Genomic DNA, 71,230 nt, shown 5'->3' on the forward strand with positions numbered 1-71,230 from the left:
CTCGTCCAAAAAGGCCTGAAAGACTTACCTCAGAATGGTTCAGAATGTTCAGCTGACAGGTATCGTCCCGAAGATGCCACGGGTCGATAACCCAATTATTTGTTTCTCGGAAGAAGATGCTTGACGTCTTCACCACCCATATGACGACGTGCTCGTCGTTAGCATCCGAGTAGGAGACTATAATACATACCGGGTCTTGGTTGACAACGGAAGTTCCGTAGACATTCTCTACTACCCAGTGTTCCAACAAATGCGGATCAACAGAGAACGTCTAGTTCCAACCAACGCTCCGCTCGTTGGGTTTGGAGGAACAAAAATATACCCCCTTGGCGCGGTCACATTACCTATAACAATTGGGGACTATCATTAGCAAATCACTAGGGATGTTACATTCCTCGTTGTTGATTGCTCCTCCGCCTACAATGCCGTTATAGGACAACCAACCTTTAACTTATGGAAGGCCATAACTTCAACCTACTACTTGATGATTAAATTCCCCACAGCATACGGAGTAGGGGAATTGTGAGGAGATCAGGTAGCTGCATATGAATGCTATATTGCGATGCTGGAGATGGACGACCATCTACAAACCATGAGCATAAAGGAACAACAGACGGGGGCGGAACCCGTAAAGAGGCTCGAGGAGATACCCCTCGATAGCACCAGATTAGACAGAACCACGAAGATTAGCACTTTCGCCAGCCCAACAGTTCGCCAAGCGCTCGTAGCCTTCCTCAAGGAGAATCAGGACGTATTTGCCTAGAGTCATGAAGACATGCTAAGAATCGACTCGTCGATCATGGTACACAGGCTAAATGTGTTGCCTTCTTTTCCGCCCGTCCAAAAGAAGAAACGAGTATTCGCCCAAGAGCGAGACCGAGCAATAGCAGAAGAAGTCGGCAATTTACAAGAGGTGGGCTTCATTAGGGAAGTATACTATCCCGATTAGCTAGCAAATGTGGTGATGGTCAAGAAAGCCAATGGGAAATGGAGGATGTACATAGACTTTGCAGATCTGAACAAAGCATGCCTCAAGGATAGCTATCCTCTCCCTCGAGTCAACGTACTGGTAGACTCTACAGCTCAGCACCAACTACTGAGCTTCATGGACGCCTTTTTAGGGTACAATCAGATCCAGATGGATGAAGCGGATCAGGAGAAGACTTCATTTGTTACCAGCCAAGGTCTTTTTTGTTACAAAGTAATGCCATTTGGCCTTAAGAATGCGGGCACGACATATCAAATGCTCATGAACAAGATGTGCGAACCAAATCGGAAGAAATGTTCAGGTCCACATCGACGACATGTTAGTAAAAAGCCGAAGAGAAGAGGACCATTTGAAGGATCTCAAGGAAACCTTCGGCACCCTTCGGTCCTACAACATGAAGCTTAATCCGAGTAAGTGTGCATTCGGAGTGACGGCGGGAAAATTCCTAGGCTTTATGGTGTCTCAAAGAGGCATCGAGGCCAACCCAGACAAGATCAGAGCCATAGTAGAAATGGCCCCCCCGAAGAGCGTGAAAGAAGTGCAGAGTTTAAACGGTAAAGTAGCCGCCCTAAATAGGTTCATGTCAAGAGCGACAGATAAATGTTTACCCTTCTTCCGCACACTGAAGAAATCTTTTGAATGGACTGCTGAGTGTTAGCAAGCATTCGAGGAGCTAAAGGCTTATCTCTCTTCCCCACCACTGCTAAGTCCTTCACAACTGGGGGAAGAGCTCTTCCTGTATTTGGCTGTCTCCCTGGCAGCTATCAGTGCGGCCTTGGTCAGAGATGAAGACAAGGTTCAAAAGCCCGTATACTATGCCAGCCGAAAGTTTCGTGGTGCAGAGGAAAGGTATCCACCCATGGGAAAACTCGCCTTCGCTTTGGCTACAATAGCTCGCAAACTTAAGCCGTACTTCTAAGCCCACACGGTAATCGTCCTAACCGACAAACCCTTACGGCGGGCAATGAGCAACCCTGAAGCTGCTGGTCGGTTGGCACTATGGGCGATAAAGTTGAGTGAGTTTGACATTTAGTACCGACCGCACACCACCATCAAAGGGTAGGTCGTCACTGACTTCATAGCTGAGTTCACCAACGGGGAAGACAAGAGGGTAGATGAATGTCTGCAGTGGAGTATACATACAGACGGGTCGTCAAACAGGCAGGCCGAAGGTGTAGGTGTCATACTTCTCTCTCTTGAAGGATACCTGATCGAATGTATGGTTCACCTCGACTTCCCCACCACCAACAATGAAGCAGAGTACGAAACTTTAGTGGCAGGGCTTGATCTCGCCAAAGCAACAGGAGACGCAAGAGTGGTTCTTTACTGCAAATCTCAGGTCGTCACTAACCAAGTAAACGGGGATTATGAGTGCAGAGGCGAAAGAATGATGAGATTTCTGGATTAAGTAAGGAGAAGGGTAGACTAGCTGAAAGCCAAAATTATCCAGATCCCTAGAGGAGAGAACGAGCAAGCCGACCGCCTTGCCAAAGCAGCTTCAGCCGAACATATGACTACCCTTGATAACGTACTCTCTTTTGTTCAGCTTTCTCCACTAATAGATACCATCGATGTGCAGGAGATAGGTTCCGAAAGCAATTGGACCACGCTGTTGATCTCTTACTTGAAAAATGGCGTCTTACCAGATGGAAGGGAGGCCGCAAGAAAGCTGAAGGTCCAAGCAGCGTGGTTCATCTTGATGAAGGACGTCTTATATAAGAGAGGATTCTCCCACCCATACCTAAGTTGTTTGGGTCCCGAAGAAGCAGATTACGTCATGAGAGAAGTCCACGAAGGGATCTGTGGAAACCACTCAGGGTCACGATCGTTGGCACACAAGCTGATTCGAGCAGGGCACTACTAGCCCACCATGCAAAAAGATGCTCAGACTTATGTCAAAGCATGCGACAAATGCCAAAGATTCAGCAACATCATCCAACAGCCTTTCAAAGAGTTGACCCCTATGATAGCCCCATGGCCGTTCGCTCAATGGGGGTTAGACATCATGGGGCCGTTCCAAATAGCGGTGCAATAGTTGGAGTTCTTGATAGTAGGCATTGACTACTTCACGAAATGGATGGAAGCTAAAGCCTTAGCCACCATTATGGAGAAGAACGTGAGAAACTTCATCTGGAGGTCTATTATATCCAGGTTTAGGATCCCTAGAGTCTTAGTCTCAGACAATGGGAAACAATTCGACAACGACTCTTTTTGGGATTTTTGCTCGCAGTTAGGGATCAAAAATCACTACTCCTCCCCCACCCACCCTCAAGCAAATGGATAAGTTAAAGTCACGAATTGATCCTTGCTTAAAATTATCAAGACTCGGCTCAAGGGCACAAAGGGTATATGGCTTGAAGAATTGCCAAACATACTATGGGCATATAGGACAATGGTGAGGATGCCCACAAGAGAAACACCATTTCGGCTAACATACGGAAGCGAAGCAGTTATTCCAGCTGAGGTCGGACTCACAAGCTACAGGGTAGACAACCATGATAAAAGAAAAAACGACGAGGCTATGTGTCTACAACTTGATCTAGTTGACGAAGTCAGGGCAACAGCAGAAAAAAGGGTCGCACTATACCAGGACCGCATGATTAAGCACTACAACTCCCGAGTTCGACACAAAGACTTTCAGGTTGGAGATCTCGTTTTAAGGAAGGTCATAGGCACTGCTAGAGACCTTACCCAAGGAAAGCTCGGCCCCAATTGGGAAGGACCCTACCAAGTCACGTCATGGCAGAGGAAGGGCACCTACCACCTGGAGACAATGGACGGACGGAAGCAACACCACCCATGGAATGTCGAGCACTTGCGGAAGTACTACCAATAAAAAGGATAGCATGAAGAGCATCACCCCCTTATTTTTAGTATACCTTAGTTAAATTTAGCTACACTCCTTAGTTTTTCTATTTTACTTTAGATTTTGCTACAATAACTCTTTTTTAAGCCCAAAGGGCAGGTTTTCTTCTTTTTAAGAACTACTTTTTCTACGAATGCATGGTTTATCATAATAAGAGGAGTTTCATTCAGATATGACTTAATGTGTTTTCTCTAAAATATATTATCAAGTCCATAAAGTGGACGAGCTTAACTAAGTCCATAAAGTGGACGAGCTTACTACTAAGTGCTCGTTTGGAGAGCACTGAAAGTTGCGGTGCGTTTTACCTTTCACGTTTTGCCTTTTTTTTTTTTTTTTTTTTTTGATTCAGCCGCAATATTTGACTCAGTCTTCCGTGAACAGTGCATTCGTGCACTGTTCATGTACCCATAAATTTCACTTTTCAACAACTTTTTCATTAAAAATGGGTCCCACGACACTATTCACACATTTAAAAATTATTTTGCTACAGTGTTTTCAGTTTCAGTTTTCAGTTTCAGTAACAATAAACTCAATCCAAACGGACCCTAAGTCCATAAGTGGACAAGTTTGCTACTAAGTCCCCAAAGTGGACGAGCTTATTATCAAGCCCACAAAGGGGACGAATTTATTAGTAAGTCCACAAAAAGGACAAGGTACTAAGTCCACACAAAGTGGACGAATTTATCATCAAGTCCACAAAGTGGACGAGCTTATTATTAAGTCCACAAAATGGACGAATTTATTATTAAGTCCACAAAATGGACAAGTTTATTACCGAGTCCACACAAAGTGGACGAATTTATCAACAAGTCCACCAGATGAACGAGCTTATTACTAAGTCCACAAAGTGGATGAATTTATCATTAAGGTCCACAAAATGGACGAGCCTATTACCAAATCCACAAAATAGACAAGTCCAAAAAACAGGCGAGTCATCCACAAAGTAGACGGGTTTAAACCCATAAAGCACGGATTCATCTCACATATGGACAGATTCATAAAAACAAGAAGACGAACATACAACAATGAAACGTACAGAAAGAAACGGATATAAATCAACATAAGTTTTAGTCTTTACAAATCAAGCCCCAAAAACAGCAGGGCGTTTTACAGTGTCTTAAAAACAGAGCAAATCAAAAAGAAAAAGTACATAAAGCGAAGAGGCTGGAGGGATTGGAGAGTTCCGGTCAATCTTCTCCTCGACGATAGGGTCCTAAACTTTCACAAGCTCAGTGGACAGGGCTAGAGAGCTGACGGGGGCATCTGTGGTTGGCTGGGCAAGGATGACATCACCATCTTTTGGATTAGACTTAGTGGAGTCGTCAGTTTCCTCATGGACGGTGTCGTCAGCAGGAGTGGACGGCAGAGGCTCGTCCATAGTAACCTTGGAAAAATCCAGGTAAGGGTAGAGGGACTTAACCTACTTGAGGCAGTCCTCAAACCCTTCACCATAATATCCACCACAGAAATCTATGAACGGTTGAGAGGCCTTGTATTCATTTACAGCGTTAGCTCTGGCCGTCTCTACTTGCTCAAGGAGGGTCGTCAGCTCTTTCTCTACTTTCTCCTTTGCTTCTTGCTCACTCTTTCTCTGACGACCCTCCTCCTCTAGCTTACCCTTCAGATTTTTTACCTCCTCGTTAAGGGAGCGAATGGCACCCTTGTATTGTTCTTCCTCGTCCATCAGGAGCTCTATGCGCTTATGCAAGAGGGCAATCACTCATTCTTTAGCGACGCCCCCTATCTTGCAAAGCTTTCATACGCACCAATGCCTACATGACACAATAACCGTCAACTACTGGACAAGTGAGTAAGAAAGTTAAATGCAAAGGAAAACGTACTCGAGCAAGATTAAAGAGGCCTGACGCCCCTAACTCGTCAGTCCCCTGCTCAGCACAAGGGTCTACATCCTTATCTCGGATGATGGATCCCACCATCTCGATGGCATAGTCTTTGTGCGTAAGAAGGCGACGGTCCAGTCCTTGAGCAACAGGGCTCGATGATGTCATCAGACCCTTACCTACGCCGTGGCCAGTCTTGGGGGGCGTCGGCTTTTTTAAGGATTTGTCCCCAACAATAACAGAAGGCTTCTTAGGTGGACGGTTATCCTTCCGATTGGGTTTCCTCTTGTGCGCACACCTGCGCCCTCAACCTAGCAGCCTCCATTTCTAAATAAATTAAGTGACGAACATAAGTTAGGTGGCGCCTAAAAAGTAAGAGGAAAAAGAATAAAGCGACGGGGGTAAATAAGAGACACTTATGACGACGAGAATAAGAGTTAAGCCTGTGAGCTACCGGGATTGGCACCGGATCACCACAATACGCGTGTAGTGTGTCAAGGGTAATCAAATCCCTATACTTGCGTTTTTCAAAAGGAATTTCAAGAACCTGTTGGATAAAGGCCTCCTGTTCACCGGTAATGGATGGACGAACACTAGTTGAAATAATAAAAGACGATGACATTAGAACACTTGCAAGAAAAGATGACGGCATTAAACCTGACTCCTTGATTATGCCCCAAGTGTTATCAAAGTCGTAGGGCATTGTGTCCCACTCCTCTGGACGGCGTACCCAATCCGTCCCTTTGATAAAAAAGTATCTACCTTTTCAATTCCTGTTGGAGTGGGGCCTGTCTGATACAAACCTTAGTACTTTTTTTCGAGCAGCAAAGTGATAAATCCCTTGTGAAGAGACGATGTGTTGAGGACGGTAGCACCAAAAGAACTCATCTAGCGTGAACTGACGGTTCCCTCTGCTTAGACGACCCCACAAGATCTCTGATCCTTTGAAGATCCTCCAGGCATTAGGGGTGAGTGTGGCGTCGTACATACCAATATCCTCCATCTTCCTAGAATAGCACTTCTTGAACTTCCCAGGAAGATGGATTGGTATGTGATCGGGGATTTGGAAACGATCCCTTAAATTCTTGAAAATCTTGGACGTCATCTTTGGTAGGAAGTCATTGATGGTCCATATTTGAGGAAGAATGAATGGGCAAGCGTGCCCACTTTCAGGGTTTACCGAACTCCCAACCTTGGGGGTCCTATTATTCGCGTCATCTTCGTCCCTATCACCCTCCATTACCCCGTCATCTTCAATCTCTTCCTCACCATCAACTTCTCTCTTGTCTATCTCTTCCTCATCTTCCTCTCCTATATAATCTCCGTCCTCGTCAGGAGAACGGGCTGACATCTCTCTTTCTGACAACCAGGAATGGCCCTCCTCGGGTTCCTGTCCTATTTGGAAGACTTCGTCTTAGCCCGCTCCTTCATGGACTGACGACTGCTCACTAATCGCTTCCCTATAAATTTTTTTACCTACAAGCGATGGAGTTATTTTATGCACCTAAGTTGACGGCCTCAATAAAAAGCTACACTACCAACTAAAGTGCAATAAAATGATAGATAGGAGAAAAGAAGAGAAGACTTACCAAGTAAACGGTCTCTGGAAGAAGTGACGGTCTCAACAAACGGATGAAGAAAGAGGACGGGAGCAAGGTTCTCCAAATAGTAAGCTCTCTCTCTCTCTCTCTCTCTCTCTCTCTCTCTCTGTCTCTCTGTCTCTCTGTGTGGATCGGTAATAAAATGGGGAGAATGAAAAAACTGAGGCATATATAGAATCAAAGGGTGCACGGAAGACGAAGCGAGACCCTCGTCCAGAAGCGGATCTAGTTGGAATGTGACACGTGTTCAAGCAATTAATGCAGGGTGCTTGAGGGAACGCCCATAAATGCCTCTTTCTTATCCCTGAATAAATAAAATTAAATAAATAAAAGTCACAAAAACTAAACTCCACAACCCGTCAACTTTAGCTGACAAGGTTATGGAGTAAGGGGCAGCTAATAAGGATAATTTTGTAATATTGGGACTTACCCATGGCAAGGCGTAGAGTGATGCCCGGAATCAACCCATAGGCCTTGTGTCTGTCAACACATGACAAACCATAAGTCTACAAAACTGACAGGATTAACTTATGACTGGGATTGAAAGCTGACGCCGCCATGATGAAGGGAGGAACTAGGCTGACGGTTCTGACGTAACCCAAGCTTGGTCTCCACGCATACGTATAAGGAAATTTCTTATGCCCCACGCCCAATGTTGAACAAAAAAGACTCCTACAAGGAAAGGATTCCAAAAAATATGCTCATGAGGATTCCTATATGAAAAAGACTTCTAAGTCAAGGAAAAGAGGTCAACCTCTTTCTACTATAAAAGCTCTAATACCCTCACTAACCAAGGTACGCATAATTTACCTGCTTTGGCACTCTAGATTTGTGAGAAATTCTAACTTGACTTTCGGAGGGTATTTGGCTGGCACCACACCGGTGCTCTCTGCGAGGTCTTCTCTTTTTGTGTTGTGCAGGTGTTGTTTTGAGCACGTGTGAACTGTGTAGTTTACTGTTGATTTTTGGGCAACATCAATATATATATATATATATATATATATATATTATATCTGTACTTATGTGCTATTTCCGGTGTCTAGGCGAATATAATATGTCTAGCAAGGAACCTGTTACTGTTAGTGATGATGAGGAAGAACTGGCAATTAAGAATTCAGAAATATCATTCTTTATTGCAACGAGGGATGGAACTATTCTCATACTAGGGGGGCTATGGCATCCAATGAAATTTTAAATTTCTTTTATTAATACTATAAATATATATGGTTTAGACTTTGGAGTTTGGACCGAAAAGTTTTATAAAAGATTGTGTTGGTGTGTTTTTTTTGGTCTATGCGTTTTGTATTGTTATGTTTTTGTTTTAACCTAATTGTTTCTTTCTTTAACTAGAAGATGGACCTATAATGATATAGTAATAGATATAGCTTTCAACCTTCGTAGGTTAATGGTATTTCGTTCTTGATTTGAATATTTTTTGGATAAAGATATGACTATTTATCATAGTAGAGCCATTCATTGGCTTGTGGGCAATAGCCCCCTAAATTTTTTTTAAAAATCAATAGTATATATATAACTACCTAATTTTTAGCAATTTGACTCAATAAAATTAAACTTGCCCCTTTAAACCAAAGAAAAGACTCATAAAAAAAGAAAAGAAAAGGTCCATAAAAAAATTACTGGTCTAAAATTCAAAAAACAAATTAGATAGCCCAAAAATATTAACTCAACAACAAAATCAATAATAAAAGTTAAAGAAAACTTAGCCCAATCAACAAATTTTACCAAAAGATTAGCCCAACCCTTAAAAATATTTGAAACAAAATCAATGTGAATCTTACATACCAAATCATTCCATCAAATTTCAAAAAAAAAAAAAAAAAAAAAGAAAAAAAAAAACTAAACTAAACATGAGAGACAGAGAGAGTGAAAGATGCAGCAACTATGAGCTTGAGTGTTGAGACTTGAGCTCTTGACAATGAGTGTCGAACCTGATGAGCTTCTGAGATCGAGCAATGTATGGATGCAACAATAGTGAACTTCTTAGATCTAATAGTTAAGGAAGTAATGAACACAACAAAAGATGGTTTAATTATGATTTGATTTGATTTCTAGCATGGTTTTAAAAACGGATCAGATCAGCCGATCCGACCGGTTCAACTGGGAACCGGCCTTCAATCTGATCCAATTATGGCTAAAAATCGAAAATAGCTTAAAAACTAGAAAAATTTGAAACCGGCCAGTTCAACCAGAGATCGAGAATCGGCATGGTTGAACCGGTTACTGACTGGTTGGGATTTTTTGTCCTTTTCCTAGCCTAAAACTGCGTCGTTTTGGCTAAAAACTAACCCTAAAGACTCACGCCTCTCCTAAACACTCTCATCTCTCACGCTTGACGCCTCATCTCACGCCTCTCTCACGATCTCAAGCTCTCTGCCTCACTCAACTCAAGCTCACTCTCTTTGAAATAATGAATATCCCTCACTCTCTCTGCCTCACTCTCACGGTCTTACCTCACGCATGCCTCTGAAATTTTTTTCTCCTTTTCATCCTCTCGGTGTTTGAAGCTGTGAAGAAGTGTTTTGGTTTTTTTTTTTTTGCTTTTTTCCTTCACTCTCACGATCTCGCCCTCGCCCTCTCTGCTCTCTGCTTCTCGATGTCAGGTAATATAATTTTCTTTTGTTATGATTACTTGATTACATGATTTTCTCGATTCTTTTTTTTTTTTTTTTTTTTTTGGATTTCTCTTGACTTCATCAGGTAATAATTAATATTCTTTTCTTTTGATTTTGATTTCTATTGTTCTTTGGTTTTGGAATTTGTATAGATATGGACAATGAAGTGATTGAGGATGATGATGACATCAATTTGGAATCATTTGGTGATGAACTTGATGCTTCTCCCAGATTTAGAGATGAAAATAATCCTATTCAAGTTGAAGATGAAGAAGATTAGAATGAGGATGATGATAATGATGCTAGTGGTGGAGCATTTGGTTCACATGATGATATTTATTTCAATTTTCTTCGTAATAAATGAGGTTTGGATCTTAAAACTTAGTAGTTGTTTGTTTGAAACTTTAAAACTTATTTGCTATTTGGATGTAATGAACTTATTTGTTATTTGCCATTTGGATGTAAATGTAATGATTAATGAACTTATTTATTTGATTTTGTTGAAAGTTTATTATGTTAAGGATGATTGTTTTGTAATGTTATTATGCTAAATTCTTTAAAAAGATGTTATATACTTATATGATTTTATTTTAAAAAAAAAAAAACATATTCATTACTATTAGTTTGTTAGTTTTAATATATTAAAAATTAAAAATTATTTATATAATTTAAATAAATAATAATTAAATTATTTATGCCGTTATCAGTTTGACCATTGGTCAAACCCCAATCCAACCATAAAATCAATAATTAGACCATTTTCAGTTCTTTTACTGTACTGATTTTTAAAACCATGATTTCTAGGCTTCAAGCGGTAAGTTCAAAAAAGAAATAAGAAAATTTTTTAATTGTGATTTGATTTATAACTAAGATAGCACGTGAAAAGCTTTGAAAAGGTTGTACAAAAAAATAATTTTTTTCTAAAACCAGGATAATGGGTAATGGCTGTAACCCACTAGCTATAAATAACATGTTTTTTTTCACTTGACACTATTTTTTGTTTGTTAACTTTTTTTTTTTTAAGTATTTGTTTACTTTAAACTTCATTTACATTTTTTGTTTAGGTTCGTGGGGCATATTTATTTGGTTTTTTTTGGTTAGGGATTAATTTCTAGTAAAGTATATTTGTAAGACACAAAAATAACGTAGCATCTTAAAAATAAATAAATAATGGTTTTACTTCAATGAAATTCGTAATACTTCATTGTAGCGTTATAAAGAAAGTGAATGAGCTTACATTAAGCTTGCCCCCCAAGATTCGATTCCTAACTCCGTCCCTGATCGTAGTTTTCTTTAATAAACCATATGAGATTTCATGACTTAATGCATTTTTTGTTGATGATTTTAACAATTAGGAGAAGTTTTTTATGGAGAATTTTTGATTTTCTAAATTATATAGTAAATGATTATAATTTTTTTCATAAAGTTGCCAAGATGATATGATGCCATGCAGCTTATTTTATATATCAAAGTCTCATCCAAAATTTAGAAATGATAGATTATAAGCGATACTTACTATTGTAAAGCACGCCACAAATGTGTTCAAATATGAATACTTAATACATTGAGAGATGTTTCCAAAAAAAAAAAAAAAAAAACATTGAGAGATGAAGTGAAGCTTATCATCGACAAAACAACACAATTGAAAGTGATTATTGAGCATTTAAAAAAAAAAATATTAACACTAAATAAATAGTTTATTTTTCAAATATTAATTTAGGGGCATCTTTGGGTGTGGTGACTTTTGTAGAGGTAATAAAAGTTAGATATGACAAGTGGGTCGAGTTGGTTCAAAAACGAGTTTAGGTTAAAAATAGGTGATCTTACATAGGTTAGAAGCGAGTTAGGTTGTAGGTTAGGTCTGGTCAATCTGTATTTTTTCGCATGAAAAATAAATAAATTAGAAAACATGTATATGATGTATTTGCCACTTGTAAGCCATGCAATAAACAAATTACTTTGGGTGGAATGCATTAATTTGAATTTAACTGTGTCATGAAAAAGAAAGGACAAAATTTAGCTATAAAATTAGTTGTAACCTTAGGTTACAAACTTACTTAATATCTTTTTATTGGAAATGAATTTTGACAAATCCACAATTGGATTACATCTTCTTCTTATATCCTTCATACTTGCAAAATTTCAAGAAAATTAAAGATTAATAGCTATGTTATCAATAAAGTTTTTAAATTGCAAGTTTTTATAATTTAAAATTATGCACAAAATATAAGCTGTAGATCATATAGTAAATAATATCTAATTGACACAAAATTTAACATGTGTATTAAGAGCGTAAAGAACGTGTAATTCAATGGTTAAATTTTCAAGATATGTTGTAATATTTATTTTATTGAGTGAGTTTATAGTCTTGAGATATAACTAATTTTGTAGCAAAACTTTATCCAAAAAGAAATACAAATCCCAGCAAGCCTAATAGTAATAGAACCAATGCAAAAGATTCAAATTTTAAATTTCTTTTCTTTCATTCAATTCTATCATCAACCAAGCAGAAGCTAATACATTCAAAACAAAATGATAATTGCCAAAAAAAAAAAAACAAAAAACAAAAAACAAAACAAAAGACTAAGCTTACTTTCATTGTTCTATATTGGGCCAATATTTCTTGAACCGGAGTCTTACATTTTATGTGTTGTATGAGCTATGGTCCTAAAAATTAGCCTAGAACTTGCTAATGCATAATTTAGTTTTGATTTTTCTGCGTTGTGCCGTTTAGAGTAGATTAGCTTTATTGCTCTCAGCCAAAAAAAAAAAAAAAAAAAAGGAGTAGATTAGCTTTGCTTAGGTTTTCATCTCTTTTGTTTATATATTTATTTTTGGAGAAGAATGGTGTTTTGTATTTTATTAATATCGTAGTAAGAATGAAAAACATCTTCAATGAAAGCAAGAATTTCTTCTATCCAAGCCAAAAAAACTCTTCAGGAATTGCGGATAGCGTGAAAGCTTGTGGGGTATCCTATAGGGGTGACAAAATCCAACACGATCTACGAACATGAAACAAAGGATTGAGGCTTAATGAGTTCATATCATATTCGAGTTGACATGACTAACCCATTTAACAAATGTATCGTATTTGTGTCCAACCCACGAAACCTATCGAACCTATTTAACTAAATGCTATTTCACCAATATACCCTTCAAAACTCTAGGTATATAAACTTATTAGTTGTAGTGGTTTATTTTGTTTGACATCTTGTGGTTGATTATTTGTAATATTTTGATTTTTTTAGGTTTGAATGAATTATTTTGTGATGCATTTACTCATCATTTTTGAATTTTATATTTAAAAAACCTATAGGTTGTTTTTCATAGTTCAGATCAATGGGTTAAAACTAAAATTTGTATTTTTTTATATTGATAAAATATGATAAATGGGTTGACATGATTGATTTATTTACGTATTAAAGTTGAGGAATATTGACCCATTTAATAAACATGTTGAGATTGTGTTAACTCATATAATTAAATACTCATGAGTCGACATAAAATGAACCCGACACGTGAACATGAATCGTTACACTTTTAGTTTAGGTTTTAATATATATATATATTTTTTTTATAAAAGTCCTAACATTAAGTGTGTCAAATGTAAAAAATTTGGCATTTCATCAAATACTAAAAAACATGCTGTATGCGGTGTTCTGTATGCCAAATAAATTTGACATTTGCTTAGGGACGTTCCAATAACATCATCGTACGAACAACCATGCTATTAATATTTTAAGGTTTTTTATTCATACTTTTTCTCTTTCTTTAGTTATTTTCGTGAGTGGTTCCAGTGTCACAACAAAAGGCACAATTTGTGCCACAATTCGCTCATGTGGCAAGTTATGGTTGGTAGAAAGGTGTCTCTATATGACCTACCATCACTTTTTCACCAATCACAACTCGCCACATAAGTGAGTTGTGACACAAATTATGCATTTTGTTGTGGTATCAGACTTTTTCTATTTCCATTGATTGTTGGCTATTACTTCTCTTGTTTGTGTACGTGTGAGTGTGTGACGTTGGGCCTCTGGGAGCCAAAAAGAATTAAAAAGGAGAAAGAAAGAATAAAAAAAAATTAAAATAAAGTAATAATAGATTTGAAGTAGCATGTATCGTAAAGTAATATGTAAAAATAGATGACTTTTTTTATAGAGTCTTTTGGGTTAATATTGCAAAATTTAAAGTTAATTTGCGTTATAGAAACTGTTGGAAGTTAATTGGCAAATTAAGGAGAGAGACTGAATTTCGGCAATGGGATTGCCGAAATTCAGCCAAAAATCAGGAGAGAGAATAAGGAAAGGAGGAGAGAGAAAATGATGTTGAATTTCGTCAATCCCATTGCCGAAATTCCACTGCCCGATGCTGTGTGTCCGAGTGTGCCTGAGTGCCCGAGTGTGGAGTGCTCTTAAAATAAAATAAAAAAGGCAATGGCGGCAATGTCATTGCCGAAATAGGGGAATAAATTTTTTTTTTTTTTAGCAATTGTGATAATGGCATTGCCGAAAATGGAAAAAAAAAAAAGTGGTTTCGAAATCTCTAGAAGAGTAAAAAATAGGTTTCATGTACATAATATTTTCACAATAAATCACATATAATTAGTCCACAATATTTTCACAATAAATCACATATAATTAGTTATTATTAGTTAAAAAAATTTGTGACAATTAATTGTGGCAATGGCATTGCCGAAATAGGAAAAAAAAATTTGTGGCAATACCATTGCCGAAATAGGGAGAAAAATAAAAGTGACAAACTACTTGAGACAATTGTATTGCCGAAATAGGGAGAAAAAAAATTGGAAATACCATTGCCGAAATAGGGGAATAAATTTTTTTTTAGCAATTGTGACAATAGGATTGCCGAAAATGTGAGAAAAAAAGAGAGAGAAAGATTATGGCAATGGGATTTCCGAAATAGGAAAACAAATTTCGGCAATTCCATTGACGAAAATGTGGAAAAAGAAGAAGAAGAAAGAATTGCGGGAATCAAAAATTTTCCCCTATTTCGGCAATAGCATTGCCGAAATTGTGAAAAAAAAAAAAAAAAAAAAAAAAAAAAAAAAGGATTACGGCAACGGGATTGCCGAAATAGGGGGAAATAGGGGAAACAAATTTCCCCCTATTTCGGCAATACCATTGCCTAAATTAAAAATAAAAATAAAAAAGAAAGGAGAAAAGGATTACGGCAATAGCGTTGCCGTGTAAAAAAAAAAAAAAAAAAAAAAAAAAAAAAAAAAAAAAAAAAAAAGGAGAGAAAACGGCAATGGGATGGCCGAAAATGTGGGGAATTTTCCCTTATTTCGGCAGTGCCATTGCCGAAATTGTGGGGGAAAAAAAAATTGTGGTAATTGTATTGCCGAAATAGGGAGGGAAAAAAATTTTGTGACAAACTAATTGTGGCAATGGGATTGCCGAAAATGTGAGAAAAAAAAGAATTGTGGCAATGGTATTGCCGAAATAGAGGAGAGAGATATAAAAAAAGTACGCATATTATTCTTTCAATATTTTTTTGACTGAACCAGTTTGGTTTGTCACGTTCTTTTAGAAATAGATAAGGATAGATTCAAGTACACTGGTACATTGAATCTTTTTCTAAAGTGCACGCTGTAAACAAAAACAAAAGAAAGTACATAGATTCTTATAGAACGAAAAAATGACTGATGTGTACGCTGTAAACAAAAAAAAACAAAGAAAGTATACAGATTCTTACCATAGAAAAGAAAAAATGATTGATGTGCACACTATAATGCGTGTATGATTATTGATGTGCACACTATAAGGTGTTATTGAAACCCTAAACTATAATACACAATATATATATATATAGACACACACAGACACAAAATAAATAAACGTACACCCCAATCTAACTTGCAGTGCTAGAAAACATCATAGCATATGGAATTAGTACCATGTTCTTTCAAATAATACAAACTAACAATATGGTCCAACTCCTAAAAACATAATTAAAAAAAAAAAAAAAAAACAACAGTCCAACCAATCCACTGAAGTAGATTGAATACTTATGTTGGATCATTCAGTTTAGCCACTAGTGGAGCCAGCCACAGTTCGAGTGGGGCATGTTCTTCTATTATGGCCTTCTTGCCTACAAAGACTGCACAATGGCCTTGGTTGATGCTCTGCCCCTTCGTCCATTTCATTTCGAAGCCGAGTTGTTCTTGGTCGACCTTTTTCACGACGCAGCTTGACATTAGGATACAAGACCGGGAAATTAGGCTCATTCCAATGTACAGTGTTTGGAACTGTGCGAAATCTAGGTGCATAACAAGCAACTTGTTCTTCCAAATGGTAGCAACGGTCGATATATCGCATTGCAGAGATGCCTTGATATTTACACACGGCAACGACATGTGAGCACGGAATCTTATAAACCTGCCATTTTTGACAACTACAAGTGTTCTGCCTCAAATTTACCTCATGACGGTGATTACCCTTATATGCAGAGTTAGGGTTTATTGTTGTTCTGACTTCAAACAGACCATCTTCATGACTGAACACGGTAACTGAATGCTTTGGTGCCTTTTTTTCCCATTTATTGAATTTAATCTTTGCATAGGGCGTAATGCGTTCACCGGCAGTAACCTCTGCACATGCCTTAGTATACCGATCAGCAAAGTAGGCGACACAACGATAGTATGTAAGTTCAACTAATGCAGTTATGGGCAGATTTCTACACTCTTATTTCTAAATAGTAAAGCCAAAACCTGAAACATGTATGCCCTAGCATGTTGTTGGGTTGTTATAGCATTGGCACCCTCTGGTAGGTTTGAGAATGTATCCCTTACCCATGTTATTTTAAGGCCACCAAATTTCAATGCTGTTTCAGGTGGTGTCACCCCAAGTAAATTACGACATTCTGTACTCCAAATCAAATTTATTGGCCCGCACACTGCATTGCCATCAATAGGCAATCCTGTAAGGATTGCTATATCCTGTAGAGTTATAGTCATTTCACAATTAGGTAGGTGAAATGTATGGGTACTACATTGCCATCGCTCCACCAAAGAAGTGATAAGACTCCAATCAATATCTATATGTGGTAGGCGGGTAACACGGTATAATCTACATTGATGCAAATATGGGGCGATACGCTCGCCTAACTGCGGGAGGGGTGCAAACGATTGAGGTCGCACTCGTAAGGTGGAAACCTGAATTTAAAAAAAAAATATACAATGTTATATTGCTAATGTTTAAATTATTTTCATGTAAATTGAATAATTGTATATATTATTAGGACATTAATAAATTTGGATCTTGCAACGTACATTGCCTTCCATTGCATCATTAGAGATGTGGTATTGTTGTTGCTCCATTTCAAATATATCTACAACAAAATTGAAAGAAACTCAAATAAAGGATTTATGAAGCAAAATTTTTAATAATAATAATAATAATAGTTTTAGCAAAAATAATCATACACACAATAATTAGTATTAACTATAATTGAGATGCTTACCACAATTGTGATGCCAACTAAAAGAGTGAGAATTATAGAGTGATACTTGGAAAAAAAAAAAAAACACACAATCAGATAACCATAAAAAATAATTCATTAATCTAAAATTTGAATAACAAGAGCAACAACAACAACAACAACACCAACAATTATCATAATCATAGGCATACAAATAATATTAATTACAATTACAACAATACATAATATTTTACAATGTATTAGCTTCTAATATTTACAAAGCACATGTTTATACAATAATAATAAATTTGTTAATTTCTAGAGCTATAAGTTAATAAGCAAAGCAAAAAAACTTACATTAACAAAAAACTTACAATTCTTAGTTGTGGCACACTGAAACAAAGTAAAAGAATAACTTTGCAACCTGAGGAATTGTGATGAGATGCAATTCTAATTTGCACTTCACTTCTCTTTTATTACCAATTGAACAATAAAAAGACAAAAAAGAAAGATTTAGGCGTGGCAAAATTTATTTTCTGTAGAGAATAAAAGTCAGATGAGATGAGGAGCAGACAAAAAAGAATCATGTTGGAGATGAGGTGAGATGAGATGAGGAGTAGACAAAAAAGAATCACGTTGAAGATTTAGGTGTGGCAAAATATATTTTCTGCAGAGAATAAAAATCAGATGAGATGAGGAGTTGAGGTGATTGGTTGATTGAATCTTTGTCTTTTTTGGTTTACTTTCTTTGCTTTTTTTTGTTTACAACGTACATGTAAGAATTTATGTACTTTCTTTGTTTTTTTTTGTTTAAAGCGTGCACATCAATCATTTTTTTCTTCCGTAGTGTAAGAATATATGTACTTTCTTTGCTTTTTTGGTTTACTGTGTATACATCAATAATTTTTTTCTTCTATATTGTAAGAATCTATGTACTTTCTTTACTTTTTTTGGTTTATAGTGTGCACATCAATCATTTTTTCTTTTCTATTGTAAGAATCTGTATACTTTCTTTGTTTTTTTTGTTTATAGCGTGCACATCAATCATTTTTTCGTTCTATAAGAATCTATGTACTTTCTTTTGTTTTTGTTTACAGCGTGCACTTTAGAAAAAGATTCAATGTACCAGTGTACTTGAATCTATCCTTATCTATTTCTAAAAGAAGGTGACAAACCAAACTGGTTCAGTCAAAAAAATATTGAAAGAATAATATACGTACTTTTTTTATATCTCTCTCCTCTATTTCGACAATACCATTGCCACAATTTTTTTTTCTCACATTTTCGGCAATCCCATTGCCACAATTGCTAAAAAAAATTTTATTCCCTATTTCGGCAGTGGCATTGCCACAATTAGATTGTCACAAATTTTTTTTTCCTATTTCGGCAATACCATTACCACAAATTTTTTTCCCCCCACAATTTCGGCAATGGCACTGCCGAAATAGGGGAAAATTCCCGACATTTTTGGCCATCCCATTGCTGTTTTCTCTCCTTTTTTTTTTTTTTTTTTTTTTCACATTTACGGCAATGGTATTGCCGAAATAGGGGAAAATCCTTTTCGGCAATCCCGTTGCCGTAATCCTTTTCTCCATTTTTTTTTTCACATTTTCGGCAATGCTATTGCCGAATAGGGGAAAATTTTGATTCCCAATTCTTTTTTTTTTTTTTTTTTTTTTTTTTTTTTTCCACATTTTCGTCAATGGAATTGCCGAAATTTGTTTTCCTATTTCGGAAATCCCATTGCCATAATCCTTCTCTCTTTTTTTTTTCTCACATTTTCGGCAATCCTATTGTCACAATTGCTAAAATTTTTTTTATTCCCCTATTTCGGCAATGGTATTTCCAATTTTTTTTCTCCCTATTTCGGCAATGCAATTGCCTCAAGTAGTTTGTCACTTTTATTTTTCTCCCTATTTCGGCAATGGTATTGCCACAAATTTTTTTTTCCTATTTCGACAATGCCATTGCCACAATTAATTGTCACAAATTTTTTTAACTAATAATAACTAATTATATGTGATTTATTGTGAAAATATTGTGGACTAATTATATGTGATTTATTGTGAAAATATTGTGGACATAAAACCTGTTTTTTACTCTTCTAGAGATTTCGAAACCGCTTTTTTTTTTTTTTTTTCCATTTTCGGCAATGCCATTATCACAATTGCTAAAAAAAAAAAATTTATTCCCTTATTTCGGCAATGACATTGCCGCCATTGCCTTTCTTTTTTATTTTAAGAGCACTCCACACTCGGGCACACACTCGAACACACAGCATCCAGGTAGGAAAACTGGGCAGTGGAATTTCGACAATGGGATTGACGAAATTCAACATCATTTTCTCTCTCCTCCTTTCCTTATTCTCTCTCTTGCTTTTTGGCTGAATTTCGGCAATCCCATTGCCGAAATTCAATCTCTCTCCTCAATTTGCCAATTAACTTCCAACAGTTCCTAAAACGCAAATTAACTTTAAATTTTGCAATATTAACCAAAAGACTTTTTTTTTTTTTTTTTATACGTTAAAATAGTTTTAATTTTTTTAATTTTTTTTTTTTTTTAAGGATCGGCTGATGCTAGTGCTAAAAAAAATGAGCTAGCACTTGCACTGTACCTGGTTCATCTATCCTCTCTCTCTCTCTCTCTCTCTGTACTAGTAAAGTCAGTTTCTTTCACTTGTTGCAAAAAATTCTCTTCAATTTTTGAGGTGGGTGTTGCTTCTGGTAAGTAAATTGCTAAAGTGGGTCTAATCTTCTTTGATCTTTCAATGTCTGGAGCTTCTTGTGTTTAAAAATGTTATCTTTGGTTTAATTTTATAGATATAATTATAAGCCTGACTTTTTATCTTTGATTTTTGACTCCAGAGCCATTGATTAGTGGAAATGGGCGAAACATGCAAAGATTGGAGCAAATGGGCAGAGGAAATCTATTGGACCCGCTTCCAAACAATTCACTTCTCTCAGTATCTCCTCGGTGATTATGATCGCCAGCTTGTAAGTTTTTTAAGCTTCTCTTTTTACCTTTTCGGACCTATGAAATTTTATGTTTGTGAAAAACACTAAAGGTGGTAGCTTTTGCATGGTCGTTAAAAAGGTTGTTGAACATGCCTTTTAGAATGTAAAAGGTCCTTTTTTTTACATGGAAAAATTGGAAGCTTTGGGGTTCTCTGCTTGGTAGCTCTTTGTTTAGAGTGTTATGAATATATATATATATATATATATATATTAATTTTTGTGCACCCAGTTCCAGTGAAAAGAAAAAATAAATGATTTGGGGGGGGGGGGGGGGGGGGGTGCTTGTATGTAAAAACATGATTTCAGTCATTTTTAAATGTAGTTTGGACTCAAATTAAGCACATTCTAAGTTAGAAGCACATCGGCATTTTATGTCACAGAACCTCTGTATTTGCTTATGAAATGGACAGAAGCTAATCCATGGTGAAGATTTTCTTTTCCCAAAATCCTGAGGAGCGCGTGGGGTGACATTATTTAAAATCAGTTACTAATGAAATTTTGAATGATGTGACATTTTAGGATTTACAAAAGATAAGATCTTCATTGTGAATTTGGTCATACAAAAAGAGAGAATCCTAATGGCCTGTTTGGATGGAGGGGGGAAGGAGGGGGAGTGAATGGGAGTAGAATAGAGTTGGCTAAAAATAAGCTAATTTTGTGCTAAATCTACTCTACTCTACTCTACTCTACTTCCCCTCCCTCTCCTTCAATCCAAACGGACCATAAATTCAAAATGAATGGGGGCTTATTCCCTTTTAGAGAACATGGAGTCAAGGAGTCCTGAGTTACTTTTTCTTTTTTGGATAGAAGTCCTGAGTTAGTTTTCAGTGAATCTTTGCTACAATTGATGAATTTTAGTAGAGGTTATATCTTGCTAGGAATGTTTCACATTTTGGTCAGTTAGTGCAAGTTCTGGTTTGTTGTTCTTGCAACACTTTGCCCCTCTCTTGCAGCTTTGTCCTCAATTGTCTAGTTTGCTTATTTTTGTATTGACATTGCAGGCCATCCCCAAAAAATTTGTTGACAATATGAAAAAGAAGCTGCCTCAAAGTGTGTCTCTTAAAGGTCCTAGTGGTTTAACATGGGATGTAGAATTGAAGACTATTGATGATACATTGTTCTTTAACCATGGTTGGCAAGAATTTGTCAAGGATCATTCTTTGGAAGAGACTGATTTATTGGTCTTTAGGTACAATGGTTGGTCACAGTTTGACGTTTTAATCTTTGATGGAAAGAACTTGTGTGAGAAAGGGGCTTCGTATTTTGTCAGAAAATGTGGGCTGACTGAACATGACAATGGATGCTTGACAAAGAAAAAAACAAGGGAAGGTTCTATTGATGATGTTCATACCCCTTTGGATGATGGTGTTGCATGCCCTTCACCTTTGAACTATGTAAGTGATGACAGTGTCACAGTGCCTTCAGAACAATGTATCATCTCTCTTGTCAGTAATAAAAGGACCCGGCAGAGTGCTAGGAGTGTTGGGAGCAAGGAACCTGCTACTTGTGGAGAGGGAGTGAAGTCCGCTGCAAGTGATGGTAGACCTCTTAACACATATGATACCACGCTTATCTATTTTTGATATGGAATTACCTTGTAGGCCCCTTCCCACTATTTTTTAGCTGCATGTGGCTATTATAGTACCTTGCTAGTTGCTATCCTTGAACAACGAACTGTGTAGTTCAAGAATATATTGGTTTGATAGAAGTATTTTGTTTATGAATGTTTCAGATGCTGAATGTTCTCCCGTCTCTAAGAATTGGCCACAAGGCCCGCAATATTCGTCAAATAGAAGGCTTGTATCTGAAGATGAGATCAAGAATGCCTTGCTTTTGGCCCAAGCAGCATCAAGCGATGATACCTACCTTGTTGTTATGCGACCCACACATGTATACAAGAGATTCTTTGTGGTAAGTGTTCTCTATTGCAAACTTTGATTATATAGCTAATCTTGTCATTGTGTTTACTTTTGTCCTTTTTCATGTATTGCTTCTACATTATCAGCTTAATATTGAACAAAATTCTCACTTAAAATGGATATACGTGTTGCTATTTGAAAATTTGTCTTGGTGTTCAATGAATATGCTTAATTGTTCTTGTGTTATTTCTTGATTAGTACATCCCTTTAGAATGGGCGACGAATCATCTCTCACTGGAAAACCAAGAAATCCATCTACGTTTTAAAAAGGATACATGGCGAGCCAGATATAACCATAATCGAGTTCGTGGGTATGGAGGGATTACGGGAGGGTGGAAACATTTTGTTATAGACAACAACCTTGAGGAATTTGATGTCTGCCTCTTCAAGCCTGCTGGTCAAATGGATGGCTCGACTATCCTGGATGTTAGCATTTTCCGGGTTGTTGAAGAGATTAGCCCTCGGACTTTATTGACTCCACCACGAAAAAGGGGTAGGAAAAATTCAATCAGGATCCACTGAAGCAGAAGCTTGTGAGTCATACAAGATGTGCAACCTCATTGTGGTCTAGAATATCTGAGGAGGGAAAATTGTTCTGTTACCTGTGGACTGCACTTAATGTAACATACTAGCCTTTTGTGCACTCAAATAAGTTTATTGCCAGACTACTTACTGTTATTGCGGATGCTTCAAGGGGACTTTAGTGATTAGTAGTTTAGTGACCCTTGTTTTTGTTAATATGTTTAGTGGAATGCACTGTGAGTCTGTGACTCCTCTCTAATTATATAATTTTGCTTTGTGGTTGGCTATCACTCTTTGAAACAATCTGCCTAGCGAGTAGCAACACAGAATTCTAAATAATTGTTGAGGTGGTATGTTGTGATTTGTGTAAATAAAAGTAATGTACGTGGTGGTGTCAAGTGAAATTGTCATTTCAATCACAACATGCCATGTGAATAGTTGAAGATTGGGAAAATGTTTGTGTCCCTAACATTGCTCGATTAAAACAAATTAAAATTTGATGTTTTAATCAAGATTTGATTTCACCAAGTGCAATACATTTCAATGGTTGATCTCAGTCCTTGAATTAAAAATTAAAAATAAAATATTGAAATTAGAATGGAATGCAATGTTGTGTCGTTATAAAATTGAAATGAGAATCGGATGATAATGTCATTATTTATTTAATTCAATGTTGCAACACATTTCAATGGTAGATCTCATTCCATTTTACCTTCTTTTCCATTCGTTGGAGTTTGATTTTTTTTTTTTTTTTTTTGGAGGATAATTGAAACCCTGTTTTAATGTTACTGCTTAAATTAGTGTTTTAAATTCCGTTCCTCGAATTAGTCTGATTACTGTGTTCATTTCACCTAACTACATGCTAATGCAAAATTTGGGGAACAGGAAGAGGCAATAGACACTACAGAAAATGGTGTTTGTTATTAGTACATGTCAAAAGAAATTGCACTCACCAAAGAGTTTCTTGACGTGGCCTTGATTTGCCTCTATACATTGCTTTCTTGATTCATTAAAATCACTCCCTATTAATAAAGAACCACCGTGAAACTAAGATGCATGAACTATGCACTTAAATTAACCATTGAGCTTCTCAAAAACAATTCTCAGAAGCCTTGTTGTATATAAAGCTAACTAGGGGTGGAATCTCGTTATCTCTCAATTGCTTAGGCCTAACACTTGAACCTAAAGTATCAACATTTGGGTTTGAGTTTGTTAGTATTCTTGAAGAGTTCTTAATGGCTTTAAAGCCAGAGTGTTACAAAAGTAGTAAACCATCCTTTTTCAAGGTCCTTATTGGTGACTTCTCTGAGCAACTGGTAATGTACCTTGCTTCTTTTCTTAGATTAATAGAATGCTAACAAAGATTTCTAAAATTCAAATATCATTTCTTTCTCAACTATTATATATAAAAATAAAAGTAAGAATACTTTGATTCCCCTACATCTGCCTTCCAAAATAAATTTTCTTGAGTTTATATGTTCTGTTTAATTGACTTGTGCTCAATTATATGTAGCGTATACCACCTGCTTTTGTCAAGAACTTTAATGGTAGGTTACTTTCCAAATGCTTGCTTAGAAACTCAACTGGAAAAGTTTACATAGTACGAGTGGAAAAGAGAGGGAACAATGGCTTGTTCTTTTGGAGTGGTTGGCATGACTTTGTGAAAGATAATTCTTTGGACATAGGGGATTTCCTTGTTTTCAAATACGATGGTAGTTCAACGTTCAAAGTCAAGATATATGGTAGAAATACATGCGAGAAGGATGTGAGGTTAGCCAAGAGGGAAGAAGAATGTCCAATTCCTTTTATGAAGAAAGGAAAACAAATTCAAGAAAAAACCATCATTGAGGAACTCAAACCTGATTGTTACAAAGAGAGCTATGGACAAAAAGCAATCAACTCCAACAAAATAATTTGTGAGTTAAATTATTTCTTATTGTTTCTCTTTTGATTATTATGTTTTTACACTATCATATTAAAAATACTATTGTTATTATATATTTTATTGTAAAAAATTTATATGAAATATGCTAATATTATTACAAATTTTATTATAAAAAGTAATCATAAATATGCTAATATGATTTTAAGATTATGTAATAAAATTCATAGTATTCTTAATTTGCATCTCTCATATCATATGTGTAATTATGTCTTATTCCTGGTGTTTAGCTGGATGTAGTAAGTCTGGCGAGGAATTTATTAACAATAATATAGAAGAACCAGGAATGAAGTCAAAATGTTCATTCAAATCAGAAAACTCATACTTTATTGCAACTTGGACTTGGTATAGCCAATACTACATGGTGAGTTTAGTGTATAGTTCCTTAACACATTGCTTAGCAAGAATAAAATATTCTTGTCTTGATACAGCTATGTCTAACAGCTTAAATTTTGTGTATATGCTTCAAATTTGCAGACGATTCCAAAGTTCGTAGCTATTGAGAAAGACCTAATTAGCAAGAAGAGGGCAATGCTTCTTGATCCAACTGGAAGCCCATGGCCCGTTAGACTTGATTTGGTGGCTGATGGGTTTTTGAACATGACAAATGGTTGGCCTGACTTTTGTAAAGGAAATAAGATTGGAGCAGGTGACACCTTCATTTTTGAGTTTGTCACGCAAACTGTGATGCAAGTTCATATATTTCGAGCAGGAGCTAAAAAGGAAGCACAATGCTTGGGAGTTGACAAAAAGATTGAATGTACTGCAATTGGTTAGATTATGCCTTATGGGTTTTTTTTTTGGTTAAAGTGTGTTTTATGGTTTAATAAAAGAAAGAATGATAAATAAATATAACTTCCTATTATTATTCATTTTTTATCATCTTTTCTCAAAATATAGATAAAATTGATATTTTAAGTTCATTTATTTTCTTAAAGTGAAGTGTTGCCTTTACTCTCTTATAAGTAATGCTTTGAAAAGAATGAAATTGAATGAACAAAAAATTAATATTTACCTTAAATTACCTATTTGATACAAAACTTCGCATTCCAATTCTCCATTTCTATCATCAACGATATAATGTCCATTCCTGCCTCTGAAGATGGTCAGGCTTGTCCACGAAACACAAATAGAAGTTCAATAGTTTAATGTTGTTAAGTCCATTTTTGCTTAAAGGATGGATGGTCCACAAAGTTAAGGCATGGAATGTAAAGCTTACTCAACTCAATTTTCATCCAAAATTTTGATTAGTTCTATCCAAGCAAATTTTACCGAGGTTACCCAGTTTACCCAGCAGAAAATCTATTCGAAGAAGTGTACTCGAGTGTCTACATCTACAGAGAAAATAGACCAACAATTTCTACAGACCAAATTAAAAATAATGAAAACCTCAGGCAAAACAGCTAAGCCACCATAGGGGGAATGAGTAATCAAATCTAGGTGATGTTGAGAATTAAGCCGCCTTGAAGACCTTTCTTTGACAAACAGTCTGCCATATGAGGGGTAACAATAGGCTTCTTTAGGCGGAGGGTTTCTGACATGCAGCAAAGAGCTGACAACTAATTAAAGCCATCACAAGTGAGGTGAACAGTTCAAAGCCAACCACCTTTGGAAAATGCCAGCCCAAACCTCGCCTCAGATAGCTGCAAAACAGGAGAGAGAGAGGGGGGGGGGGGGCAAGCATAAACAGAATGAATACACATAAGAGTGCATTTTGCTATAGGAGTTACACTACGCATAATGAGTAATGAGTAGTTGGTAAGGAAGCTAGGATTATAAAAGTTTATGAAAGTGATTTAATCATGGTTAAGGTAAACCAAATTTCGATGTGTGATAATAATGGTTCAAATTCAATTGTTTTCCACGCAAAAGTACACCCAAACTTCTAAATGAGACATTGGTGAGGAATGTTGAGGAGCATACCTTGTGATAGATGGCATGGTTGCCACAATCACTGCACATGCATATATTATGGGAATCAGTGTCTTGGGTTTGTTTTTCCGGAGCCAAATCAATGATCCCAATGCAGCTAGGGATATACTCAACACCTGAATTCAGAAAGATTCAAAAAAACCGATAATGGCAGAAAAAGTAACCAACAAACACACAGAAACTTACTCAACATGCAAATAACAGTTTAAAATATAGAACAGACAAGTTTCTCATCAACAAAAAGACCTAAAATCACTAATCAAAAACAAAAAAACAAAAAACAAAATGACCTACAATCTCCTGGAATCTGACCAATACAAAATCATTACATGAATACTTTGGACTTTCAAACTGGATGCATTTGCCCAAAAGCACTAACCTAGAAGTCTGGAACTACGGATATTGTCAGAAGCTATATAGAACAGCCAAGTTTCTACATCAACAAAATGACCTATAATCTCCTGGAATCTGGCCAATATTTTTTGATAAATAACAATCTTATTGTTGAAAGAAATGGCCCAAGTACACAGGGAGTACGTGGGAACAATAAAATCATGCTCTCAGAGTACAAAGATCAAGTATATTCAGAAACACAGAGAAAGAGCCTAAGTGTAACATCCAATCAAACAAAGTTTTGAAGAGAAAAAATTTAAGCTCAGGAATCATCCATTTATGGTCCTCAAAACTTTGAGCATTGCATTCTGCCAAATACACAATATAATGCACGCAACCCCTAAATCTTTGGACTGTCAAACTGGATATCCGTCCAAAACCCCTAAGCCAGAAGTCTAGAACTAAACTAAGGATACAATCTGAAGCTGCCACAAAAAATGGAAAATAGATGAGAAACAAGAAGAAATATATATACCAGATTCGCATTTGCTTCAATGCCTTGCAAAATGTAATCCCATGTAAATTCTAGTCCTCTAGCACCAACCCAGAGAGGTGCCAATCTATGCAGAACAGAGTCAGCAAAAGCCCACCCTATCAACAGGAGAAAAGGTGTCATAGCCCTAATAAGTTGACAAATATGCAGTCACAAAAAATAATATTCAAAGACGACAAATGCTTGAAAATTGATTTAGAATTCAAAGAAAAAGCAAATGATTTTTAAAATAGATATTTTAATCTTTTACTCACCAAGTCCAACTGCTTGAAATTTATGATTCTGAGCAATGTTCCTGTGAGTCAACTGAGTCAAGGCAAAGTATAGCCCAGCAACATCTACAAAACCAATCAGAGCTTTCAGCAGTTCCTGAAAATGAAAGGCATTATTTATTTAAGGTTAACAACTCAAACTCATAGTCAATACAAAAGAAAATTAATGTTTCAAAGCAAAAATAACTACACTATACTGGAGCTTTATTTATTCACAATTGCCCAAAGTCCAAAGAGCAATCAAGAATTGGATATTCAAGCATCTGACAGAAGGCCTCCAAAGCCACCGCTTAAAATCACTTGGTTTTTGTTATGATATTATTATTATTATTATTATTACTTTTTTTATTGGTAAGTTACATTTTGAACCTACGACCCCACCCTCCACCTAACACTTGTAAAGGGAAAAGGTGCCAGTTAAGCTAGAGCTCATTGGCCACTTGGTTTTTGTTATTAGCAGAAATAGTTCTCCCAGATGTGATGCACATGAACCCTGAAAAATGAAAATTCCTAACGAGCATTTGAATATATTACCATGTTCCATATCCATTTTTTGGCAAAATGCAAAAAGACCCCCTGGGTTGATCAGTTGCAAACAGACCCCTTGTAGTTTTAATTATGGTGTTATTGATCTGTGAGATATCAAAAATGATATAATTAAACCCTTTGTCCCACTTCAATTTGCTGTGAATGATGGAAAATGATTACGTGCCTTGGACCAAATCACTTTCTTAATTTAAAAAGAAGAAGAAGAAGAAGAAGCGGTTCAACCACTTTCTTTAGTTTGAAATTTTCTTTGAGATGAATCTGAAAGAAAAGTTTAGACCTAAGGAGGAATAAACCTAATATCTTCCACTCATTCTTCTCCAAATACAAAACCCCCACACACATCCCCAAATCCAAACACCATAACCACTCTACAAAAACACAAGCTCCATAAAAAAAAAACCTATACTACCAACAACCTCATCTCTACCGAAGTCCCAAATTCCAAACCAACCCAAATTAATATACCTACATCTATATATATATATATATATAAATCTTAAGACACCAAACCACCACACCCAAATGCCAGTCACAACTAGAACCCGATACCACAAAACAACAGCCTAATCTAGTAAACCAATATCAAAACTGGTTGAAACTGAGAAAGCCAATGTGAAACGGCAGCAGTGGCGGAGGTGGAGCACATAGGCAGTGGCAGGGGAGGCAGTTACATAGAATCTGAAGCATTTAAGGATGGCAACAGATCTGGGGTTTCCTGAGCAGATCCTTTTGCCATATTTTTCTTTGGTAGCTTAGGGCTTTCTTTTGGGGGAACTGTATGTGGAGACAGAGACTTGTGAAGGGTGAGTGGGACAAAGTTGTGGAGTACAACCATTAACTGTTTTCATTGTTTCATCCAGATCCTTAAACACCGTTGATAAGTATATCTATCAGAAATCTGGTATCCTCTAAAGTTCGAGGTTTAAGATGTTTGGTTTGGCTAACTTAGAGACTAGTTAACTTAAATTTGAGTAATTCCAGCACCTCTCTCTCTCTCTCTCTCTCTCTCTCTCTCTCCATCCAATATACACCAACAACTAATATAGATATGAGATTATTCAATCCATCCACGTGCATAAATTGCAGAGAAAACCAACAGATTCAGAGATTAGTGGGAGACATAATAAGCATTGCAATGTTCAGATGGATTTTAACATTCAAATTTATATGATAATTCAAAAAGTTCATTATATGTAGGACTCTTTCTCTCTCAACCCCCCGTGCCCTCCCCAAACACACACAGACACAGAGAATTATATCCTTTTTATCTATTCACCCTTCACTTTTACAACTTATCTACATTCCATAGCAAAATTAGAATATCCTTGATTCAACAGAAGATTGCCCTATTGGAACCCACTACAAGTGAAATTTATAAGCCTTGGATTCAATAAATAAAACTATTCTGTACCTGGTATGGATCAAAGCTATCATTCTCGGATACCTTTAGGAAGGTTGCCAAACAAACAAGCTGCACACCAAAAAAAAAAAAAAAAATTGTGGTTGAAAGCATTAGCAAAACATATAGCTCATCATGGAAAAACCAAACATAAGCTAGAAGTTGCATCTATAACAACGATGTCGAACCTTTACTAAAGCTGTTCCGAGATAGACAAGAGCTGCCTTAATAGAGGTACCAAGCGTATCATACTCGGATCTGCACACGCATATTTATTATTAGTGCAAAACAAATTTACACATTGACAAAACAGATAACTATTTCTTTAAAAAACAATGAGTCAATTCAAGTTGAAGGAACAATCAAAAGGCTAACATTAGTAGAATTAACTTGAAGAAAAAGTTAGGGTTGCATAGTCAGATCGGGATTGTAATAAGTTAGGGTTTCCATTATAACATAGAATTGAGCTCCGGAAATGTAACAGATCGGGAAAATTAATAATAATATGAATAGAAGAGGACAGATGTAAATTCTAAAAAGTGAACGGAAACTGACAAGGGAGTGGCGGAGTAGTAAACGGCGTGGGGGCCGAATGTGAGGATTGCGCAGTTGAAGAAGTGAAACACCGTCATTCTCTTCTCTTCTCTTCCCTTCTCTTCTGTGTCTGAAATTATTACTATTAATAGTGAGATTTAACAAACGACTAATTAAGAAATAGAGGGTTGGAGTTGTGGCCTGATTTGTTTAACTTTAATTTCTAATCTAATTAAGAAAAAACATATGCAAAATGATATATTACTCTTTTGATAATAACAAAATACTCCACTAAATCAAAAGTAGTAAACTAGTACATTATAAAATCAAAATCTTAATATTAAACCTCAACTTTTTATTTTTAATAAGTTATTTTAAGGGAAAAAAATTGTTTAATTGACATTTATTATACTAAAATAGCATTGTTTTATGCAGAGGAGTGATTTTTTTTTGGTTAAGAGTTTTGTAACTTAATTGATACATTCTGATATTTCTAAAGAAGACGATCTTATTCGCCAACTTTTCAATTATAAAAAAAGTAATTTTTTCTCTCTCCATAATTAGAGAAAGTATAGCAACATGAAGTATTGTTTTGCTATGAGTTTTATTTTTTTAATTCCCTTCTATATATTAAAGAGAGTACAACAAAATGATGTTGTTTTCCCAAATACAAAAGAAACAGATGAAAACATGGGTAAAAAGAGAAAAGTTATAAACATTAATGATTTGTTTGGGATCTGTTTATTTTACTGAAATTAAAATTTTTTTGTTAAAAGTACTATAAATAAAGGTAAAAATTAGTTTAAATAGTATAGTAGGACTCATAATGGTACCAAAAAGTACAGTGAAACTCATGAATAGTAACAAAAATAAGCTGAATAGTAAAATAAATGGGCAAAATTAAGTCATGCCAAACACACACTAAAAAAAAAAAAGTGAATTAAAGTAGTGCGTATTAAAATTTGATTAGATATAGTATTTAGTGTTTTAATATGACTTTTTATAATTCTTGAGAGTTTGACTATTTTTTCATGTGTGTGTAACTTTGTATTTCCTAGTACATACCCCTCTAAATCCTTTCTGAATGGTCCCAGTATACTAGTTAGAAAATTTGAACCCAAAAACTCATGGGTCTTATGAGTCACTGAGAATCACTAGACCTAATGGCTATGGGCTACCAAAAACAAGCCTGTAGTGTGTTAGTGAGGTCATCCTGTATTAAAAATAAAAAGGCCTAGTTGTTGATTATTGACAAAATTTACTACTGTGCAAAACAGAGGGATGGTGGACTTGGAGTCCACACGATCTGGTTTGATGATTTTGAATTAGGCCCAATAAAAATCAGTTGCGGTCAGTCTAGGCCCAGCGTAAACAAAGGTATGGCCACTAGTTTAGATTTGGGCCTCAGCCAAACAAGAAAGAGTGAATTTGTACATGATGAGTGGTGACCGGGTTAAAATAATTGGAGAGAGACCAATTGAAAAGCTTGGGTTGGACCCAAAAAAAGGAACCCAATCATAGAAATACTAGGACTTCTCTTTGATCATGGCCCTGGTATAGAAGTCCAAACTTGACCAGTCAAAAATACACACACACTGCACACACAGGCATTGTACATTGCTATCCATCAAACACTTAGATCGAATTCCGTCCATCCAAGTTGGCAGATTTATGAATGAGTTATTTTAGGATCATAAGATTTATAAAATTTATCACACCATTTTTCATACTTATTCTATATGGCAGACTGACCCACCACTTATTATCTGTCACATCAAAATTGTAACATAAAAATTTGTAATTGATCCTAGATTTTCACTTTATAAATAGAGAAGGATTATCCGTACCACATAGCTTTTATCTTTAAACAAAAGCAAGAAAAAAGCTCTTATCTTTGAACAAAAGCAAGAAAAAAAAAATGGAGGATGTGTGTTTTAAATGAGAATGTATTTCATATATCAGCAGTATCCTCCTTTTTCACATGTGAAGTGCATATATTCAAAATGTATGAGATGATTAATAGAATCTAAGCTAGGGACTTTGTTTTATGCCATTTGCAATAGCTTAACCATCTGTGCAGCAATGATATGACCAATTTCGCACTCAAAATCACCAGCAATTATACTCCTGTACCATCTTATGTGCCCCAAGTTCTCCATCTTTGTTTAAATCATTGCTTTCATTGACCAGTGATCTATTATCCCTGGGCTCACATGATCTCTATTTATTCTATTTTGGCTGGAGTGCTGTTGTGCCTGTGACCCTGTGACACTCCTTCCAGGCTACATTTGGATGAATTCTACTTGATCTGACTTTTTTTTTATTTCATTTTTTTTATATGGGTGGAGTACTTAAGAATCTGATATAGTCATGTGTCTTCCATTTCCCATTTTGAGAGATTTTACTATTCTAGTTGTATTTTTCTAATTATTAATCTCCCCCCAGTTGAAATGACAGGTAAAAAAAAAATACATTCCATGCATTGATCATATCATAGAGAATCCAAATGGGTGTGATATTTCAACAAGTACAACAACAAGATAACCATATTTTTAGCTTGTTTCACTTCTTCAAAAACATTATTCTACTTTGTTTAAATCTTAATTCTAGGATAGTGTTCTTGCAAAGTCACATCCAACGGCAAAGAGAAACGACGTCTATTTTTTTTGCCTATTTTCAACTCTTTATGTCATTTTCATTATTGTTGGCACACAATTAGAACGTTAACAACAATTTTTGTTCTTTTCAAATGTTAGAACTAGAACAGTGCTACTAGAAGTGTTTGAATAATTTAAACATGATGCTTAATTGTCTAGTTATCAGTGAATTTATATAGTACCAAGTTCAAATTTCAAACCCACAGACATCCTGGGGAATTATTTTGTTTGATGTTGACAATTTTAAGGTTTAGTATTTTTTTTTTTTTTTTTTTTCTTATATATTATTGATGAGGAGCAAGACAATTGACAACATATGAAAGTGGCTTTCTTTATTTATGGCACTGTTAGAATGATTCAAATGGAGGAAATGAAAAACATTGGCAATGCACCAAATAAATTTTTTAAACAAATAAAAACTGTACCTCGTGTGGTCCATGCAACAACAGTGGGAAAATGATAGAGAGACAGTTTTACGAGTATTTTTAAAGGCACTTTCTCCAGGCAATAGAAAAGGAAAGGAAAAATAAAAAATAAAAAATTTGTAATGAAAAAGAAAAGTAGGAGGGGACGTGAGTACGAAAGCGATGGGTATGGGGTTCTATAATTACCATAAGCAACAAATTTTTCGAACGAAAAGCTATCTACAACACTCTGTAATTGGTGTACCTAATAAAGTATTGGACTACCAGAATATCATTGACATATGCCAGGTTTGGAGCTTAGGGAAATGGTAAGAAAATTGAAGGAAAACGAAAGGGTTGGAGTGAAAAAGAAAGAAAATGAAATGCTTCATTGAGAACCTTTTTTTATTTCCTCTAAAGAACTTGTTGAGTACTTTTGAAGATAAACTGATAAACATGACAATTAACAATAAGTAAATCTAACAAAACCAGTTTTTCATTATTGTTAACTTCATGACATATATAAAAATGATATTCTAAGTACAAATTCTCACAAGAATAATAAATTATAATTTGAACCATAAATGTTTTAAGATGATCCGCAAATACAGATCAATTAAGTTATAAGACCCTTTTAGCATGAATAACAATTTGATTCAATAAAGTATATAGAGATGCCACAGCTAAAAAATATATTGGTAAAACCCTCACCACCTCCATGGTGATAAAGTTTTCACCTTTCTTTCTCATGTTCAATGCACCGATGATAATTGTTAACTGAGTCAGGTGGGCAGCTCTGGAGACCAAAAATGAACGGGCCAGATTTCAGTGGCCATTCTGAAAAACCCAACAAAAACTGGTTTCTGGCTACACCCACATGATGATCTGCCTCTCTGTGGGTCCCTTGACAAAGAAATATTCCAACCTTGTTATACAGCAACAAAGAAAAAAAAGAAAGAAGAAGAGGACCTCAAACTCAGCATTTTATGCAATTCCCAGGCCTAAACATATAAACCATTTTGTTCTTTGTCCTATTGGAAAACGTTTTCTCAGACCTGGTTTAGAATATTAGGCCTTGTCCACCCTCTCTGTCTGTTCATTCTCATGAATATGATCTCATCCCCCAGTCCAAAAATTATTCCTAGAGCTCTTTACTTTCAGTGATCTTAAGAGATAAGAATCATTCTGTACCATATTCTTTAGATTCCAAAGAAAATAAAAATACCCAAAAGAAAATATAAAAGAAAAGGTTTGAAAAACATGAATGTTATGGTAGAGAGAAAAAGAGATAGGACTACTTTGGTTGATATGTTACAAATTCATCCATCAGCTTCATGGCACCTAAATTCCATTGTGACTGTGATTGAAACCGAAATACGAACGACAAAGGGCTTGAAATTCTTGAAAAGTTTTACCAACTCGTGCTTTATTACTCGCATGAAAGGATAGTGATATATACATTTCAAGTCTCCATTAATGTAGAAAGAATTATGTGCCAATCTTGTGGGCCTTCTGTGAAATTTAATTGGACTTTTTGACAAGCCTTGGTCAATGGCAATTGGTAATCTTCTGGCTCACTTTTTTACCCCTAGGAGAAAGAGCGGCAGATGGGGACACCTTAGTGGCTTGGTCAAATTTTGATTTAAGGGGATAAAATTTGTAGGTAACATACACGTGTTCATATACTTATGTAGAGACACATTATGCACACCCACAATGCATACACATTAATGATAAAAATACTGAGATCAATTGGACAATAAAATTATACTATGTCAATACCATATAGAGCTTCAATATTAGAAAACTCAAAAATAGATAATATATTCATTATATATAAACAAGTTGCTCAATAATATTTTCGTATAGATATGGTTTACTTTCAAACTAGTTAATTTAGAGTAAAACTCTTTAATCCATTACGTGGTGATTCAAGTGATCATCCACGTATATTTTTAGTAACCTTACATATTGAATGAGTCATATGATTTAATATGCAGGGATGATTCTATGAATCACCACGTATTGGTCAGAAAAGATTTTTCCAAATCAATTTAGAGGAAAACTTTATCAATTTTTCATTGAAATCAATAATTTACTTATAGTTATCATATAATAATTTTCAAAAATTAGATAAAACTCAAGTATAAGTTATCTCATTTTCTTAAACTCATAAAATGATTAACATTCATGTGTCTATACACACATAAAAATCAAATTTTATTGGTGTGAATATTATATAGTGTTTTAATCTTAAAACCCATAAATAGATAGCATATTTATTATTTTGTATTTATCTGTTAGATTTTTATAATTGAATAAGTTATATTGCAATTTTTCATTCTTATAATTTCACCTTTAATTATTATGTAATGATTTTTTAGAAATTAGATAAAGCCAAGTACAACTTATTTCGTTTTTGTTAAACTCATAAAATGATTTAATTAACAATTTTAAGCCATATAGCACGTATTTGTGTATCGAAAAATTTAGGTTTTTACTTTTTAGCTTAAAAATAATATCAAATTAATGGTGTTTACTTTATAATTATCTCTAAATTTTATTATTTATATGCTCATTTTGTGAAATTAATAATTTATTACATAAAGAAATCAAGGTTTAACACTTTTAAAAGTTATAAGTTTATTTTCTCTCATTTAAAACGTTTCTTCTTTATTTTAATTTTTTTAATTTCTTGTTTTTCTTTTATAACTTTGGAACATTAAAAAACATTGATAAAATAAGAATATTTTTATTTTTATATTTCTTAATATATATATATATATATATATATATATAAACAAGAAAATAAATAAATGTATATATAAAAAGAAACTATTTCAAAATGAAAATGGGGGTGGGATATTTTTGGTGGGGCTAGGGGGGAGGCAGTTGGCCCGACATTGGCTGATCTTATTTGGACTTGCTATAATAATTCCCTTGCACGTTGAAAATCAAATTATAAGCATCTTAGCAGCACTCCCTCAAGTTGATTGAGCTTGAGCCAATAATTTGACTTTTGCCCCACCTTAGAGCTAATGATTTCAATAATTGAAGGTGTGAGGATTTGAACTATAAACGTCTTTATTAGAAAACCATGTGATACCGGTTGAGTTATAAGACTCTTAGCAAAGTCTAATAGTTTCATGCGGTGAAGAGGTTAATGAGTCTAATTAGCATCTTGGTGACAATCTATAACTATTTTAAAAATTATGGCAATGTGCTGTCAAGATGTCAACTTGTTTGCTAACTCACAATCCTTAATATAAATGTAGTCATATACTTATTATGAATTTTTACAAAAGTGAATGAAAATCCATAGGATAAAAATCAAAATACTACTATAAGTTAAAACAAAATAAAGGTATGTCTTGGCTAGAGTGACATTATTTTGGATGTTCTATGCCTATATTAGCAATCTTACATTATAAAAATGAAAATGAAACATTTTAGGAAAATTAACGTAATTGAATAATTAATTAAATTAAATATTAAGTAATTCATGAAACTTTTCATTTTTAATAAATTATTTATTTTTTTCCTATAAATTGTAATAATATATAAGATATTAGTAACTATATATAATGATAATAATATTAACGGTTTTAATAAAAATTAAAACATTGATTCTTCTTCCAACAAATAAGAAGGATACATAAAATTCAAGTTTTATGTATCCTTGGCTAATAGATCTTTATGTGTCAAGTTTCTTCATAGGGTTTGACACACTCGACTCATTGGACCTATTTTTTTGAAAATTCCTATTTCTGACAATATCTCCGTTCAAGTCTAATAGATCTCTACCTCTCCTTGTTGCCAAATGACCTAGATTCGTATTGCGGTCGCCGGATCTATGACCGTCACTACCCTTAGCCGGATTCAACCGTTATTGCCCTTGCCCTATTTTGTTCAAAAGAAAAGAATAAAGTCCGTAACAAGCTATAGTGATCTTACGTGGACCTGACCTTAATTTGCAACTAGAACATTCTGCTTCCTACTAATAAGAAGGATACATAAAAGTCCAAGACTTCTTTAGTACGCTATTTGTGTCTATGACTCTATGCACATTTAAATTTTGTTTTCAACTTGTGTTGTACTCCTCAAAATATTTTTTTAGTTTCTAAATCCTCAAAATTATTTATATATAGCACAAAAAAAAGGAATAAACAAATAGCCAAAAGTCAGCCTGAGAACATTATATAATTTAATTTTAGTTTATATTTTATTAATTCCCTAGCCATGTGGGCATTAATTGACGAAAAGCAAACGGCAAAGGGGTTTTGCCGAATAGGGATGTCTATCACTAGTGGTGTCCGACAGTAGAAAAACGTTGAATCTTGAAAGTGACAAGCTTTGAGATTTGTTTCTAAATCAAAAATTAATTATGTGAGGTTTGCTACTATGCTTATGATATGACCTATATCAGTTATAATTAGCCTTTTAGTGGGACAAGGAATTTGTATAAATTATGAATGTGACCTTTGGTCTTTGTACAGATTATACTATTTATTCACTGTTAATTAAATTACTGTTTCATAAAATAAAATAAAAATTGGGTACAGCTCTATTTTACTAATTCTTAGTAAAGAGCTAATTAAAAAACACTTTTTTTTTTCAATTAATTACAATGAGAAACATACTTTATTATGCACCAAGGTGTTAATGAAAATAACTTTTTTCACAACTTACTAAGGTGTTAATGAATGATAAGATTAAGTAGCATCACTCTCCTATTTTTCATCACTAATATTAGTTTTATTATACGACAATTACAATAGGACATGTTAGTAATCATGAAAATTAATAATTTTTGTTGTATATATCCTCCTAAATTTATTGGTTTCATTATAGCCACTTTGCAAGCTTGCTCCAGCTGCTGAGCTAGGTGGGCTCTGGTGGTGTGTGGGTGAACTGTGAAGCAGTGAACCCACTTCTTTATTGATGAAATGTTGCTGTCAACTATGTTTCTTCAAAAAAAGTGATGAATTTCTTTCTAAAGCTGTTAAAACTTTTGAAAATTTTTTTTTTTTGAGAAACTTTTGAAGTTAGTTCTATGTATCCATGTTTTTTCCACATGAATTCATTATTATCACAATATGATTGTTAGCAAATCACTATCATCAGGCCTTGGTCTTACATTGCTCTCAAATCTCAGGACCATTATTTATTATAGAGTCTTGAGAAGATAAAAATAGTCAATACATACTACACAAGACATGACGAAATTTTGCCTGGGAATAGTGACCAAAATTTATTCCCAGTAGAATATAAATGATGTAATGTCATGGTGCACTTGAGCCTAAACGGCGTTGATTTCGGTGATACCTTACTTTCTTTCTTTTTTTGTCTTTTTATTGATACTCAAAGGAAGAGGGTGGAGAAGGTGAGTTTCGAATTTCAAAGCAACACATGCTTGTATGGCTGTATCCTAATCTCACGAATAACCATGAAGAAGCTAATATTCTTCCGATTAGCTAGGCCAAGGAAAAAAAAAAAAAAAACTTTGCCTATGGTCATGTATCAGCAAACTAGTGTCTTTTTAGTTTTTGCTTTTCCACTCACTCATCACAAGGATATATATGCATAAAAAATGAGTAATTAGTTTAATTTAATTTAAGAAATTATATATTTTCTTACATGAAAGAATTCAAACTAGGAGTAAAACCCTTCAGATTTTATTAATAAGTCTTGCAGATTTAAGTATGGATGATGGGGTTCTTTTAGTAAAACGTGGGAATTTTTAAAATCTTGTGATTTGAAATTATCTATTCCTATTCACATAATTTGGATAAAACTTATATCTTTGAGGCAATTAATAAATAAATAAAATGTCAAAATGAAAACTAAAAGCGAACTTATATTATATGTGAAATAAATGATTTTGATGTTGTCAAGTTTTCAATAAATTAAATATTTCTCAAAATAAATAAATAAATATATTCTATTAGGATCATTGACTTTCTTAGATTGGGAACACCAAGATTTAATTATGAAGCCCTCATTTCCCTTTCTCCAACTCCATTTTGTCTTATCCACTACCACAAGGAATTTAAATCTTCATTTTTTTGCCTTTTCCTTTTTTAATTTATGCGCATCCTCGTATTTCTCTCTTCCTTCATTATTATTATTATTATTATTTTTTTTTTTGGGGGTTGAGGACACCCTTCATTTTCAACCTCAGTACATTTCCATTTCTTGCCAATTTTTCTGTTCTTCTTTTTGGTCTAATCTTTTCTTTTGAGCTCCATTTCAATATTTCTTTTCTAAGAAATTAATCAAAGCCACGTTCCAACCAAAAAGAGAGGATAGGCAGAAAAGAAAATCTTGCATAAAAAAAGAGGTTTGAAACTGTAAGATTGAATTTAGTCAATCATGTGTTGGCTTTATTCCGTACCAAATATGCTTGTAATTTAGCAATTAGATACCCTATATGTAGGTGAGAATTATTTAAGGATAGTGTGTGAGAGAGAGTGTGAAGAAATCTCAAGAAGTGTGCAATTCAAGGGAGTCTCGCGATTGGATCTCGCGACTGGCTCGCGACTGGTGAGTCACTAGAATGGCACACGTGTGAAGCATGCAGGGGGAGCTGAAGGGTCCCACCAGCTGTAGCACTGCAGGACAAAAACTTCTAGTCTAGCCAGACAGTTAGCTTGTGACTCAAATTCGCGACCCATTCCAGTCACGAGGTCGAGTTGCCAGAATGCCCTATTAGATGAAAACTGACATTTCGCATTCCTTATGTACCCTACTATAAATACCCTTATACCCATGAAATGTAGAAAGCTTCCAAAGAGAATTTTGAGAGAGAAACTCTAGAAAAAAACAAGATTAACTCATCCATAATCTTCATTTTTTGATTCTCCATATTCCTCTACTCTCACCCTCTCCATTGACATATCCTTGAAAGGTACATTAGCCAAATCCTTATCTCACTATACCCATATCAGTGAGGAGGTATTTTGGTGCTTGGGAAGCAGTTCAGAAGGGACCAATTCATTTTGGTTGATGCAATGGGTTATTGTGGGATCCGATAAGTTAGAGAAGATAAGGTTCGGCGTAACCTTGTTGGAGTAAGAAGATTGGAGGGCTTAGGTGCATTGGGTAGATTAGGCTTAGAGAGTTTTCTGCTATTCATGTATCACAACTTCATTCTCTAGTGGATTATTGACCGTTTGGCGGGCGGCGGAGAGGTTTTTCGTCGAATATTTCGGTTTCCTCTTCGATAACATATCGCCGTGTTATCTTTGTGTTTGTATATTTCTTCCCTTTCTCTTTACCTTTTAATTACTGCTGTGATTGTGATTAATTATGGTTTAGAGTGTGTTACCTATTTGGTTATAGTTTATATTTCATATTCCGTACATATATTGTTTAATTATAAGCTTGTGTTGGTAGTTTTGTTTTTGGGGGTCTAAACGTTCATAGGTGTTTTATACATTATTTGAACTTTCAGAAATGATTTCTCTTATTATGGAATTCACAATTAACTAATGATTTTTACCACATCATCAATAATTTCAATATATACTAAAGTTGTGCTATCTAATGTTTGTTTAAATATTAAAGATATTGGTAACTCCACTCTACTTAAGTACTTAATGATTACGATGGAGGAGTCTAATCTAACACTACAATAGTACAATTAATTAATTAGGTGATTTACATCACTGAATATGTCTATTCTTGTGTTAGCTAAACTAAACTAGGAATGAATGCAAGGATAAGGGATTTTTAATTTTTTACAAATTTGATAGTGAGGGGAGGGGGGATTTGAATCATGAATGCATCTGTTGGAAAATTTTGATAAATAGTACCACCCATGAACTTTGGCATGATTGTCAATTTGATTCTTGCACAATCGACTTGAGCAATTAGACTTTTGAATTTTAGTTTTATGACAAATCAAAACTTTTGTTAATATTTTTGTTGAAGATTAATGAATTTACTCACATGATGTACACATATATAGTTTTATTACATTATCAATAATTTTGACATGTCAATTCATGGGGTTGGTCTAATGCATGTCAAGTGTTAATCCATGAGATACTAGGTTCAAGTCTTGTAGCACACTATGGGTTTCTTCTTTTTAATTACCTGATATGTGTGGGACAAGAAAATTATACACACTCTGAAGAATATATAGCTAGGAGTTTAAAGAGTTATGGACACTCATATTAGCCCCCCCCCCCCCCCCCCCAAAAAAAAAATTAAAATGCTATTATTACCATGTCTACATTACATAATCAAGTTCATATATGAAATAAGACAATATCTTATCTAATGATTTACGTTAATTAGGTATGTATAATACGTAAAAAAGAAAAAAGAAAAAGTATGCACCATGGAATTCTCCTATTGATAAATCAAATCAGAATTTACCCTTTTGAAATATAGTCAAGAGTGTGGTTAGGTGATGAAGAGATCTTTGGCATGTGTATCACATCTCGAATTTGGAGAAAAAAGCAAACGGTGATTCAGGTATATGTATATATATGTACTAAGTTAAGAATGAAGAAAATAAAGATTCCTAATGACAATAACACGCAAGAGATAGCTTCAATGAGAAAACAAAGGATCGAGGTCCTTGTCGTCAGAAAATAAAAGAGGAAGAAAAAAAAAAAACAAATGAATGGGTATATAAGATCCAAAATAGGAAAGAGAGTAGGAACTGTGAAATGGTCTTGTAGGACAAACACATGGAATAATGGAATATAGCCCTAGAATTTTGACAACTTTTACAAGTAGCGAACCATTCAGAGACATGTTGACCGGATAATACCCACACTTGCAAAACTTTATTCGTATTCAACAATCCAACCAAAGAAAAAATAAAGAGTGATACACAGAGAAAGAGAGAGAGAATTAATTAGCACTAATAATTTAGTATTAAAATAGTAATAGAAAAAGTCAGAAAAGTTTCATTTCCCGGAGAATCTAGAGCGCATCAGGCGCTGACCGCAGCTTCGGAAAGTATTAACAAATGATTAACGTTTTCTAGTCATCTTGTTGTTACTGTAATCAGCAAATATAAACAAATGGAATAAAAAGTTTAGGCAAAAGGACATGGGTTTTCGAGCTTATATGTATAAAATATACAAGTAAACAAAACACAGAATATGCAGCATATTAAACGGGAGAGATAGGGAGAATAGGTAAGAAACAAAGGAAGAGAACAAAGAAGAGCCTATCACCTAGACAAGGTCACGTCCATAAGTCACGTGATGGGAACCCCATGTTGACGCCGTGGAATGTGGTCTTTCGATCGCTTCGTGAGTTCCCATGCACGCGCGGGTGGGGCTCGACAGATGGATGTAATCAAAGGAATAATTGGACACGGAAGAGGGAATATTGGGGAAAGGAGGAGATTGATTATAGATTAGACAAACACTAGCTAGCCTTTCAATTGAAACCTTAAGAAGTTTTTATACTTCACTCTACTACTATACCCACCTGCATGTTTCACCATCATTCTACCTCACGCGCCAACTATACATGATTTTTGGGTTGGGTTTTTATGCCATTATGTTAAATTAAAGCTCAATTGTGGCATTAACCTTATACACTCAACTTGGAACAAGATTCTCTATTTTTAGTTTCATATTGAAAGAGTTCATTTGAATTATTTCCTACATTTAACCATTCATGTAGTGTCAAGTATTTCAAAAATCTAAGCAATGTGTCAATCCATATATTTATAAATTTAATTTGAACAATGAAATTGATTTATTTCAAATAATGATATTATCATATGGAATACAACAATCAAAGAATTTATATGATAAGTTGTAATTGTAGTTAATGGAAGGCTTGTCTTTCATCTTTAACAAAGTTGTACATTTTTTATAGGGTTGCACATAAAATTTTGATTAGTCTATTTATAGACACATCTATTTGTCACAACTTGTTAACTTGTGCGATTATGAGTGGTTAATAAAAAGTGATAAATTCATATAATTAGTAGTGAGCAAAAAAATACACTACTCATAATCGCACAAATTAATAAACTTTAAAATTGAGTATACAAGTTCTTTCCTAAAACTATTCATTTTTTATTATTATATTAGCGATCAATGAGATACCAATGGATTTATTCAAATAAGAAACACACATATCAAGGGATCTCATACTTAAACAAAGTTTTACTTGTAACCACTCTTATTCCAGTTTTTCTAGTAAAAAAATGAAAGAAGAAAGCAAACTTTTTTGGCTCTCAATTATTATAGAAGACTTTGACAGTAGGTTGAGTGGTAGGGGGTGATGGAAAGAGACTAGTAAACTAAGCACAGTAAACACTCAATAGGGTGGCACGAGAGTAGGAAAACGCGTAGGTCTAAACATTAGAATGAGGAGTGGGTCATCGAGAATGGCATGTGGGGCTGCGACCCTGGTGTCGCCGGACACCCCAGCCGCTCTGACACTACTTCTTTTCTATTAGTCCATATATATATATATATATATTCCTCCCTCTCCTTATTTCTCACGAGACCATTTTTATTTTGCTGATTTTCTTTTTGTTAAATAAGGTTCGCACGTGTACAGCTCGATATTTATTGGCAATTTGCTACGTGCACCAAAGACTTTAGACCAGTTAACACTGGCTTCTGTTCATGTCAATGGAGAGAAACTATATAGCCTAGCTAGGGTTGGCAATGGTCGGTTTAGCTTGAGTTATAGGGTTGGACTGAATCCCAAGATATGGAGGGCTCTTTTTCTGGTGATCATTAGGAAATTATTAAGGTTTTAATAATAAGGGAAATGCTACATTTAGTCATTTACATTATACCTCAAGACCCCACCACCCCCCCAAAAAAAAATCACACATATAATGGTCTTTTGTTTGACTAAAATAATTCAAAATAATAAAAAATGATACCAAGTTCGTTTTCCGAATTTAGATTTTAAACAAAATCATTAGTGGTCATAATATGTCACATTTAAATAATTTATCCATAAAATCGATATTTAAGTCCTTAATCTTTTTCAACCATTTTTTTTTATAAATTTTCTTTAGTGATGGGGGCTTGTTCCTACTTGCTATTTGAAAGCGTAACTATAGTCACAAACTCATAATAATGTCCAAAACATTGTTTCTTAAGCTTATATTCCCATACAAGCCAAGAACCAAAAAAAAGAAAAAAAAAAACCCTAAATTTCTTATTTCAATTTAACGCAATGCCATCATGACATGAGCAATATAGTCATAATGTTTGTGTTGAATTTTCAAAATAGAAAATCCTTAAAATTTTCACAATCATTCATGCCACGTCCACAAGAACAATAACTAAATAAGGGCAAACTTTGAACAGGGATATTTTAGCCTGCCAGTCAATCCTCGTTAATGAAAAAAAAAAAGAAAAAAAAAGAAAAAAGAGAGAATATACCAAATCAAGACAAGCTTATAAGAAATAAACAATAAAAATAGAATCTGATAGATACAAAAAGAGTAGGAGAATTTAAATGGGTCGCGATCCATCAATGTAGAGAGAGAGAGAGAGAGACTGTGAGTGTGAGAGAGAGAGAGAGAGAGAGACTGTGACTCAATTCCCATTCCATTATTCCTTAGAACAGTACCCCTTTTGTTTTCTCGAATTCCAACCATTCCCCCTCAGAAACCACCATTATATTTCTGGTCCTCCTTTATTTAAAACGGACCTCTCTCTCTCTCTCTCTCTCTGTGTTACTGTGTGACTGTCTTTGTGGAAAGGTCTCTGATTCCTCTGCACCCATAAATACACAACTTACCCTTTTCACAAACTTTTCCTTCAAGCCTTCATCCCCCCCAAAAAAAACTCTGCTTTCTTTCTTTCTTTTTTCTGCATTTTTAATCTGACTAGTAGTTTCTGCTTTTTTTCTTCTTATTAACCTCTCTATATATTTTGCTATTCCATCAACCCTAGCATATAGGATCCTACTGAAAAGCCTACCTTATTAGCCTCCTCTTCTCTCTCTTAATACCAATGCAAATCATGAGGCACTCATGATATAATCACAACTCACAGCCTTCTTTTTCACCTCTCTCTCATCCCAATTCTTGCTTTTCCTTATTTGTTCCTTAGCTCTCTCATTTCCTTGTTTATTTAAGAACCCCTAGTGGGTCTTTTGATTAAGCTATTAGATCTCCACCACAGCCCTCATGTTTCTTAGCTCAAACCCTATAATGAGAACTACTAGCAGTACTACTCCATCACCCTTGCCTGACCTTTCCTTACAGATCAGCCCACCTTCAGTTTCAGCAGATTTTGAAGCTAAGGAAGTGAGCTATGATGGATTGATATCAAGAAAAGCAGTACTCCACAGTGATAGGAGCTCAACCACTGATTCTGGAAGCAGTGGAAGCGATTTAAGCCATGAAAATGGCGGCTTCTACCCAGCTGGGGCTTATAATCTTGGTCTTACTGAGCCCACGTTAAGCTTAGGGTTTGAAATGTCAGATTTGAGTCCCCCATCTCTACAACTACCAAGAAACTATCATCAACATCACCATCACCAACACCAGCACCATCATCACCACAATCATCAACCTCAAATCTACGGCCGAGAGTTCAAGAGAAATGCAAGATTGATTAGTGGTGTGAAAAGAAGTGTCAGAGCTCCAAGAATGAGATGGACTACGACCCTCCATGCCCATTTTGTTCACGCAGTAGAACTTCTCGGCGGCCATGAAAGTAATAATATAGACCAAGTCCTAGACTCTTATTTTTATTTATTTATTTTGCTTTTAACAAGTGGGGTGGGAAATTTGAACCTCGGTTCTTCTTATAAGAAGAATTGGAGAATGTCACTAAGTTACAAGTTCTTGGTGAACAGCTTTTGGACCTATTTATTCTATCTCTCATGATTATTAGGAGGACTTTTTTCCTTATGTAGCGCAAAAGTGTTGATTATACATCTTTTGTTTTACATTTTAACAAGCTCACTTTTTTTGTTTTTTCCCCTTGCTAACAGGAGCAACACCAAAGTCTGTGTTAGAGTTGATGAATGTGAAGGATCTAACCCTAGCTCACGTGAAGAGTCATTTGCAGGTGGGGGTTAATGTACTGTTAAATCACCCTTTCTTTGAACACAGATTTGTTTTTCACTCTTTAGTTATCATACATATTCTTCTATATTGAAGTTGATAAGATCCATTTGTAGTGAGGGATGTGAAAACAAAGGGTAAGGACAAAAGGGCATCTAGAGGGTAATCTTAGCAATGTGGACTATTGTCTCATTTTTTTCTCCATGGTGTTCATGCAGATGTATAGAACAGTGAAGAGCACTGACAAGGGATCAGGTAATTGGATTTTCCCCACACCTAAGGACCCCCACCAAGCATTATTTCTCTTCCTGTTATTCTCTTTGTTGTTGAGCTAGCTTGGATATTTTCTATCCAAGTGCGACAGAAACTCTATCATTTGATTCACAGTGAGTTGGGCTAGGACTGACCTTAGACCCATGTGAATTATTGGATCAGTGTCTGATAAAGCTAGAGCAATTGCTCTATATCTATGATGAATATTGCAGGTCTGGGGCAGACAGATATTGGATTGAAACAAAGGCCAGGACATGTTAATGTGGAAGGAGTCTTACCTTGTGAGAAGGCTAGTCCAATCACAACACTAGAAAAAACCCAAAGGTGAATGCCTATGCTTGTTTCTTATAACATGCAACTTCACCTCTTTGAATAGTGAATAATACTGTTAATACTAGTGTTAATAGGTCACTAATTTTTTGCACACACTTTTTTTTTTTTTTGGTGTGTGTGTGTGTGTGCAAGCATATACATGCATGAATACTCACAAACGCCTAGGGGAAGGACTTTTTTGGTCCAACAAGGTGTCTGTCTTTGTTGATGGTGTAGATAATGACGATTTATTAGTGAGAGTCTCAAGTCATAGATTTTGGTGAACAAAGCCTAGGGTTTCTATAGGAATAGTGAGGGTGATTTTAATGTTTGCCCTTATTAACAAGTCCCACATCCCATATCCGTTAGATTTTGAAATTATTGATCCCAATGTGTCCTTAAAGTCAAGGGTTTGGTTCAAATCTCAATGCTGTTGTAATCTAAAGAGTACATTAAGGTTGCTTCTTAACTCACAGCTCACAAAGGGTACCTCTGTAATAGCTAGGCTGCCTTTTTGCTGATCGAGTAGTTGATTAAAGTTTCATCTTTGGTTGCCATTTTCTTGATTTCACCATGGCTGTGGACACAGACAAAAAACGTGCATACGGAGTACTGCTTTAGTGCTTTGTGTTTTAATGCAGCATTAACTTTTGAAGATGAACAAGGAGTAACCTTGATATTAGATGCATTTTTACTCATGATTTAGTAGTATTAGGATTCATCAGTTGATAATTAAGCATGATCTCATGGAAGGAAGATGTTATCTCTCTGTAATAATGCTGTATTCTCTAGATGAATAAGGATTAACCTTTATGTTGTCCCATGATAATACTTAAATTTCATTAGTGTTGTACTTTACATTGTTTGATCAAATTCAAAAATGTGTTTGCATTGACAAAAATGTCATATATTTGAATTCAATTATCATTGAAAATGATAACATTGATGGCACTGGTCAATATATACAAAATACAAATGCATAATTAAATTTAATTGAGAAACTTTAGGGACAAAACGTAAAGAAACGTACTAAAGTTTTGTCCGCAAATTAACTGGTCTCTATCTCATTGTTAACACAGGTTTTCAATTTGAGATTCCAAGAATTCTTTTTTTATATTTCTAACTCAGTATTCCAAATAATTTAAAACCTCTCAGTACTGTGCTTGCCAAGTTATTAACAACTAATTGCCTGTAGAATATTGATCCCTACCCACCTACCAAAAAAACCACTACCTAGCACTGCTACAGCCTTGCATTTTTTTCCCTCTCTTGTTTGTCTTTGTGCTAGTGTCTTCATTCTTAATCCTAAAATATTAATTTTGATTATCTCAATAAATTTGTGAGCAGAATGGAGACAAGCAGTGGGAGTAGATCAAGTCATGAAAATGCTTTGACATATTCTGATTTCAAGGCAAAGGATACCAAGGTATATATATGAATTTATATGTGTGTGTGTGTGTGTGTGTGTGTGTGTGTGTGTTTGTATCATCAAAAACAAGACCAAACATGTTGAATTTTTGTTTCTTTTTGTAAAATAATCAGTTCTTTGTAAATTAATATAATGATTAATTATCATTTTTTTTTATAAAAAATATAGGAGGACGGACACAATATTGAAGCCCCCCATGTTAATGTGTCTGATAGCGCGAAGGAGAGGTTGGACTCTAACTCTATGTCACCATCGAATACATTGCTTAATCTGGAGTTCACTCTAGGAAGGCCAAATTGGCAAATGGACTATGTTGAGTCCTCAACTGAGTTAGCCCTTCTCAAATGTTAAACACTACGAGCAAAAGCATATATCCCTATTTGTATAATGTTATTTCATCGTGAATATGGGGGAAAAAAGTTATCTAATTCTGCATGATTTTTGTTCCATATTTATTTGAATTTTGTCTCGATTGGAGGGGAAAAAAGAAAAGTGAAATGGTACAACTCTATTATATGAAACACTTTGCTGTAGTCCGTGAGTTCCAAGGCATTCTTTTGATGGCTTTATCAGGAGGACCTAAAATTCAGTAAAAAATCATGATAGTTTTCAGTCCATGGACCCATGGGCCATACTTGAGCCATGTCAGGCCCATTGGAGGGTCCAGATTAAGGACAAGAGGTCCAGATTAAGGACAGGAGGTGGGTCAAGTTAGTGTGAAATATCTTGAACAATGATTTCAATCACTCTCTCTCTCTCTCCTTTGAGTGCAACTTGTTGAATTGATTTAACCTTCTACCTAATCATAATATAGATGGCTATGGATTTGAATCCTATAGAAGATTAGGGACAGTAACACAATGCATTTTGAGAGTTTCAAAAGGCCCCCAGAAATCAGATTTGTTATCTGTGAGTGATCCACATACAGATAGACATAATAGTACATACTACAGAGTGCTATTTGCCCCCAGACGCAGTACAAAATTGTGGACGAGGTTTTTAGCAACCCAATTGCTCAATTCATTGTTGCCCACTTCGGCCCACTACCAATGAATGCTTTTTAACCTTTTAGTCTTTGGACCTTTCACTAGAAATGAGAAAAAAAGCGTCATGCATGCAGGAACACATACCTTTTTTTGTTCCCCTTTATGAGGGCCGGTCATTGCAAAATAAATGTGCTACACTATTTTTTGGTCTTTTTTTTTTTTTAAACCTTTTTTTCAGGTCAGAGACTCAGAGTCCGTAAATAACCAAAACTTTTTCTTTTCTTTTATTCTTTTTAGGCTAAATTATTAATTCGATCCTCCAATTGTAGCCTTGTAGGGAAATATTCAATTTGATTCCTCACCTATTAGTAGCGCCAAATTTACTTGCTCAAACTTCAAAATCAAGTCAACTTCATTGGTGAATCTTCTCTGTTTAAATCAAATCAGGTTGGAGGAATAAATCAAATTAGGTTGGAGGAGATTTCTTCTTTTTATTATGTGACCGTTCAAATCACCATGCCCTTATATTTTTCTAAATCAGTTACACGATTATTGAATAGTTTATATGACTAAAAATACATGCAAATTATCATTTAAGTCACCAAGTAGTGAGTTAGAGAAACCTTCTACCAAACTAGGTTAAGAGAAAATTTTCTTTGGTTAACACGGTAGGGTTGTTCAAACTTTGATTGGAATCAATGAAATTGGCCTAAGCTGAGTTGGCCACACCATTCTCCTCCCCTCGCCTTTTTGGTCTCTTACACCACTTAGCTCGAATCACCGCACTATAGCGTCTTTTGGATCTCTAGATCTACTGAGTTTTGGGATCTAGATATATTTTCTCTCTCATTTGAGATATGTTTGGGTATGTATGGTTGTGTATTTTATTTTCTATTTTTCTTTTTCTTTCAAGCAATTGAAGCATTCAACAACCATACCGACACCATTGATGCAACCTGAATTTTGATCCAATGATGTGGTGGCGGTTTGTGTTTTAAGAAGACTAACGAAGTTAGTGCGGCCAAAAAGCTCCTCCAAATTAGCTGATGTACACCTAGAGTTAGAAGAGCGATTCATTTTTTTTTAATTAACTATGGAGAAATTATATTTTTGTCTTTTTTTTTTCTTTTACTTAAAAAGTACAATTTTTAAAATACAAAGGTTGTAATAGTAAAAATAACATTTTATTTTTTTTCCTTCGCATATTTTATGAACTTTCAAACACATTGAAAAAAAGAATACTCACTTTAATTGATTCCATTCCACTATTTATTTTTTCTTTTCTTTTTTTAATAAATGAAAATTTTCATTAAAACCTGACACCAATTCAAAATAACACATTAGTAAAGCTAGCTAGCACAAAACACCTTGCCACTAAGAACAACAAACAAAAAAATAGAGCGAAAATAAACAAACCCATATAGCTAGTTATCTCCTAAAAAAGAAGTAGGAGCCTTCAAAGACTCCAAAGAACTCTATTTTGAATAGTGTTTTTCACAATTTACATCAAACAACCGCGATGACACCCACTATGAATCCTAGCTAGTATTACTATCCCCACAAAGATGATATATTAAACAAATTTTTGTAGACTCTTGGCCTTTAACTTCATTACCCAATCAAGCTTAAACCTTGTGCAAATATGAAAGAGCAAAAGCTTGAAAGAAAATTAAGCACTCTTTAAAAATCTTCGTAAAACATTCCTCCTAGACTCTTTTGGAAAATAATCACTCAAAATATATATATGTGGTTCAAAATAGAGACAATATCTATTGGTTCTATTCCATTCCTGTACAATGTATGGGCATTTTTTTCACATTCATGAACTTTCAAATATGGTATTAAAGTTTAGATTTGACTAGAAGCAACAGTATATATATATATATATATATATATATATATATAGAGGTAGGGACGGATTTGAGAAAGGAAAAGGTTAACCCAACCACGGTGGTAAAATGAAAGAGGAAAAAAACAGGTTGAAAGAAAATTAAGAAGCATTCATCATTGTATGTTGTCCTCTTGAGAAGAAAATGAATGATTTCTTCTCGACAGAGTCCCCAGACAATTATGAAAATCTTCATGGTACATTCCGCTAAATTTCGTGTTGTCCATCATTACGCACGCACGTATGCAATGTATATATAATTATTATATATTTATGTGTTTGTGAAAGAAGATTCCTGCACAAAAAGTATGTCCATTTTCATTATCCGATTTGTCCCAGATCTTCCACTACATGTGCTTGCTTCACTTTTATATTTGAAACTTCTTGTTGTGGTCCTACTCCTATCATCCTAGGGGCTGTTTTGCCTTTGGCTTTTCCTTTCCCAAAGTGAGGGCATTTTGGGGTTTTAGATAATTTCCCCCATTTTCTTTTTCTTTTCTTTTTTTTAGTGATAAAGAAGAATATTTAGATTTAAAAAAAAAAAAAAAAATCAAGAGCATTTCCAATAGATAATGCAAAGTGCAATTTGCATTATATTGTAAAAAACCAAATCATTAAAACAATCTATTGGGCTATCTATTATTGTAGATAACAATACATGTTGCCACAATAACATCTAAAAATAAATATTATTGTAGCACCATGTATATCATTATTTTTAATCCCCCCCCCCCCTCTCTGTGTTGGCATATTCATGTGTTACTGTGGTAACAAGTGGGTAGTAAATATATGATTTTAATGTGTTGGAAATGTAAAATAAAGAACGATGTTGGATGTGTTAGAAGAGTAATTATGTAAAATAAATAAGTGAGTTTCACGCGCGCGCACACACACACACATATATATATATTAAAGAAGCAAATGTGAATGCTCTTACATTGTAACTTAAATTTAGGTGTATTATTCTTATATTGTAACTTAAATTTAGGTGTATTATACTTAATTTTGGGGCACAACCTCTAAAATTTACATTCCCATTTATGCATATGAAAAGCCACAAAGTATTAAATATGTCTTTCTTAAGAAAATAACTTTTGAATTTATAAGATGTTCCTTGAATTCACAATGAATATTCTTGAAATTCACCAAAAAAGAAAACGAGAAAACCTCTAAGAAAAGTTTATAAAGCAAAGTCTAAATTTCCAATGGGCTACAACCACTAATTTATAGAAAATAAATCTTTATATGATTAGGAGACCCTTAGGAAACCATTGAAAACCTTAATTCGTGTTTGGCACAAAATTAGTTTAGAAAATAAGAGAAATTGTCAAAAGGGAAAAAAAATTTGAGAAAATTACAAAATCAAATCTTATGAACTCTAAGAAACGTCTCAAAACTAACAAGGTCTTGCTCTAACTTTTTCATTGAAAATAAAAATAAAAATAAAAATGACTATAAAGAGCAAAATTTAACTAAATAGAAGCCTAAACATATGAATTTTTTCGATTTTATGTTTTGTTTTGCTACCAGAGTGTTTAGAATTCTTTAAATACCTAACTATTCCTTTGAGTTTGTGTAGTTTTTTCATTCCACACATATTATATATCATATAATATATCATGTAATTATAAGGAGGAATATTTTGTTGTGTTCCAATATATTGGCAAACGATTTTGAATGAAAGACTTATGGATGTTACAAAAACCACTAGAACAATCCCTTGGAATTATTTTTTGTTTTTTGGGGGACGAATGGTTTGATGTTATTTTGGCATGTAACTGGCTGGTCATTGTTTTTTAGTGTCCGTTCCATACGGTGTTACAGAATATCCCAACTTCATTCATGCCCCTCATTCATTCATATACGACTTTGGTTTCCCAAACTATTATTATAAAGAACCACAGAGCAAGAACATTTTATATTACAACAGTGTACGACAATGTGTGTTGATTTTTTATTTTATTTTATTTTTCAAAAGATATTTTTACGATGAGACAAGGGTGCTCTCTACTGGAAATTGTACCCATAAATCATGTGGCTGATTTTATTGGTAATTTACCTCTTCCTTTGTTTTATATTATTGTTACTATTATTATTTGTACCTTTATGATATTCATTGGCTTCAATTTTACATTTGGTAAAGAATAAGAGGAAAATACACTTCCAATTTGTGAAATTACTATGGTGAGGAATAGGGCTGTCCAACCCACCCGGCCACCCGCCTAACCCGCTCGTACCCGGCCGGCGTTCACCCAATCCGACTGCTTCGGCGGTCGGCCGCGGGTCCCGAGCTCCAAAACCCGATGCCGGTAGGTCGGTTTCGAGTCCCCTCATTCAAAACCCGTGAAACCCGACCCGCCCGAAGACATCAAATTCTGGCGAATTCTCTAGCAATTCCGACGAGTTTTAGCTTGATTTGGTAGATTTCGGCGACCAAAACAATCAGATACGGCATAGATACACCAGATCCGGCGATTCTCAGCACGATTTGGGGGAAAAATCATCGGATTTGACGAAATACTCACCAGATCGGGCGAGATCTCGTTGAATTTGGCTGTTTTTCTGTGTTTTTCGTCGGGTTTCGGCCTCACCCGAAACCGATGCCACCCGCCAGCAAACTGACTCGAGAAACCCGACCCTCTTAACGGGTCGGTTGTGGGTTGAGAATCTGCCCACTCGATCTCTTACGAGTCGGTTGCGGGTTGGGCACAAACCCGACCCGCCCGACCCATGGACACCCCTAGTGAGGAATTATGTTAATTTATGTTACACATATTATGGCATAAGTGGTCCAAATTAATTGTAGGCTCATATATTTATAAAATAAACATATTAATCTTGGATTAGTCTATTGTTAAATATATAGATTTACAATTGATTTGGACTACTTTGGTAATATGTATAACAAATTACATGGTCAGTCAAGAAGAGTAGCACACGTGTGAAGTAATTTATTCTTTTTAAACTGGTGTGATTGATGCCTCTAAGTGGGAAGGGTAGTAAACATCACATGCACCCTTTTTGACTATTGGATGTTTAGTATATTAAAGTAAGTTGTAATGCAAGTTTGATCTTAATTTAGTAGTGAAAGAATGTTGGTTAATTCTACTTTGGAAGTAGAAGAGCCTTTTTATCTCTTTAAAAGAGATAGAGTGAAAGAAACAACAGAAAAACAAATGAAAATATATCGATTGTATTTCCAGTAGATTCTCAATTGGTTGAGAGTCTAACATTTGAAATCTTGTGTGTTTTCTCCAAAATTGTTATTTGAGGACGCCAAGAGGTTTGATTGTATCCTGAGGATAAGTTTGTAGTTTTAAGGCTTTAACAACTTATTGTGGAGGCAAAAATTGTCTGAGGAAAGTAATTTTATTGTGCCCCTGAGCCATTAAAATTTCCTTATTTGTTCATTAAAATTTATTGTTTCTTTCATTATTTACTCCTTTGATCTACAAACACTGACTAGTTTTTAATTTATTTATGGTCTTATATATGGTTGAGTTTTTCCTGTGTAGAGATATAGTTGAAACAAACTTTACTTTTCAAAAAGACAAATTGATTCGAATTTTGTAGATTAAGAAAGCATTTCCATTAACAATGTGTATGTAGGAATGGATCCGGTGCACTACCTAAATAGAATATTGTATTGAGTGAAATAATTTTAAAGGATTGAAATTAAAAGTTAAAAATTTTAATTTTAATCTCAACTATTGAATAAAAAAAGATACAAGGTTAAAAAGTGAAAAGATGAAAATTTTTGTGAGGATGATGAGAAGCAATTGCACTGGATCTGAATCTCACATAAACAGGAAATAAAAATGGTTAATTGCTTGTTTGTTAAACAAAAGATTGTAAGAATTATAATACCCCCATGAACTTTTCAAGAATTATAATTCCCATATGAACTTTTCAATTCACATAAAACATGAGAATTAAACCTCTTTCAGGGTTCGATTTTAGTCTATCAAAAATATCAAAGCCTAAAATCCTTAAACCTTTTTTACTCTAAAAAATTGAAATGATGAAAAACCTATCATACCGTGGTTGATATTGGGGGACATATTGTCCTACTACTGAGCTTTGCAATGTTATCAATCATGTCATTCATGATTATGTAAATGGCATGGAGTCTTGTACTCTGGTTTACATACAGCCATCCCTACATATCATGGTTATTCCATCAACCATCATAGATATTCATGTATACAATTTTCCTTTTTAATATTAATATTAGTGAGTGTTTGGATAGCGTTTTGCGTTCACGTTTTATACGTTTGGCTAAAAATTACCTAGGTTTCATGTTACTGTTCACAAACCCCACAAAAAGATGAAAAACGCAAATGAATTATTTTGTCCTGTTTACGTTACTATTTAGCTGAAGCTATAGTACTCTCAGCCCAAAAAATCAGCTAGCTTATAAATTATTTTGCTATAATATTTTCAGTAATAAGTTTTCAATTTTCAGCAAAATAAACGCTATCTAAACAGACCTTTAATATTCTTTGCAACATCGCCAATCTTGTCATTTATGATTATGTTAACTGAAAATTGAAAACTGAAAATAATAAAAAAGTTACTGTTTATGTGTAGGTTACTGTTCATATGCCTAAATGCACTATTCATGTCACATAAACCGTACAAGAGGTGCTAGTCTTAAAAAAAAAAAAAAAAAAAAAAGGAAAAAGAAAGAAGAAGAAGAAGAAAAGAAGCAAACACAGAAGAATAATTTCTACCCAAACGCATGCGGAGTCTCTGGATTATTAAAGCCAGCTTCCTCTCCATTATCATGGTTATTCTAACATATAGATTTACGTACTGCTGGGTACGTACCATTGTTTCTGTACGACCTATAACATGAATGATTAGGGTTTGCTAAAAGTCCTAGGAATTGTTTTCGGAGTGCATATATATATATTTATTTATTTTCATAAAATTAAATTCTTAATTATACTTTTAATGATGTTCAACCACGTGTGCTGCTCTATGTTCACCTGCAGCGTCATCATTTGCTGTTTTGTATTGTAATATGAAGATTTTCCTGGAGTGATGGTGTCCAGTCAATGTACAATTTTCAATGCATGCACAGAAAACTTTTTTTGCTTTTTGACGAGGCACTATATGTATTACAAATTCATCAATGCATCTTCAACTTAAATTCATTTCTCCATTTTATTACATACTCTGTCATTTCAGATGATAGATTTTAAAGATGAAGTAGTACAACTAAGTCTTTCTAGGAATGATGGTATGCGAAGAATTCTGAGGCTACACGGATCATCCAAAATGAACAAATATATACTGTATAAGGAAAACAATTTAGGTTAGAAGGAAGAGATTAATTTAACAAGGATGTAGTATAAATGTTTATATTTACACATTCCAATTAAATAATATCACATCAGATTGTTTGACTAAAACATTTGGGCTACTACAAATATCAAAATCTAGCATTATTTAAATATTAAACAAAACAAAAAAAACTATGAAGGAAAAGTTGTCGCTGTGGTCACAACTTTTGATTATGCGGCTCCTACGATAAATAAGGGATTAAGTGATTGTTTAGGAACAATTTATCTAACTTTTTGTTGAAATGTTTTTGCTAAACCTATTGTAGATAAAATGTAAAAGCTAAATTATAAAAAATATGAGACTCATTGAGACCCATAAACAGTAAGAAAAATAAGTAATAAACTAGCTAATAATCAAGATCCAAAAGCATTTAAACTGCATAAATGATGTGTTATGGGGGTGTAAAGTCCGAAAAGTAGGAGTATTTAAGGTTATGGATCATTTAGCCTGAGTAAATATAGATCTTCTAGCCCAAATAAATCTTTGGGTCATTTAGCCTGGTTTAGGTAAAGGTTATGGATTGTAAAGTCTGGCTTGTTCATGAGTCTTTCAATCCACTTCGATGTACAAGCGATTTATAAGCCCAACTAAAGTACGGGTTGCGTGAATTCTGGGTTATTTGTGGGTCAACTAGCCCATTTAGATTTGCAGGTGATTCGCACATCTTAAAGCCTTTTGATTTTATTTCGGGCTTAAAGCCCAATAAAACAAGGTATATAAGCCCCTTCAAAAAAAAAAAAAAAACAAGGTATAAAAGAGGTTTGTGGTATAAGACCCATCTTGTGATTGGGTATAAGAAAAATGAGGCCTCAACGAAGTCAAAGAATTTTGGATTGGTTGCTTGGAAAGATGTTGAAGTCTAGACTAAGTTATAACTTAGAACCTATAGCTAAAATCTTTCAGTCTGGCCATCAAGGCTTTCTGTGTCGTTTAACTGAAAATTACTAACACATACTGAGTTTTAATCTTTTTACGATGATGGGTATGGATTGTGAATTTGTTTGTTAAAAAAAGAAAGCAAGCACGAAAATGAGTTAATGGGCCTGATCCATTCAGCTTCACCAACCATGCAGAGATGCATGTGCCACTGCAACTGCCTAATAGAGATATCTATGTACATCAATTAGTCTAATGACACAAAATTTTTAATTTTTTTATTATTATTATTGACGTGATTAATTGGTGGACAAAGTTTTCCTTTAAAGGAATTTCTTCAAACCCATTACATAGCGATTCATAAAACTATTAACATGTATCATTATTTAAACAAAACCCATGAGTCTTTAAATATGTCATATAACTAAAAGTATTGAATGTGTGATTTGAAACAATTTACAACATTTTTGGTGTTGATAAAAATATAAAATAAAATTTAGGGTTTAATTTTAAAATCACCCCTAAATTATAAGGGAACTTTATAATTTATTAAAATATTTAATAAAAGATAACCACATAACACTATTATGCTTTCTAGGATCCAACTTATTAGGATATGTAAAGTCTATATTTTAGGTTGGCAACCATGAACAAATTGTAACATTTAGAACTTAGTTTGTCAAATGGTTTGGTGTAGAAATATTCTGAAACAAGACAAATGAAGTTCAACATAAATAAAGACTTAAGAAATTAGAAAAAGATAAGTGCAGAAAAAGACTCACTTATCTCGACTGATTGAGATTCACATCTTGAGATCTGAAATCTCACTTTCTTTCTCAACTATTGGATCTAGGGTTTTGATGGATCTTAAAGATATTTGAATGAGAATCCTAGAGCACACTTTTACGTTTTCAAGAGGACAGTGTTTTGTACACAGATCTGGGGATTTTCCATACCCTTTTGGAGTTATGGTTGGAAACTTTGTGAAAACAACAAATCCAGTTATAAAGTAAAGTTGCTGCATCAAGTCAACCACAGTTGATGATCTAAATCTTCGAGTGGAGATCTCAAAATCACAAACTAGAAAGTTTGTGTGCAACAGTTTCACAGTAGAAGAGTCCGTGAATTTGGAGCTGCGTGTGGTTACATGAATAAGTACTACATGAGGAAGCAGTAGATTTAAGGTTAAATCTATTATAAAAACTTCTATTCTATTAGTGAATTGTTGCTTTGAGAATTGTTTAAGTTAAATCCTCCTTAGATTTTTTACTTTAAAACCACAGTTTCAAAAGTTTTCCTTAGTCATCATTCTTGGTATTCATGTTATTTGTGAATGTTTGATATTTGTTTAATTCAAATCTATTGCATAATTAATCACACAAATTAATTGGCTAAGATTTGATAAAATCTGACTCAATTGGGGCCTAAAACCCTAATAAGATATATAAAATTATTTAGGCATTCAATAAAAACCGATTTTGTGGCAATGCAGTTTGCTTCATTCAACAATCTTGACACTTTTCATCAAAAATAAATAAATAAATAACAATCTTGACACTATATATGTTTAATAATTGGTTATATAAAAAGAATAGACACTATATTCCACCGCATGGATCTGGCTGCTTAATTCGGTAAACAAATTGATATCTTTTTATTTATAAACAGCCTATAATTGAGGGCTAAATCTATAGATAAATAAAAGATAGGCATGCCTCTTGCCTGAAATTTTTATAAGATTTTGGTATGACTCATGAGTCTTGCCGAATTTAGTCAAATTGTTGTTGGAGTGGACTTATATATAACTTGACTGGGTATTCATATCCATGCATATTGGATGTCTATCCTCCTGTTGAACCATGTATGCATATCTACAATTTACTGTTGTTTCTGTGTTAGTTTCTTTAGTCTTTCTCTATTCATTGCTTGAAAAGACAAAGAAATGCAGCAACAGCAAAGAGGCTCCTGAACCAGCTGGTGCATGGCCTATAATTGGCCACCTTCACCTTCTTGGTGGTAGTGATCAGCTTCTCTACCGAACACTAGGAGCAATGGCTGATAAATATGGCTCAGCATTCAATATTCGCCTAGGTAGTCGCCGAGCTTTTGTTGTGAGTAGCTGGGAAGTAGCAAAGGACTGCTTCACCATCAATGACAAGGCACTAGCTTCACGTCCAACTACAGTAGCTGCAAAGCACATGGGGTACAACTATGCTGTGTTTGGATTTGCACCCTACAGCTCCTTCTGGCGTGAGATGCGAAAGATTGCAACACTTGAACTTCTCTCAAATCGTCGGCTTGAGATGCTCAAGCATGTTAGGTTCTCTGAAGTTGAGATTGGGATAAAGGAGCTACACGGTTTATGGGTTCAAAATGGCTCTAGTCCTTTGCTTGTTGATCTTAAACACTGGTTAGAAGAGTTGACACTGAATGTGGTGGTCAGAATGGTTGCGGGGAAACGTTATTTTGGTTCCTCAGCTGCCTCTGACAGTGGCGAGGCAAGGAGATGTCAAAAAGCAATCAATCAGTTCTTTCATCTGATTGGCATTTTTGTGGTTTCGGATGCACTTCCATTTCTGGGGTGGTTGGATTTGCAGGGGCATGAAAAGGCAATGAAGAAGACTGCTAAGGAGTTGGATTCTATATTGGGAGGTTGGCTGGAGGAGCATCGTCAAAGGAGAGTTTCTGGTGAGGTTAAGGCCAACGGTGAGCAAGATTTCATTGATGTCATGTTGTCACTTCAGGAAGATGGTCAACTCTCAAATTTTCGATATGATGCAGACACTAGCATCAAGTCTACTTGCCTGGTATGTTGGATATTATCTTTGTCATATTTTTATTTAACTTTTGTCATTATTATTTGATGTGTAATTTCATTACTTTAACTAACCATATGACTCATGAATTTGTAATCTAACTGTTTGAAGGTTTGACTTGTGTTCAGTGTTTCCAGTATATGACCATGTATGTTAATGTAGTCGATCCATTATAATTAGTGCATAAAAAATATGACCTCGCCTATGTAAAAATGTATCATAGTTAGCATTTTTATAAAGATTTTATGCAGGCACTTATCCTTGGCGGCAGTGACACTACAGCAGGGACGCTGACTTGGGCCATCTCATTACTTCTAAACAATCGAAATGTGTTGAAGAAGGCACAGGAAGAATTAGAGCATCATGTTGGAATGTATAGACAAGTTGAAGAAACGGACATAAAAAACCTTGTTTATCTTCAAGCAATTATCAAGGAAACTCTTCGTTTATATCCAGCTGGTCCGCTCTTAGGACCGCGTGAAGCATTAGAAGATTGTAACGTTGATGGCTATAATGTTAAAGCTGGCACTCGCTTGGTGGTGAATGTATGGAAGATTCAAAGAGACCCAAGGGTTTGGACCAATCCGTCTAGTTTTCAACCAGAGAGATTTCTCACAAGCCATGTGAATGTTGATATTAGAGGTCAAAACTTTGAGCTTATTCCTTTTGGGTCTGGCAGAAGATCATGCCCTGGTGTGTCATTTGCCATCCAAGTCCTTCACTTGACACTTGCTCGTCTACTTCATGCCTTTGAATTTGCAACCCCATTGGATAAGCCTGTTGACATGACTGAAAGCCCTGGTTTAACAATTCCAAAAGCAACTCCATTGGAGGTTCTTCTTACTCCGTGCCTCCCGGCCAAACTCTATGGCTATTGAAGTGTTTGTTGGCAATGTTAGAGATGTAAATGAATAAAATAAGATTGAAGTGTTGCTGGCATAAACAGGTTCTTAATTGGACAGATGTAAAAACAAATAATGATGTTCGATCTAGTGGTTTGTACTCTCTGGTAGTGTGGTGGTTTGTCTCCATGTTTTTAATTAAGTTCATTTACAGTATTTAACACTATATATAAAGTCTTGCTTTGTTTGTGACCCACTGCTTGGATACTTTCACATTTGAGATCATGTAACAGCTTGGATACTCCCACATTTAAGATATTATCGATGAAAAAACTGAATTGCTTAGAGGTGAAATAAGATAAGAAATCCTACTACTATTAGGATACTTATATTAAGAGTCCGTTTGGATAAACTGTTTTAGAAAGTGTGTTTTTAAAAATTAGTATTTTTAAAATGTACGTTTTGAAAACACAATTTTTTAAAACCACAGATAAGTTTTTGGTAAAACTTACGAGAACATTGAGAATAAGTTTTTATTTTTTTATTTTTATTTTTATTATTTTTATGAGAAATGATATGTCCACAACATTTTTACAACAAATCCTAAGTGGCAGGTTGTTACTGATTATTATTGTTGGGGCAAAAAATTAATCTTAGTGTTAGTTTCAAATTTGAACCAATAACAACTAACCACCTGTGATTTGTTGTAAAAATATTGTAAACGTAGCCTTTCTTATTTTTTTTGGTCAACTGAGCATTTGATCTATATTTGTCTAAAATCATTGTTTGAGTGTAAATTACCAAATAGGACATAACTCTAACACCAAAGTACACTCATAAAATAATTTTAGTCAAATTACAATCACCCCACTACTGTAGCTATTCACCAATCTCAATAATAATATAACTTTTCCAAATCAGGCCCTACCATCTATTCTAAACCGCAAAAACAAAATAGATTTGAAAAGTTGAAACCCAAATCACAAATAATGTAGTGAAAAACTAACGGCGGAGGGAGAAAGAAAGAGCTTGCAGCAATGGCGTTCTCTAATTGTGGTGATTGAGCTTGCAGATGGTGCAATTAAGGCTCTGCCAGTGAGTCTTAAAATTTAATGTGCCTCCGAGCCATTAAAATTTATTGTTTCTTTCATTATTTACTCGTTTGATCTACAAACACTGACTAGCTTATAATTTATTTTTTTCTCAAAAAAAAAAAAAAAAAAAAAAAGCTTATAACTTATTTATAGGCTTATGGTTGAGTTTTTCCTGTGTAGATATATGGTTGAAACTAGGCCTGTCTATGGGTTGAGTCGGGTTGGTTTTGGACCCAATTCGGACTAGGCCCACCGGCATTAGGTGGAGGGCGGAGGAACCCAAAAGCGATTGCTGGCATCAATTGGTCGAGTTGGTTTTGGGTGAGGGTGAGTGTTGGTTGGTTTGGTCGATCGTTAGGATTTGGAAAAAATGTCGTCAAGATTTGTGAAAAAAGTTGTTGGAATTTGTAAAATGTTGTCGGAATCTGCAAAATGTTGCTATATTTTGCATTTTTTTTCCTGGATTTTGCATTTTTTTGCCAAATTTTGCAAATTTTGTTAAAACTGACTGGGATTTGGCTGGATCTGGGTAAATCCCACCAAATCTGGTAGAGATCTCACTGGATCTAGCTTGATTTTCTTGGATTTTGCTTGATTTTTATATAGCTCAGTTGGGTTAGGGTTGCTCGGGTTTTGGAGAAGCAACCCGCCACTAGACCTGCTGTCGTCGGTTCTTGGAATCGGAAACCTGCCGCCGACTGACTGGAGCTTCAGTTTGGGCTGAAATCGGGCGGGTTGGTCGGTTTTTCAGGCTCCGGTCGGGTCTGAACACCCTTAGTTGAAACACTTTGTCCATATAATATATTTGTATTTTCTTTGTTTAGTTTTTTTTTTAAAATTTTTCTTTTCATTGCTTTCTTTTTTAAGATTCTTATAATATATTATTTATTATTATAATAATCAATACATTATAAACAATATATATAAATATATATATATATATATATATATTTATATATATAAAATTGTTAAAACAATATATATATTATAAACAATATTATAATTTGTATCATCATATCATTTTTTTTTTTCATTTATGCATATTGATGCTTTTCATATATATTTTTAAAATGGTTATTAATCAAGGTAGATAAATAGTACTAGCTAGGAAACAAGAAAATATTCATAGTCTAAAAAAGTTAAAGAGAGAAGACCCTATTAATTGCTAATTTGCTAGATGTTTTTGATTTAAAAAAAAAAAAAATATCATTATCATTCTGTATGTCATTGCAAATGAAGTAACTAGAAGAAGCTATTCAATGCTAGCTAGTTGTCAATGCTTTACTGATATTGAGCCCAAAGTATGTCAAAGTTAGCTCCAAGTTGATTTTTGTAATCATTGCAACAGTGGTGCATACATGATACATGGTTTTTGATGATTCATGTTAAAATATCCATCTTTTCCTTTTTGTTTGTTGATTCTTATCGAATTTTAAGCAAGAATCTCTTTGCGTGATTTGAAACTGGGGGCCTATAATTACAATATATTATAAACGGAAAAAAATCCAAATTTATTGTGAAAATTGGAATAGCCGATTATATATGCATGAAGGGTAAATAACCAAAAAGTGGTCAAAGCATGGTTATTTACTTATTTTGCCAAAACCTTTGCAGAGTCTCACGTAAATTTGCACACTTTTGAATGCTTTTATAGATGTTTGCTGAAAAGGGCTAGGCTTATTGGCTTAGTCTTGTAGTTGTGGGGTACCCTAATGCAAAACCAAGGTGCACCACAGGTCCTTGTACTAGAATAGTTTAAACTGGGCCAGCGTAGTAAGGTTCACTGGAGCAGAATAGTTTGTTGAAATAAGCACCACATCATTCCAACTGTGGAGCCACATAAATGAAATTTATATGGTTGACAAATATAGATAATAGAGAATATCAACTAGCACGCTAAGTAATAATGATAACAGTAATATAAAACAAGAAGCTAGCACATGGAGGGGTGGGTTTGTTGTACAGTTTATACTGTTTACCAACACTAATTTTGCTTTGAACTATTTTTTCTATTTGTTTATTTCACAAGGAAAATTTCCAGTTGATAGTTTGCAAATTAAATCCACAACAAATAGGCGTTGAGATATTCTTGAATGTGACCGATCTGAACTGATTAATTTGTTGAAGATTTATAATTAATCCTAGAATTTTTAAATCACAAAATGGAAAATAGTATTGGGTTTGGGTTTGGCATAAGCATCATCGTACCTGACAAATGCTTTAAATTAGTAATTTTGTTACCTCCTATGCATGGCAAGTACAATTGCATTTTCAATAAATACTAGTCAAACTTGCTCTTGGAAACAAAAAATTATTTTATCAACAATGTTGTTTGTGATTAAAAAATACAATTACTTGTTGTTTGTCCTATTGTATGTATTAATTAACTTTCTTTTTTTTGCATTTTCAATAAATACTAGTCAAACTTGCTCTTGGAAACAAAAAATTATTTTATCAACAATGTTGTTTGTGATTAAAAAATACAATTACTTGTTGTTTGTCCTATTGTATGTATTAATTAACTTTCTTTTGTCAAATCAAAAAAAAAAAAAAAAAATTAACTTTCTTTCCGAGTCCAAATCTTCTGTCTCACTTTTCTTGCTCCACTCTATACTCCACTAATAAAAACTTACTACGTGTTTACCTAATTAATTAAATACTACTATTAATTAATAACAATGACATTAATAAGTCAATAATGATGGTATTTAATTAATTAGTTGAACACGTAGTAAATTTTTATTGGTGAAGTATAGAGTGGAGCAGGAAAAGTGAGACAGAAGATTTGGACTCTTTTGGATACTGCATGGTTCATTATTTTCTTTTAGATGTCTCTTTCATCACATTCACGGGCTATATTGTTGGGCTAATCTTTGGCACTGTACAAACCACCATCACTTCCTGTTTGAAACTTTTAACTATAAGGCCCAATGGCCTTGCAGTAAATCTATCCAATTTACGAAAATAGGTGTTATATTACTTGTATAGATTTTTAGTTGGAAATAACAGCCACATTCAAAAGATGTCATTGGCCACCACAAAAAGGAAGAAACCCAAAATAAAAATAAAAATAATGATTATAAAAAAATTCCTTCTTGTTATGCAGAATAAAATAGGTACAATTTTTTTTTTCTTTCTTGATATAATGTGTCACTCCAAACTATAATGGAGGTTTAGATGTTAGAAAACGTTATGTATGACATTTCATTATCTTGATGACTTAAAATTCACCTTGTATGTGTGATCAGATATGGATAATAGTTGGATGACACTTGGTAAGACACCTAGAGACAGACTAAGTCAACAATATATTGATGGGGTGAATTCATTTCTTACTTTTGCAATGACTGTTGTGGACCGAAGTGGAAAAATTCTGTGCCCATGTATTGACTGTTTGAATTGCTATCAACAACATGCTCACATTGTGCAAAGTCATTTGCTTCATCGTGGGATTATGCAAGATTATACTAAGTGGTACTATCATGGAGAACCCCGTGAATTAAATGAGCACATTGGTGATGAAGAAATGTCAGACAATGATCATCTGGATGGTATTGATGCCTTGGTGGAGGATCGAATTAGAGGGGAACCAAGAGATACCACCCAGCAAGATGAGGAAGTGCGTAATTTTGATAAAATGTTTAGTGATTCAAAGCATGAGCTATATCCAGGTTGCACAGATTACACTCTTTTGAAGTTTGTCATTGAAATGCTAAATGTGAAGGTAACAACCAACTTGAGTAATAAGGGGCTTGACATGATACTAGACTTGTTGAGTAAGATTTACCGAAAGGTAACTTGATTCCAAGGTCAACTTATGAAGCAAAGAAGATATTACGTGACTTGAGCTTATCATACGAGCACATTCATGCGTGCAAAAATGATTGTGCTCTCTTTTGGAAGGAAAATGAAAACCTTGATAAAGGTCCGGCGTGTCAAACGCCTAGATACAAGGATAACAGAACAGGTGGTAAGAAGATTGCTCAAAAAGTATTGCGCTACTTTCCATTGACTCCGAGGTTGCGGAGATTATACATGTCTAGAAAAAGAGTTGAGGACATGAGATGGTACATAGAAAAACGGGTGAATGATGGGATATTAAGGCATCCAGCTAATAGTCAGGAGTGGAAGGAGTTTGATTTGAAACATCATGAGTTTGCCCTAGAACCTCGCAATGTGAGGTTAGGAATGGCTACAGATGGTTTTAATCATTTTGGGAATATGAACTATAACTACAGTATGTGGCCTGTCATCCTCATTCCCTATAACCTACCACCTTGGTTAATTATGAAAGAACCTTATTTTATGATGTCCTTACTTATTCCTGGACCCAATCAACCAGGAAATGAGCTTGATGTTTTATTGAGGCCATTGGTTGATGAGTTGAAGGAGTTGTGGGAAGAGGGTGCACACACTTACGATGCATCTTGTGGTATGCATTTTCAGATGCGTGCTGCTTTGTTGTGGACAATACATGACTATCCTGGATTCGGTAATGTGTTTGGATGGAGGACAAAGGGTTATCATGCTTGTTACACTTGCAATGATGAACCATATTCGGAGACATTGGAAAGTAAAATTGGATACACTAACCATCGTGCCTACTTGCCTATGGACCACCCTTGGCGAAGGAGTTGCTCATTCAATGGTAAAATTGAGAAACGGATGAGATCATTGGAGTTACCGGTGGAAAAGATAAATGAGCAATTTGACCGAATGCCAAATATAATTTTAGGAAAGGATCTAAACAACAAGAAAAAGCGTCCAATTATTGGGGGACCGAATTGGTCAAAGAAAAGTATCCTATACAAGCTACCATACTGGAGGAATAAGAAGCTTAAACACAATATTGATGTCATGCATGTTAAGAAAAATATTAGTGAGAGTATATTCAGAACTTTGTTGGGAATTGAGGGGAAAAACAAGGACACAGACAAGGCACGCAAGGACTTGAAAAATATGGGCATAAGGAGTGTTTTGCACCTCCAAGAACGTTCTGATGGATCATTTGACAAGTCTCGTGCCTTCTTTTCATTGTATCCTGAAGAAATGGATGGTTTTTATGAATTTTTGAAATCAGTCAAGTATCCAGATGGCTATGCAGCAAACATATCGAGGTCGGTGAACACAAGAAATGGTAGACTATTAAATCTGAAAAGCCATGACTGTCATGTGCTATTATAGCGGATTCTTCCAATTGGGATGTGGGGTTTCGCTGATAAGGACATTTGTACAATATTGTTTGAGTTGGGCAGTTTTTTTTAAGACTTATGCTCTAGGACCCTAAGGAAGAGCGACTTGGAGAAATTAGAAGGACGTATACTTCTCATACTATGCAAACTCGAGAAGTACTTTCCTCTAGCCTTTTTTGATGTAATGGTTCATCTTGCTGTTCACCTACCTCATGAAGCCATTCTTGGAGGACCAGTGCAATATAGGTGGATGCATCCCATGAAAAGTAACTCTCTCCATCCATTAATTATAGTTTGCCGAGTGTTTTTTTTTAAGCAAATTATATTGCATATGTAGTCATTTTTCCTTGAAGGTTTCTTGGAACGTTGAAAAGATACGTTTCCAACCGAGCTCGACTAGAAGGTTCAATTGCAGAGGCTTACATTCTTAAAGAGTGTATTACTTTCTCGTCATTATATCTTGATGGAGCTGAAACCGTGCATAATCGAAGGGAAAGAAATGCTGATTGTGGTGAATATGGCCAAGGGTTGACGATTTTCTCACAAACAGCTCGACCTACCGGGTCTAGGCAGAATGATGTGGGAATGTCACGTGAATTGCGTGATATTGCTCAGTGGTATTTGTTGTACAATTGTCCCGAGTTGGAGCCGTATTTAGAGTATGTGAAGTCGTATTTTGATTATGCTTGAATTTTCCTTAATATTATTTGCATTTCTTAGCTGAATATAAATCACTTGTTTTGAATAGTGAACACAAAAACACATTACATAATCCAACTGGAGAAGACATAACTCAAATCCAACGACGAGAATTTCCTAAGTGGTTTAAAAAACGTGTAAGAAATTTTGAATCTTGTGACACATTAAACAGTATTAAGTAGTTATATAGTTTTCTCACTACTAATGTCACATGTTGCATGTCATTATAGATCTATAGATTGAAAGAGAAAGACTCATCAGAAGTTACAAAACAAATGTGGTCATTAGCAAATGGTCCTAAGTTGCTAATGAAAGAATACTCGGTCTGCATGGTCAATGGTGTAAGGTTCCATACAAAAGACTTGGACAATCGTCGTGTAACCCAGAATAGCGGTGTATCTACAGAAGGGGACCATGATGGACAATTACACGACTTCTATGGTCATGTGTGCAAAATTTGGGAATTAGAGTATATGTATCAATATAAAATTGTTTTGTTTTAGTGTGAATGGTACAATACTGGTAATAAGATCGGTCGAAGGAGAACGATACGAACTGAGATACATTGCACAAGTATCAATGTGCAAAGTCGGTGGTATCAAAATGATCATTTCATATTACCTAGTCAGGAGAAACAAGTTTTCTATCTTCGTGATACCAAATGGGGTGAACCTTGGCATGTTGTGCAATGCGTACAATATAGGGGAGTGTTTGATGTGCCAGAGGTGGGTGATGGAGAATCCAATGATCAAACAGAAGCTAATGAAGCATTCCAACAAGAAGTCATTAGCGATGTTGTCCTTATCGATGTTGAAGATAATGTTCAATATTGTAAGGGTGGTATTGAAGTTGAGAATATTCCAGAAGGTTTGGGAGAGCAAGGGGATAATAATGAAGATGAAGTGCATAATATACCTAATTCTGATATGGATCCTGATATGGATTATGATATGTAGATTTCATTTTTTTTCCTTTGTATATGGAAACGTGCGTTTAATAATTTTTGATTCCCTATTATTTGTTCATGTATATTTTTATTTGATGTTCCAGTTTATGTTTCGTACTTGGGAAGAATTTGTAATGAATAGATATTATATTTTATTTTCTATGTAAATCTATAGTTGCAGAAATGGTCAAAAAGGGCAAAGACACTCATAATAAAATAACAGAATATGAGATGGAAAGAGCACAAAGAATCAAGCAAAACCAAGAGAGAATAGATGCTTTGAGATTGAAGCATCTGTCAACTTTTCTGCCTAAATGTGCAAATGTGGGAAGAAAGAGAGTAAGTGTTCAGGTAGATGACGACGACTATGTACTAGCTATTGGTGATGATGAGTTATCTAGTTCTTTAATAATGAGGTACTATATATATGATTTGGTGCATGCGATACTTCGTACTTTGTAATATTGTGATGAAATAACTTATTTTATTTTTTTTTAATGAAGTTCAAAATCAATACATATTTTGGCATGATATAGATGGCACCAGGACGTAGCACTCGTTCACGTCGTGAGAAATTTACCCCAACAGTCCAGCATAAGGGCCCATTATCGAGCCTACTTTCTGGTGGAGATTTTGAGGTACTATATACATGATCTGGTGCCTGATAACTTATTATTTTTTTTTAATGAATTTAAAAATCTATACATATTTTGGTATGATATAGATGGCACCGGCACATAGCACTCGTTCACGCCGTGAGAAATTTACCCCAACAGTCCAGCGTAAGGACCCGTTATCGAGCCTACTTCCTGGTGGAGATTCTGAGGTACTATATACATGATCTGGTGCCCGAGATACTTTGTATTATTGTGCTTCGAATGATCAATGAAAATCATTGATTGAAGATATTTTAAATGATGAAATAACTTATTTATATTTTAACTTGTAATGAATTTAGATATCTTTATATACTTTTGCATGATACAGATGGCTCGTTATAGGCGTGAGGAATCTACCCCAGCAGTCTAGCATACCGGCCCATCATTGAGCACACATCTTGGTGGAGATTCTCTTGCCCAAATTTCTACTAATGTAGAGGCACAGCTTGTGGGCACACCGTCTACCATGGATGGTGAGATATTTAAGTTCCATTACTTGATTTCATAGTCACACTATATTTGGTTCACTTGTTTATTTAATTTATATTATGTCTTGATAGCATCGACTAGTAGACGTGCCCGTTGTATGACGTGTGGATTAGGGGTATGAGGACTTGTTGAGAAACATGGGAAGCTACCGGTCTGCATTGCCCCAGAGTTTTGTGCTCCTGTTGGTGAATATGCAGGGAAGCTTGTTAGCCAAATTGGTGTACAAGTGCGTACGAATTTGTCCACTATGAATGCTTATAGTTGGAAGAATGTTGGTAGCGGTGAAAAAGAGGCAATCATTCAAAATGTGGTGGTACTTTAAATGTTTATAGTTGTCCATGAGCTTCATTTTGTTGTTTTCATTACATTACTTTATACTTTATGCTATATTTATAGTGTATTGTTGATGTTGTTACTAAGCATATTGAATTTAAGGCATAATATTTTCTTTATACATACTTCACTTTGCAGGATCAATTTGATATACAAGGAGAATCTGTACTTGTGAACAAATATCTAAATACAAAGTGTGGTAGATTATTGAACAGCCACTACTACAGTTTGTTTGCAAAGTATAAAAAACTTGTAAAGGATGAAGGAAGCACGTATGCAAGAAACCACCCACCAAAAAATGTCACACGAGAAAAATGGATTGAATTAATTGATGGAAAGTGGAGTGACGAAGATTGGCTGGTAATTAATACTTTGAAAATTTTAATTACAAGTGAAGTATGTTCTCACCTTTCACCTAGATAATACCTACTTATATATGCATTGGATTAATGTTTTATGTAGATCTTGTTATGGTGTCATGTCTACTAGATTATTTGTTCTATCAAATTTGTTGGATTAATACTTATTTGGAAGGTGGAGTAGATTTATATTGTAATCTATATATATAACTTAAGTCAAAACTCTAATATTTTCTTGGTCTTTATTCTTTATAGAAAGTCTCAGAAA

General features: G+C 34.7%; 7 protein-coding genes across 8 annotated transcripts in view; 6 read left to right on the forward strand and 1 right to left on the reverse strand.

The window, feature by feature from the left end:
- Positions 1-19,977: 19,977 nt before the first annotated feature.
- On the forward strand, positions 19,978-23,114 carry LOC115978012 (B3 domain-containing protein REM16-like). Of its 2 annotated transcripts, none has more exons than XM_031100046.1 (5): positions 19,978-20,092; positions 20,234-20,362; positions 21,385-21,922; positions 22,116-22,294; positions 22,501-23,114. In XM_031100046.1, the coding sequence occupies exons 2-5, from the start codon at positions 20,252-20,254 to the stop codon at positions 22,822-22,824; spliced, it is 1,152 nt and encodes a 383-aa protein (XP_030955906.1). In that variant the 5' UTR covers positions 19,978-20,092; positions 20,234-20,251; the 3' UTR covers positions 22,825-23,114. The 2 variants fall into 2 exon arrangements, with proteins under 2 accessions (XP_030955906.1, XP_030955907.1); XM_031100047.1 differs by having other exon boundaries at positions 19,978-20,076.
- A 945-nt stretch (positions 23,115-24,059) lies between these two features.
- Positions 24,060-25,543, forward strand: LOC115958126 (putative B3 domain-containing protein At5g66980). Its single transcript, XM_031076492.1, has 4 exons — positions 24,060-24,140; positions 24,338-24,740; positions 24,997-25,130; positions 25,244-25,543. Exons 1-4 carry the CDS (start codon positions 24,060-24,062, stop codon positions 25,541-25,543), a joined length of 918 nt encoding a protein of 305 aa, XP_030932352.1.
- A 251-nt stretch (positions 25,544-25,794) lies between these two features.
- On the reverse strand, positions 25,795-30,571 carry LOC115974250 (transmembrane protein 147). The gene is made up of 7 exons (XM_031094512.1): positions 30,360-30,571; positions 29,993-30,062; positions 29,817-29,876; positions 27,839-27,953; positions 27,567-27,682; positions 26,690-26,814; positions 25,795-26,409 (listed from the first exon to the last, which is right to left on the reverse strand). The coding sequence occupies exons 1-7, from the start codon at positions 30,434-30,436 to the stop codon at positions 26,286-26,288; spliced, it is 687 nt and encodes a 228-aa protein (XP_030950372.1). The 5' UTR covers positions 30,437-30,571; the 3' UTR covers positions 25,795-26,285.
- Positions 30,572-44,906: 14,335 nt separating this feature from the next.
- On the forward strand, positions 44,907-48,967 carry LOC115974252 (probable transcription factor KAN4). Its single transcript, XM_031094514.1, has 6 exons — positions 44,907-46,067; positions 46,348-46,424; positions 46,639-46,675; positions 46,906-47,017; positions 48,353-48,431; positions 48,603-48,967. The coding sequence occupies exons 1-6, from the start codon at positions 45,536-45,538 to the stop codon at positions 48,783-48,785; spliced, it is 1,020 nt and encodes a 339-aa protein (XP_030950374.1). The 5' UTR covers positions 44,907-45,535; the 3' UTR covers positions 48,786-48,967.
- A 10,425-nt stretch (positions 48,968-59,392) lies between these two features.
- LOC115957904 (xanthotoxin 5-hydroxylase CYP82C4-like) lies at positions 59,393-61,227 on the forward strand. Its single transcript, XM_031076247.1, has 2 exons — positions 59,393-60,340; positions 60,601-61,227. Exons 1-2 carry the CDS (start codon positions 59,393-59,395, stop codon positions 61,225-61,227), a joined length of 1,575 nt encoding a protein of 524 aa, XP_030932107.1.
- A 4,308-nt stretch (positions 61,228-65,535) lies between these two features.
- Positions 65,536-69,538, forward strand: LOC115958137. The gene is made up of 4 exons (XM_031076503.1): positions 65,536-66,078; positions 66,189-67,402; positions 67,831-68,136; positions 69,298-69,538. Exons 1-4 carry the CDS (start codon positions 65,536-65,538, stop codon positions 69,332-69,334), a joined length of 2,100 nt encoding a protein of 699 aa, XP_030932363.1. The 3' UTR covers positions 69,335-69,538.
- A 575-nt stretch (positions 69,539-70,113) lies between these two features.
- The window catches only part of LOC115958146, a 1,764-nt gene continuing 647 nt past the window's right edge, over positions 70,114-71,230 (forward strand). The window contains exons 1-4 of the mRNA XM_031076516.1: positions 70,114-70,254; positions 70,342-70,583; positions 70,742-70,963; positions 71,218-71,230. The exon at positions 71,218-71,230 is cut by the window's right edge and continues 92 nt beyond it. Coding sequence (XP_030932376.1) covers positions 70,518-70,583; positions 70,742-70,963; positions 71,218-71,230 — 301 coding nt within the window. The 5' untranslated portion in view covers positions 70,114-70,254; positions 70,342-70,517. The remainder of the gene's footprint in view (positions 70,255-70,341; positions 70,584-70,741; positions 70,964-71,217) is intronic.

This window comes from Quercus lobata, chromosome 2, assembly GCF_001633185.2.
Source record: "Quercus lobata isolate SW786 chromosome 2, ValleyOak3.0 Primary Assembly, whole genome shotgun sequence".
Taxonomy (NCBI): domain Eukaryota; kingdom Viridiplantae; phylum Streptophyta; class Magnoliopsida; order Fagales; family Fagaceae; genus Quercus; species Quercus lobata.

Coding starts and splice junctions, on each gene's coding strand:
- LOC115978012 (XM_031100046.1), top strand. CDS start 20,252: ATGGGCGAAACATGCAAAGATTGGAGCAAATGGGCAGAGGAAATCTAT. Junction 20,363..21,384: donor GTGATTATGATCGCCAGCTT/GTAAGTTTTTTA, acceptor TTGACATTGCAG/GCCATCCCCAAAAAATTTGT. Junction 21,923..22,115: donor GAAGTCCGCTGCAAGTGATG/GTAGACCTCTTA, acceptor TGAATGTTTCAG/ATGCTGAATGTTCTCCCGTC.
- LOC115958126 (XM_031076492.1), top strand. CDS start 24,060: ATGGCTTTAAAGCCAGAGTGTTACAAAAGTAGTAAACCATCCTTTTTC. Junction 24,141..24,337: donor GTGACTTCTCTGAGCAACTG/GTAATGTACCTT, acceptor AATTATATGTAG/CGTATACCACCTGCTTTTGT. Junction 25,131..25,243: donor GGTATAGCCAATACTACATG/GTGAGTTTAGTG, acceptor TCAAATTTGCAG/ACGATTCCAAAGTTCGTAGC.
- LOC115974250 (XM_031094512.1), bottom strand. CDS start 30,436: ATGACGGTGTTTCACTTCTTCAACTGCGCAATCCTCACATTCGGCCCC. Junction 27,954..29,816: donor ATAGCTTTGATCCATACCAG/GTACAGAATAGT, acceptor TTTCATTTTCAG/GAACTGCTGAAAGCTCTGAT. Junction 27,683..27,838: donor ATTTCAAGCAGTTGGACTTG/GTGAGTAAAAGA, acceptor TCCTGTTGATAG/GGTGGGCTTTTGCTGACTCT.
- LOC115974252 (XM_031094514.1), top strand. CDS start 45,536: ATGTTTCTTAGCTCAAACCCTATAATGAGAACTACTAGCAGTACTACT. Junction 46,676..46,905: donor GAGCACTGACAAGGGATCAG/GTAATTGGATTT, acceptor TGAATATTGCAG/GTCTGGGGCAGACAGATATT. Junction 48,432..48,602: donor TCAAGGCAAAGGATACCAAG/GTATATATATGA, acceptor TAAAAAATATAG/GAGGACGGACACAATATTGA.
- LOC115957904 (XM_031076247.1), top strand. CDS start 59,393: ATGTATGCATATCTACAATTTACTGTTGTTTCTGTGTTAGTTTCTTTA. Junction 60,341..60,600: donor GCATCAAGTCTACTTGCCTG/GTATGTTGGATA, acceptor GATTTTATGCAG/GCACTTATCCTTGGCGGCAG.
- LOC115958137 (XM_031076503.1), top strand. CDS start 65,536: ATGGATAATAGTTGGATGACACTTGGTAAGACACCTAGAGACAGACTA. Junction 67,403..67,830: donor TATGCAGCAAACATATCGAG/GTCGGTGAACAC, acceptor TTTTCCTTGAAG/GTTTCTTGGAACGTTGAAAA. Junction 68,137..69,297: donor GAGTTGGAGCCGTATTTAGA/GTATGTGAAGTC, acceptor GTAAATCTATAG/TTGCAGAAATGGTCAAAAAG.